Source organism: Oncorhynchus tshawytscha, linkage group LG05 (assembly GCF_018296145.1).
Source record: "Oncorhynchus tshawytscha isolate Ot180627B linkage group LG05, Otsh_v2.0, whole genome shotgun sequence".
Classification (NCBI taxonomy): domain Eukaryota; kingdom Metazoa; phylum Chordata; class Actinopteri; order Salmoniformes; family Salmonidae; genus Oncorhynchus; species Oncorhynchus tshawytscha.
This window is the reverse complement of record NC_056433.1, coordinates 40923614-40995702: the sequence shown is the minus strand read 5'-3', so window position 1 is coordinate 40995702 and position 72089 is coordinate 40923614. Positions and strand designations below refer to the sequence as shown.

Genomic DNA, 72089 nt, shown 5'->3' with positions numbered 1-72089 from the left:
AACCAGAGGGAAAAAAATTCTAGATCACCTGTACTCCACACACAGAGACTGGTACAAAGCTCTCCCTCGCCCTCATTTGGTAAATCTGACCAACTCTATCCTCCTGATTCCTGCTTACAAGCGAAAATTAAAGCAGGAAGCACCAGTGACTTGGTCTATAAAAAAGTGGTCAGATGAAGCAGGACTGTTTTGCTATCACAGACTGGAGTATGTTCCGGGATTCGTCCGATGGCATTGAGGAGTACACCACTGGCTTTATCAATAAGTGCATTGAGGACGTCGTCCCCACAGTGACTGTACATACATTCCCTGTGTAGCTGTCACGAATATCACCGAAGGTGGCTCCCCTTCTGTTCGGGTGGTGCTCGGCGGTCGTCGTCGCCGGTCTACTAGCTGCCAGCGATCCCTTTTTCCTTTTAGTTTTTGTTTTGGTCTAATTGTTTTCACCTTGGTTCCTTGTTGGGGTTTTGGGGTGGGTATTATTTAAGTTAGTTTAGCCCGCTTGTGTTTGTGCGGGCTTATTGTCGTTGTACGCAAGAGGTGCATTGTTTATTTGGGTTTTCGCTGTCCGGTTTATTTACCAGTGGTCCTTGGGTTGTGTTTGCGCCTGTGTTTTGGCTTCACCCATTTTTGTACCTGTTCCTGGTTACTTTGGACATTAAAGCATTTTTCCCTTGAATCTTCTGCTCTCTGCGCCTGACTCCACACCCATCACTCTTCAGATGTTACAGTAGCAGTGTTCTTTCACATGGGAAAATGGGGGATGTGCACTCTTACCCCCAGGAGCCAGGATCAGGTATATTATAGACAGACTGGTAGTAGCAACAACCCTATTAGGGTTTTGGAGACCCTGTCCCCATTTTGTGTTATGCACCACTGGGGGTGGAAGCACCGGCACACCCTCTCAAAGGGGATTCCCTAGGTATTTTCTCTCTCCTAGGCCTGACACCCTCCACTATAACTGAGCGAGGTTACAGGCTTATCCTTATCTTCAAGCTCCTCGATGACAAGGGTCCTGAAAATACATTTAATTTGCAGTAAATGCTTTAGCTGGCTAGATTCTTTACATCCACAGTTTCACAAAACGATAGCTTGTGTGAAAAACAGTGAACAGCACGAATTACAAATTCATTCATATGTCATAACACTAGCTGGCTAATGTTAGCTAGTCATAACATGCTAAAGAGCAATTTTTGTCAATTAAAAATATGCACAAACGTTTAACTAACATTCCTCTCAATTGTACTTTTTTTTTTTGCTTTTTGACTCGTTATAACATCATAACTACTTACGTGGTTCCACTAATGTTTTGTCAGCCATCTTCACCCAGGGACAGGTGGCTCACGTCAAATTCGTAATTGGAACCATTCAATGGTGGTGGTCAGGAGCAATGAAGCCATGTCGCTGGGTACCTCCTAAGTCCCGCAGTGTAAGCTCACAACTTTTAAAGGAGGAACCACTCTACTCATTAAAGGGTTTCTCTTTATTTTTACTATTTTCTACATTGTAGAAAAATAGTGATGACATCAAATCTATGAAATTACACATATGGAATCATGTAGTAACCAAAAAAGTGTTAAACAGATCAAAATATATTTGAGATTCTTAAAATAGCCAAGCTTTGCTTTGATGACAGCTTTGCAAACTCTTGGCACTAAATGAATAGATGTTCTAAAACTTTTGAGCGGTAGTGTATGTTTTCCAAAGTGTCTGGTATGGTAATTCCTCATCAAGAATCCATATTTGAAATGTATAACTACTTCAAGTCAATCGGGGGATTGAGTTATTTGTGCCAGAAGGTCTTGCGCCAGAATTGAAATCAAGCCCATACGGTTGTTCTATTTGTTTGGGCTGAGTTCATTCATAACCTTAGGATACACTAGACACTTGTATATCATAGCCTAGTGGAGACCAATATCTATTTTGTGTTAAGCTATTTAAAACGATGACTGATGTGTACGGCTGCATTTCAGAAGACAAAAATGTACATTTGAATGTTGAGGTAATAGGGCCTATCGTTTGAGCGAGCAAGAAATAACAATTTTGATAGCAAGCCCTGATCCCATTTTCAGCCACTCACGAGTCTCATTTGAAATTCTCTGCAAACAAAAGAGTGATCAAGTTAAGATCCGACATCTGTACAGTAGGGTTGTCATTTTGACGGTGCGTGTTGCTTACGCAAATCCAGTCTCCAAGACTAACCCGACGCTTACAAGAAATCCCGCTATGCCCTGCAACGAACCATCAAACAGGCAAAGCGTCAATACAGGGCTAAGATTGAATCATACTACACCGGCTCCGATGATCACCAGCTGTGGCAGGGCTTGCAAACTATTACAGATTAAAGGGAAGCACCGCCGCGAGCTGCCCAGTGACACGAGCCTACCAGACAAACTAAATCCCTTCTATGCTCGCTTAAAGGCAAGCAACACTGAGGCATGCATGAGAGCATCAGCTGTTCCGGATGACTGTGTGATCACGCTCTCCTGTGGGGCAAGACGGATTACCAGGACGTGTGCTCCGGGCATGTGCTGACCAACTGGCAAGTGTCTTCACTGACATTTTCAACATGTCCCTAATACCAACATGTTTCAAGCAGACCACCATAGAACAAAGAACAAAGGCAACCTGCCTAAATGACTACAGACCTGTAGCACTCACGTCCGTAGCCATGAAGTGCTTGAAAGGCTGGTAAATGGCTCACATCAACACCATTATCCCAGAAACCCTAGACCCACTACAATTTGCATACCGCCCAAACAGATCCACAGATGATGCAAACTCTACTGCACTCGACACTTCCCTTTCCCACCTGGACAAAAGGAACACCTATGTGAGAATGCTATTCATTGACTACAGCTTAGCGTTCAACACCATAGTACCCTCTAAGCTTATCACTAATCTAAGGAACCTGGGACTAAACACCTCCCACTGAAACTGGATCCTGGACTTCCTGACGGGCCACCCCCAGGTGGTGAGGGTAGGTAGCAACACATCTGCCACGCTGATCCACAACACTGGAGCTCCCCAGGGGTGCGTGCTCAGTCCCCTCCTGTACTCCCTGTTCACCCACGACTGCATGGCCAGGCACAACTCCAACACCATCAATAAGTTTGCGTACGACACAACAGTGGTAGGCCTGATCACCAACAACGATGAGACAGCCAATAGGGACAGCCTATAGGCCAAGTGGTGCCAGAATAACAACCTATTCCTCAACGTAACCAGGACCAAGGAGATGATTGTGGACTACAGGAAAAGGAGCACCGAGCATGCCCCCATTCTCATCGACGGGGCTGTAGTGGAGCAGGTTGAGAGCTTCAAATTCCTTGGTGTCCACATCACGTGTTTGGACCATTCTAGTTTGTTGGTGAAGAGGGCACGACAAAGCCTATTCCCCCTCAGGAAACGAAAAAGATTTGGCATGGGTCCTGAGATCCTCAAAAGGTTCTACAGCTGCAACATCGAGAGCATCCTGACCGGTTGCATCACTGCCTGGTACGGCAATTGCTCGGCTTCCGACCGCAAGGCACTTCAGAGGGTAGTGCGTATGGCCCAGTACATCACTGGGGAAAAGCTGCCTGCCATCCAGGACCTCTACACCAGGCGGTGTCAGAGGAAGGCCCTAAAAATTGTCAAGACCCCAGCCACCCCAGTCATAGACTGTTCTCTCTACTACTACATGGCAAGCGGTACCGGAGTGCCAAGTCTAGGACAACAAGGCTTCTTAACAGTTTTTACCCCCAAGCCATAAGACTCTTGAACATAGCTTTCATTGTGTACCCCCCCCCCCCCTTCCCAACCCCTCTTTTACACTGCTGCTGCTTTCTGTTTATCATATAGTATGTACATGAATGTGACTATGCATATCTCAATTGGCCCAACTAACGAGTGCTCCCGCACATTGGCTAACTGGGTTATCTGCATTGTGTCCCAACCCCTCTTTTTACGCTACTGCTACTCTCTGTTCATCGTATATGCATAGTCACTTTAAAACCATACCTACAAGTACATACTACCTCAATCAGTCTGACTAACCGATGTCTGTATATAGCCTTGCTACGTTTATTTTCAAATGTCTTTTTACAGTTTTTTTTTATTTCTTTACTATCCTGCACACCTTTTTTTACTGTTTTTATTTGTATTTTTTGCACTATTGGTTAGAGCCTGTAAGTAAGCATTTCACTGTAAGGTGCACTGTTGTATTCGGCGCCCGTGACAAACTTTGATTTGATTTAGCCCGTCACAGACACAAGTCGATTTTCACGTAATAATTAAGAATTCCCCTCAACCACGCCCACAAATTGGAAAAACATTCTTTCCTATTGATCCCCATTGTAAAAGAGCCAACTTTGTCGATTTAACATTTTTTTAAAGTATTTATTAAAAACAAAAAAATTGTGATACAGAAAAAACAACATGCCGAAAAGCTGCTGTGTACATGTTACCAGATCAAATATTGTATAGAAATAGAGCCTGCAAGAAGAGCAGGCTAATCGGCATGGTAGAGTGGGAAATGTGGGGACCCGGTGTCCAAGTAGGCTACTCCCAGCTATGTGTGTAGAAAACATTTAATCAAAGGTAAACTTGTAGCTGTATTGTTTGTTTGCCTTAGCTAGCTTAGTGTTCTGGACGGTAGCTAGCTAGCACTCACTCATGTGGCTGCTAGCACTGCCATGAAAAGAGGCATAAGGGACACCCTACAATATTATGTTTTTCTAAGTAGTGAGAACACTTGGGAGCAGGCAATGTTGAAACATAATCTTTCGAAGTGTTGTACTTTTCTTAAATATGAAACAAGTGGACAACAAGAAAATAGCGTTTGAAAAAGATTATGTTTTTGCTGTGAGACAATGGGGTAACGTAGGTAACCACAGGTTGTTTTCCCCACAGGCGAGGAGGGTCACGACCTATCTAATACCAACTGAGACTATGGGACCTTGTATAGAGGGCTTGCAGTTGACGTACGACACCTCCTGGCGGCCATGTTGGAAGACCACCGCATTCGTTCTTCTGACCACAACAGCCGAGTGGCTACCTCAAACTGCATGATAACAGTACCTAAAACTAGTTGATTCATCACCACGGTCATTTTCTGTAGAGTATTTGGCTGCTCTAACAAAGCAGGAAAGAGAACTGGAAAAAATATGTTTACAGATTCCCCGCAATCATGAAACACCATTTGGTGAAAGCAAGATAAGACTCAAGAACTGTCAGAAAAGCTAAGAGAACATTTTGCCCGTCAAGACCTGAACCCAGACCGTAATGGGTCTGCCATGATGATTTCATCACTGGTAAGACGAGTCTGATCGATTTCAAGTTTAGTGTAGCTGTTATGCTAACCATGTGTTAATAACAACACTAAGTTAGCCAAAATTTGCTAGCTACTGTAGATGGCTTGTAGTCTAGCAATTAGCATGTGAGTTTTTAAAGTTTTGAGGAAGCAATTGTTCACCATTAAAAATGCACCTTTTATAGTAAAGAATTGCATGCCTCTGTCATCGCATTTGCAGACAAATGTAAGCCTACTATTTATTCCAAATGTTATGAGTAGATTGGATAGTCATAATTTAGGATATTAATAAACATGTAGTGGTTTATAGGCTATATCAGGGACATTTCCTTAGAATGGGCCTTTGATAAACATTTCATGCAATTCTACTACACGTTATATGACTGGTGTAAAGTACTTAAGTAAAAATACTTGAAAGTACTACTTAAGTAGGGTATCTGTACTTTTCTTTACTATATATATTTTTGACAACTTTTTTTACTTCACTACATTCCTATATAAAATGATGTACTTTTTACTCGATACATTTTCCCTGACACCCAAAAGTACTCGTTACATTTTGAATGCTTTGCAGGACAATAAATGGTCTAATTCACACACTTATCAAGAGAATATCTCTGGTCATCCCTGATACCTCTGATCTGGCGGACTCACTAAACACATGCTTTGTTTGTAAATGATGTCTGAGTGTTGGAGCGTGCCCCTGGTTATCCGTAAATAAATAAAAAACAAATGTATGCCATCTGGTTTGCTTAACATTAGTAATTTGAAATGATTTATACTTTTACACTTAATTTAATTGCAAAAATATACTTAACTTTTGACACAAGTATATTTAAAACCAAATACTTTTACTCAAGTAGTATTTTACTGGGTGACTTTCACTTTTACTTGAGTAATTTTCTATTAAGGTATCTTGAGTAAAAGTTATGACAATTGGGTACTTTTTCCACCACTGACTGGAGAAATTAGCAGAATCTTTTTTAAATTAAAAGGGGAGACGCAAATTGTACAATGACGTCCATATAGCCTGGAGGACATTCTTGTCCGAAAAAAAACTCCCGTCGTTATTATATATTCATATGACAACTTGTTTTGTTAGAGGGAACATTAATGGACATTGCATCATAGGTCAAAGGCCTCAATGGGATAGGACAAACTGCTAGGTTGACTATTAGTTGTTCCAGCCAAACAATAGATTGAATCTTTATGACACTAAAACAACTTTTTGAATTAAACAAAACAATTAAGAGCCCTAATAGTATAGGTGACCTGAAGAAGTGATATTCTAACAGGTGTACTTTTCATTTGTTTATGTACTACTGTAGGTTCACCAGCTGACCTCCATTGAGACACCCTTTCTGACTGGATTCCCACTGTGAAGATGAGCAATGCTGCAGCAGAATCAGTTTCTACTTCTACTACTTTGTACTTTTCCAGATATGATTATACGAGATGGTTGTTACAAGCCGTGCTTTGGTAATTCTGAACGATTCTGTTGTGCCATTTGAGTAGAGCACCTTCAACTTGTCGTCAAGACAAAAGTGCCCCCTTAAACCATATGAATATATAAAATGCCATTTGGAACGTGTAAAAGACTATTGTTTACGATATCGTAAACATATTGTAATAGGCTATTTTGTTGTATGGGTGTAATAAAGTATTTTGTCATCTCTGCTTACCCTAGCCCCATTGAATAAAACATATTTCTTACAGCCCAATTATTTTCTTTCTTTACAATTTTAGCACATTTAGCATAGACAATGTAATTGTTGTAGTAGTCTTAGGCAAACCATCTTCATTATCACAGTGGCACATCCAAGTGCCACTCAGACCTTCTACAATAAAATCATCTGGCATTGAACTTGGTAGTAGTAGTTGTGTGTGTGTGTCACGTTTACTCCCGCTCCCCCTCTCTGGCGCTTGACGTTGCCAGTTGTCTCATTACACACACCTGCCACCATCGTTACGCGCACCACCTCATGACACTCACCTGGGCTCAATCACCTCCCTGATGACCTCATATCTGTCCTGTGTTTTATGTCTGTACCGACTTGTGTTTCTTGTTTTCGTCCATGTGCCATTATTTATTAAATTCAATCCCTGTACTTGCTTCCCGATTCTTAGCATACACGTATGTTTTAGGCTAAGGATCCCATCTCACGCTTTCAGACATTCATTTTCACCACCTAGATTACAAGGGTTGGATTTTCACACACAAATGTCAGCACAATGATTAGCTTCATATACATTGTCTACAGGTATTGTTTTTAAATTTGAGAACAAATAGCTGAATAATATGAACAAATGCCCATAAGGCTTAAAGGCGCTGCGTAGTCAATCCTTTGTCTGCATTGGCTGTGCAGCATTTATGGTGATATGGCCTCTGCAGAAGTCAGGGCATTGATACTTCTTGCGCTTTGCGGAGCAGTGCAGAGCTGTTGTGAAGGAAGTTGTCAAGGAAGTGAGTTTGTGTTTATACAGGACCTCCCGCCCCCACCTACAGTCAACCAAGCATGTCAATGCAGAGCTATATGGAGCCCTCCGCACTGTTACAAAATGTCAGAGGCGCACAGCAATGTGGTACGGAGCTCAATTTGGCCTCTGCGTGCCTCCAGAGACTCCACAATTGTGTCACACCATCCATACAATGCCTCCGAACACATTTTCGGATCATGTATAATTTGTCTCTAATGCCATCATTCTGTAAGCCAGTGGTTCCCAAATCCGGTCCTCGAACACCCCCCAACAGTACAGTTGTAGTTGCAGACAAACACACCTGATTTAACTTGTCAACTAATCATCAGCCCTCAATGAGTTTAATCAAGTATGTTTGTCCGGGTCTACAACAAATGTGTGCTGTTGGGGGTACTCAAGGACTGGAGTTGGAAACCACTGCTGCAGCCAAGGCTGCATTGGTGTTGCATGCCATTATCAACTGCAAAATGGGTTCACATGGCTGATATCCTGAAAGAATTGTGACGATATAATGAAACAAATTGGAGAGATTATGACTGAACAAAAAGGTAATGCTCATTTGGGAATACAACACAGAAACAGATTCTCTTCCCCTCTTTATTGATCTGTGATTAATCAACATCAACACTAGTTCATCTTGAATAATTAGTTAAGTTCACAATTAAAACACATCTTCAAATAATCAACACTTTCATATCTTTATTTTACTAGGCAAGTCAGGAACAAATTCTTATTTTCAATGACGACCAAGGAACAGTGGGTTAACTGCCTTGTTCAGGGGTAGAACAACGGATTTTTACCTTGTCAGCTTGGGGATTCAATCTTGCAACCTTCCTGTTACTAGTCCAACGCTCTAACCACTAGGCTACCTGCCACCCCATATAATTTCAGTGTACAAGTAAGCTTTGTCATATGAACAAAAAAATGGTAATACCAGAGGTGGCCAACATCGCTCCACTGATCTACTGGGTGAGCAGACTTCCATTCCAGCCCAGCAAAAGCACACTTGATTATTAACTAATTAGGTTTGATACATTGAATCAGGTGTGTTAGTACTGGCCTGGAACAGAACCCTGCACACCCAGCAAGGGTTGGCCTGCTCCAATTGTACTAGGTTTATACATTGCGTGACTTTTAAACTGTATTTCTGTTAACAAAATGTGATAACATAATCCATAATCCATATACAAGGATGTACCCTTATTCTCTTGGGAATAAGGGATGTACCCTTATTCTCTTGGGACATTCATTGGGACCTCTTCATCTGCAGACAAGGTTTGACGGTATTATATTTTCTCGCTAGGGACTAGAACTGGAGAATAGTTTTATAACCTCTTCCCACAAAGTTACTTGCCCTATCCAGAGTAGCCTACTCTTCCTTCTCTGATAGCTGGAGGTGCTAGCTAATCCTTTCAACCTTTTCCATGGCTGTTAGCTAGCTATCTACCTAGCTACAAATGCATTTGGAGTTAGAATGATAAATACATATAGATAGCTAACTAGCTAATATGACATTAGCAAATGTGTGATATTTGATTCACGTAGCTAGCTATACCTTATGTATAATTAGCTAACTAGCGAACATTATGTTAGCAGCTCATTTGAGTTAGCCTGCACACTAGCTAAGTTTCTGTACAAGCTAACTAATAATTCTTTGAATTTTTATCACTTTCAACATATATTTGGTTACTTGAATAGGCTCTTCCATTGCTTCTGTTTTCTGGGTCCTTAGAAAAACAAAATAATGGGCAATCTTCCCAAAGTTTCCATTGGTAGCAAAATGCAGCTAGTTTGGTCTTCCAACATGGCACTTGGTGAAGTTGCTAGGTGATTTGTGATACAACTTCAAGCCCTCTATTGTGCTTGAAGCTTTTCCATGGCGACCTTTGTGCCACTGAAAAGCAGGGAGGTAATATTTCTCTAACCCGCTTTTCCCTATACCTGCAAAGGGAGTGAGTGTGCTGCACATGCTGTCAGCCCACCGCTCGTGCCTTCAGTTTTCCCTGGTGTCCTCCTGGGAACCTTGGTACACAAACCCCACCTTTATGCCTAGGGTCAGTGGCCTCTGTGTTGTTGCGCCCTGGAGTTTGTGGTTACACTCCACTGTTTGTGTCCAGCATGTGCCTTGCACATTTTCTTAGATGAAAGCGAGAGTATTGCGCTTCAGCGGCAACAACCCCTGCATTTTTTGGGGAGGCCCCCTACCTTGTTAATGGCTATCTTTGGAAAGGGAGGCCCCCTACCTTGTCAATAGCTATTTTTGGATAGTGGAGGCTATTGTATTGGAAAATATAATAGCAAGGGGTTACAGCCCTGAAGGGCTCGTTCCACCAGAGATATGGCTACCTCCTGGGCATTGTTCTAAGGCATCTGCTGATGGGGGATTTGCATTTTGGCTTATGGGGCCACCCCTCATACTTTTATGAGGTCTTTACTGACTGGCTGTCACTGCAACTTTTTTTGGGGGGGGCATATTTAATTAGTGTCAGAGCCTCTGTTGGGTGATGCTGTTGGAAGTACCCGGGCTTCGGAGAGCATGTCTGCGTTATGGGACTTGGTTATATCCTATAGTGAGACATCGAAACAAGTATTTGAAATAGAACCGGTTCTATGAGAATATGAGTGAGAGCACAAGGAAGAGAGGCATGCTCGAGAATGACCAGTTGGTGGGCAAGTGGATCCCTTTATGGAGGAGAGGGGTCTCACCTCATTCACTACTCGACCTCTGTGATTGGTTACTTTGAGCTTGTGGACAGGCCCAGGCGTATCCTATTGTGAGACATTTCACTCATTCTCATAAAAGTCAACAAAAAGTATTACTTTGCAAAATCAAAAAATACTTCACTACATGTTAATTCAAACATGCTTTATTGTTGTGGGAGGAATGTTAACTTTGACTTAATTATGCATTACCTGGTTATGGGTGTATTTAAGTAAATAAGACTGAATTGAAAGCAAGCATACCTGATGTGTGTGAATTTACTCACTAATTTGTTAACTTACATGATTATTTTACCTCCCTGAATTTCAGCAGTTAGTTAACTAGGAGATATTTGTAAAGAAGGCGCTGCTCTGATTTGCAAAAGGAGGGTGGTGGTGCAGGGTGTGTGCTGAGGAAAGCCTCTCCCAGATCTGCAAATGAAAAGGACTTGGCCCAGATGCAGACAGCAATGTTAACTTTGAGTGGCCCCTGTGGCTTGAGCATGCTGAGCCCTCCTACGACCCTCATACACCCATGCTGCCGCCTCCTCCCTCTCCCTCTTCCCAAGCCCCCAGGTTGCCTTTGCATGACATCATCCTAGAAGTATGCCCCCCATACCCATGTGAATCTGAGCTGTACCCCCATTAAACTGTACTGCACTGGAAACCCATACATTTATTATTTTTCCTCTCCCTTTCTTTCCTTCTCTTTTTCACGCTCTCTCACTCTCTCCTCCAACCCTATCAATCTCCTCCCTTGTTCTTGTTCTTCTTCTTGTTCTTATTTTTTAGCCCCCAGAAAAAGCATTGTTTGGGGGAAGGCTTGATCAAAAACTGTTGCCCTCCAACTGCCGGGCTTTCGGTAAATTCAATAAGGCCACCTTAAAGATTTTCCTAATTAATGGATGACATCTTTGGCTGGAGGAGAGGGGAGGCATTCTGCTCTGGCTCGCTCTTTGTTAACCTCCTAATTAACTTTCGTAGGTCACTCAGGTCTCAGAAACCTGAGAGTGAAGAGCCCCCATTGAGGAGGGAGTTGTAAACTTACTTTTTTCCCTCTCTGCACTTAAAAGGGGAAAGCAACTATAGGGAACAGAAAATATCCTATTTAAGTCCTTTGTGATTGAACTGCCTGCACATGTTCCAATAAAGGAAGTCTTCTAAATAAGCTTTTCGCTCTCTCGCGCCACAGAAAGGTTATGAATCATAGTTCTTGGTTGAGGCAGGGGCGTCTGTGTGTTTGTTTGCATATGAAACTTTAGTGGGGGAATTAAAGGATGGGAAAGACACTGCACTGACTTAAAATTAGGTGAACTTTAGAAACAGACATACCTCTTTGCCAACATTATTGTTAAGAATTTTTATAAGAACGAAGCCCCCCCCAATCGTTTACCCCCTGCCCATTCCTCCTTCCTAGAAAAAATATGAAGTAGTCGTAAAACAAATCATCATCATAGTGCTTTTACTCTAGAAAATGCTGGGTTAAAAACAACCCTGTTTGGGTTATTTCGACCCAGTCAGTTGGGTTGTGTAAATAACCCAACACGTTGGGTTGTTTGGGTTACTTTAATTTAACCGTCAATTGAGTTTTTATTCACTTTCAAGGCTTGACCCAGCAGCTGTGCCTTTTTTTCTAAGTAATACATATTTATTTTCAGGAGGCGTAGCCTATCTGAAAGCTACGCACCTAATAGGCTACGCCTCCTGAAAATAAACTATTAGGTGCGTAGATTTCAGATAGTTTATTTTCAGGAGGCGTAGCCTATTAGTTTATTTTCAGGAGGCGTAGCCTATTAGTTTATTTTCAGGAGGCGTAGCCTATTAGTTTATTTTCAGGAGGCGTAGCCTATTAGTTTATTTTCAGGAGGCGTAGCCTATTAGTTTATTTTCAGGAGGCGTAGCCTATTAGTTTATTTTCAGGAGGCGTAGCCTATTAGTTTATTTTCAGGAGGCGTTGCCTATTAGGTGCGTAGCTTTCAGATAGTTATTTTTGGTCACATGTGAAGGTAAATGTCATTCCTGTTCATGATGTTAAATTTGTACCTTGCAAATTTCAATTTTCCTTCAATATTACATATTACATATATTATGCACATTACATATTTTATTATAAAATAAATAATGTTATTTTATTGCAACAAAGTAACTATACAAACATTTAGATATGCATAGGACTAAAACCCAACTAGCTATGTGGCCCAGCATCAATAACCTGCATCCCAGCAGTTGGGTCATTGGAGGTTGCATTGGCCTAACAACATACCTGGTCAAAGAGAGGACAGTCCTGAGTCCACACAACAACACAACCAGTGTGTTTTTTCTCTGAAAGACAATAACATTAACCTCACTATCCCTACTGACCCTGTGCCCCCCTAGTCAGACACAAGCCTCCCTCACATAATGACCGGGGTGTGATCTTTCCACAGTAGGCTACACACATCGTCAACAACATAGTGCCCACATCACAAAGGTAATGTTCATCTTTCAGTATTGAAAAGATTTGAATTCAATATGTTTTTTACCTCATATGCTTTTTATCCTTTATTGTTTTAACAGTATCTAGAAGATACATTTTTAGTTTAAACTTGTGTGGTTTATGAGTTATTTTTTATTTTTTTGTTTGTTATATAATAATGATTTGCATAATTGCACATGTGTTGTGGAAATTGTAATTGAGTGTTGAGTAAAGGGATGGGGTGGGGTTAAAATAACAACACAACAAAATGACTTTACTGTATACCGATGAATTTGTAGGTAACGTAAACGTGTGACTAAGGTGCTTTTGAAATGATGTCCCATTTTCTATTTCCTCAAATTTAGACCTGCCATCACTGAGCATTCAGCAGTGAGAATCTAGTCAAGGTAAGGATTGATTGATGCTGTAGTGTTGAAAAAAATAATAGTTCACATCTATAGCATAGTTCCATGCATGGTGGAAAACAAATATTTGAAAAAGATACTCCAGCACACTGGTATTTCTAGACTTCTCCACAAGCGATGGAATGGATCTTGTTTGTGAGTATTCACAGAACTTCTTCTTTTTCAGAAACTTTCACATCAACAGCAATAGTAAGAGTAGGAACAGCAATATCAGTGACTGTCTGTGTGCAGAACCCAGACCCCAGTAACACCCAGCCACCTGGTCTGCTCTGTATTAAGACACACTAAGTGACTGTGAGGGTCTTGATGACAACTCCAATGCTGTAGGGTTAAATGGGGTCAATGACAGGCGGGATCATGACCCCAAGCTATGACAGTTTAACCTGGGCAGTGTCTGAAATGGCAGACTATTTACTATACTGTATAGTGCACTACTTATGGGCCCTGGTCAAAAGTAGTGCACTATACAGTAAAGGGACTAGGATGCCATTTTGTACACAGGCCTGGTCAGCCAACTTGGGCATGGAGCTCTGTTGCACCTGAGGGTCGACCGTGACTTTAAACTGATTGTCTGAGGACTGCAACCACAACAAAATGAGTGGTTTGAGTATAATGATTCTCACTCTACCATGCTGACCGCAGTTGAACCCAACGATGACCGCGACCATTGTTGTGGTCAAACCTAATGACGACCATTGTTTAACTAATCCATTTGACGACCACGACCAGTCTTTGTCGCGGTAGTGTTCACAGACATGATAGAATGTTAGTGCTGGCATTTAGACTGTGTGTGTTTGTTTCATTATACACTTTTCTTTAATGCTATTTTGTCTTGAGCCTGAAATTAATTTTCAGTTATTAGTTATTAATTAGTTATTGGGTATAGTTATTGTACTTCCTTAGAATATAGTATTTCACCCTGTTTTATTAAAGTCTTTGAACTCAGAACATTAAGGAATCCAAAATGTCTAACATAAGCCTCTGCTTAGTGTTAATTCTACTTTTCATAATCATAACCAAATGCCTCATTGTATAGTGTGTGTAGACAGTTTGTTCTGTACGCAGCAGATGTTTGGATGGATGCATAGATGGATCAACAAAGTCATGCAGCAGCTATAAACAGCCAGCCCAACAGTGCTCCCTACTCTGCTATACTGCAGCCTGCTCTCCGGCCTCCTGGGCTCTAACATGTTTGTCTTTGCAGTGTGAACGGCCTAAGCCTCTCTACTCAGCTGTCATAATTTGTTAATGAGCCTTTTCATAGAAAAAAATAAAAAGCGAAGACGGGAAAAAATAAAGAAAAGAAGGGGCTCTTCACGAGTGACTGAAAGCAGAGGTCGGTCCAGAGGGAACCCAGGGGCGACATCAGACCGATTTCAGAGCGGCCCGTGATGGCATCTCTGTAGCTATATATTAATATTAATGGACCACGGGCCGCAAAGCTGCAGGCTGCAGGCCTAAGCCTCCAACAGGTGCCTTACAGCTCCACTTCACTCGGAAAACACCAGCTGAGAGTCCTTCAGATCAAGGAGGGGTATAGAACCTTCCCACTACCCACCATGGACGCTCAGATAGAAACCCTAAAAAAGGAAGGAGAGGAAGAAGAAGAAGAGGGGAAAATTAGAAAAGTTGAAGAAGTTAGCAGAGTTAGTCATCCCTGGCAAATAATGTTTTGAGTCACTTTCCGGAGTGGAGAGGGTAATATGGCCCGGGTCGATATTTTTTTCCCCCTTGAGAAAGAGATTGACTTTTGTTTGGAGTTTGTGAGAAGTGGGAATCAGGAGGTGGACAATGGGACTCCCCGCAGTGAGGGCCCGAGAGGAGCCATCTCAAATCAGTGAGCCAGGGGACGGACTAATCCGCCCATTGTCCCTCCCCAGCCACCGGCCGCACATCAACACATTCAATCCCATTGTCCCCACCCTCATGCAGAAGGATTTGCTCTCACCAACAGCCAGTTTTGTCCGAGGCAGTTCGAGCGGAAGTTTCTCACTGACAATTTGCCCCAAATAGATTTATCAAATGAGAATCCTACCGCACTGACCACACCGTACGGCACCGACTTGTGGCAGGTTTGGGTTCTGGCATGATGAGCTGTTGGAAGGTTCCTATTAGGTGAATTTGGTTAACTGTAGCCAGGTGTGTTGTACAGGTAGATGGGTGTAGATGTGTCTGGGGGATAGGAGATGTGCCTGTTAGTGTGTGCTGTGTGCATGTGTGTTCGACCAGGGAGTCGAAGTCTATGAGAGGCTGGGTGTTTCTTCCTCTTTGTACCAATCCCAAAGACACAGACAGAGAGAGGGATGCCCTGGGTTGACCCCCTGACAGGTTTGGTGGAGGGAGGTGGGTGGGTGGAGTAGTGGTTCAGGAATGGTTGGGTGGAGAGTGGTAGGAGGGAGGAATGGAGGGTAGTGGGCCAGGGATGGTTGTCTGGCCACCCATCATTCAACAGGTCAAGGGGGTGTGCCATCCCTCTGGCTGTCTGGGATCAGTAGTGGGAAGGAAACTGGGACACTGGCATGGTAGTGATAGCGGAATAGAAACAGAGCCAGTGGTAAACCCAGACCAATGCCCCAAGGGCCACTAAAATGTAACAATCGCACCCATCCATAGGGGCATGTTAATGTAGGGCCACAAATATGAGTGGGAATAAAATGTGGGATTATAGTGGATGGTAATTGCATGATGACTTTGAGGTTGCAGTTTATTATTTTTTTAATCATTCCAACTTTGTTTTCCAGAGAAGCCCTTCAAGACAATGAACACAGTCCCCCACACTTCACTAAACCCAAAATTGTGAATACAGGGCAAGGTCTGGGTGATTGCTTCTACCCTCACCCCTCATCCCAACCCACGGTCAGTCCTCAACGCCAGGTATCTGTCATGTTTTGTCGACTCTTCATCGGTGCAGTCCATGGTGATGAAATTTCACTTGTTTACTATTGTAGTCTAGCCATCGTTATTTAGCCATCCGTTATTGACTGTAATTTGTGATGCTGATTGTAGAATTTGAGATTGGCATATTTCAAAAGTAGAACATTTGAATTTATTCACCTTATTTTGTTATTTAATAGCCCATTTCATTTTCACAGACTTATGTTTCCTGTTTATGATTTCTTTAATAATGTATATGCCTATTAAGATTGGTTGCGACAATTCGTCTTCATCCTTGATTGTCATAGTGGAACAATTCACGGTGGTAATATCTACATTCTATAGCGTATAGGGTTATAATGACTTCCAATAAGTTACTTGAATTTTCAAAGACAATTTACAGTAAGTATGGATGCATATTGATGCTGTCAAGCAAAAAACAGATAGGCCCCTAGACAATCCACTGTCCTTTGTTAACGATTTTTCATTGACTGCTGGAGATGAAGGGAGTTCCAAAACAAAAAGTTAAAGCAAGCAATTTGGGCAACAATGATGTTGGTCATATTTGTGTAAAGGCTATCAGTGAATGACGAGGATTAGGGAGATTATCTCGCACATTCAGTCCCCCCCCCCCCTTCCTGGCATAGCCTAGCATAGAAACAATTGTGTGAAATAAAGCTCATTGTACTAAATATGGAATATCATAAAAATTGGGAAAGTAATTATTTCCTTCATATGTAACAAAAAACGTTTACTAAAATATATTTTTGTTTTTAGACAGTATCTGAGGCACTTGCACTTGTAGCCTGTGTATATCAACTTGTGTAGTTTGCTCATTAAAGCTAGAATCCTTAGTTGCTACATCCATTTTTGAATTTATTAATGACATACCCATTGATTGTTGAAGAATATTAAATATGGCCTAAATGCCTCCTGAGATTAGTTTACCCATTGTACCCCATCACAACCCAAAATATAAGCTTGTTTTATTCCAATGTAAATGTAGACAAACAGTGTATAGACTCAAAACATGGTTATGGTTAGCCTTTGCAAACTTTGTGTACTTGTGTGACCTTTCCCCACAGAGGGGTAGGGGGGGGGGATTGGTTGGTTATGAAATGTGTAAATGAGAGGGGTAGGAGGGAGGAAAAGACACTGATTCACCAGAGAAAAGACCAACACTATAACTTTGTATATCATAGACGGTCAGTCCTTGCATCCATAGCTATGCCAATGAATTTGAGGGTGGTTACATTTCTCCAGGCACATCTTTCAGGTTTTTACCAAAAACCAAAATAGAGGCGATGCCCGCTTTGCTATTGTTTCAGTTAAGGATTCTAGCTTTAACATATTCGTTTTATTTATTTATAACATACTTAGAGAATTTAGTACCAATTTGGTACTTGGACCAGCTCGAGCATACTCAAAACTGACTCAACCAAGCAAGCCATGATTAAGGCATTTTTGTGAAAGACATGACAACTACTAATTGCAATTAACTACGCCATTGTACCCCGCCCTTGTCTGTTTAAATCGACACTTTAAACGTTCATATGACCTCTGGGCTACCGTGGGAATGTTCATAATTAGAAACAGAATTATCGATTTCTGGAGTTACTGGTCACAAGCTGTCAAGGTCAGTGAGTCAATGATGGGTCTACGGGCGCGGATCCCTCGCCCCTGCTCCTCAGACGAAGAGGAGAGGCTGCATCTTTCCGCCCCGGCAAGCGGGCAGTGGTGGCGAGGGAGAGACCACCACACTGCTCTAGTTTAGGCTACATTAGCGTGTGAGTCCCCGACCCAGAACCCCTGCTTCGTTACCGACTACAAAAGGTCTGTGGGAACCGCTGTCTTTCACACATAGCCCTGGAGGGATGCCCAAACGGTCTACCGTTGACAAAAATCCATAACTCACCCTCTCTCGATGATAATCGATCGACATTCGTTTTAGACAATACTAGTAACAACTCACGTTCAAGTGAACGCACATAAGCGCAACAGGTGCACATTCAATTGTGATCAAATATGTTAACTAGCCGTTGAAGAGGTTGCACCTATTTAAACATTTGCACTAAAACATTATAGACGCAGCAGTCAGAAAGAATGGTAAGAATTAGAGATAAGAGTTCAATAGCGATGTACAACACACCGTAATATTAATTCACCGATAGTCGCATCTAAACAGCCCAGTGTTTTCTTTCCCACTTCACTTGCCTCCAAGCGAGTCCTGTGAGCCGGGTGACGTCATGCTGGCACACAGAAGTTGGGAGTAGAAAGCATGGAAAAGCTAAGTGGGTGAAGCAAGCGGAATTCTCCACCCTCCGCCTTTTCTGACATTTCTCGTAAATATTACAGTTAAGAAGAGCCTTGTTTTTTGTTGGTTTAGACTGGACTCGCTGGGTAGTCCGTCTATGCAGGAGCGCCGATCCGGCAGTTTTCTAAACAACTTTGTGCGCGGTGTTGAGCTCCGAGCAACGGTGGAGCTGTTGCCACTCGCCGCTTGTAGACGGATCTCTATCCGGTTTTCGCGCTACTGTCCACACTGCCTGGACCTTGTGTGACTCAACGTCCAAGATTTGCAAATACTCCATAATCCATCTTGGTAACTAGAATTTGGTAATCCTTGGAAAATATCAAATTGGGCGACATTACAGAAATCTAATTGTTTTAAGGAAAACTGTAGGCTATATTTCATTTTTTGATATTCTTCAGCTGTTACTTTTGCACCGACAGTGGATTTGGATTGTTAAAATATAAAACAGTGTAGAACGACACTGTCCACGATGAGCAAAGCCACCTGTTCAACAAGTGGGTGTTTGGATATTCTGAATGTTAAATCAAGTAAGTAGGCTACAGTTCCTATTTGTCCTTCACATATAATTAGGTATTCATGTATTTATAATTATTACTTCAAACATGTATTATTCGAAAAGTAATAGGATATTATGTGAAAAGCGTTGAAACATTCCGAAATGAAGTCAGCGACAATTTGCGTTTACCTTGGAGTTGCTGTAGGCTACATCTGCTAACCCGTTTTTGTGTAACTTAAATGTTGAAGTCAATTTTGTTATTACATAAAATTGTTTATTTTTTAAAATGTGAGAATGGTAGCATAGGCATACTCCCCCAAAATATGACTCATTGAGCACTGTACAAGATAATGCGCTGATTAATTACCTGTTTAATTCTAGTTATTTATTGTTGAGTATTATTGCATTAATATATCATGGAAAATTACACTGCAAGTACAGTGAGTTACAAGACTGAGGAGGTGAGAGAAGGAATAGAGGTAAAACATGTAAAAGGGGTTAGTTAGGGTTAGAATGTTCCTGAAATATTGTGCGAAAGACACATACTATCTAGGCCTACATGACGCTGAATAAGAACACAAACTATAGGCTACAGTTTTTTGCTGTTTCCAATTTAAAGTCCTGCACTTCGAAAGTCTATAGTGAGGGTTATCGAGGTAGGACAATGGGCCAATTTGCCACCATTGCATGATAGCCCAGTCAGCTAATTTATTGATTAACAACTTAGTCTTGATGGTGTGTGTGTGTGTGTGTGTGTGTGTGTGAAGGTTGAAATACAGAATGTGTGTGCAAATAACTGGAATAATGAGACAACAATTAGCCATATATTATATATTCTGTACTAGCTTGCATGTATTTGTATTCTTACATAAAGTGTTGCTAAACTGAAAGCACGTCCAAACGAAATATGCCTAAAACGCATAGGTTATTATTCGTTTCATCAATGCCTGGTTGGTTGCTATTTAGGCCTTGGAAAATCTCAGGCAGTAGCCTAATCTACAATTATTCACTTTCATATAGCTTTTAATTAGAATAATTGACATCAACATCACAATCATTATTATAGCCTATTGCTTTCCTCCAAGTTCATTGCACACATTGTGGCTGGTCACAAAAACATTTCGCTCAGTCAGTAAAACTAACTTCTTTCAGCAGGTTTTGGGACTGATGGTAAAATCAGTAATGGAATATGCCATATATTTTTAAGCAATTACGGCACACAATGGCGACGACTGGGACCCCCATGAAGAGAAGTTAAGACGTGTTCCCATTCACACCAAAATCAAGCTCATTTTATTTTCCTCCAACAGCATTACATTAATTCTGCCCTTTATTAGTGCGTAGGCCTAATTATAATTGTTCAGTGAGGAAAGCATTTGTTATATTGGGTCATTCGTTATATAGGCCTTACTTCTATGCCCATAATAGTTTCAGATGCGCAATTAGGCTATTGTCAACTTGTATTAATTGTTTAAGGTTATACAGTCATTATTTTTTAACGAATAGTTTGAGTCACTTCGTTTACGCCTATTTTATTTGTTTTTGTAGCCATGGCATCAAATATTTTTTCTAAATAATTTAGATGTATGCTGGATTTTTTTTCATCCTTAACCACGTGATATAGAAATGTAGCCTAATAGACAACCACTCTTGAGACACTTTGTATAATTGGTGTGTTGAAGTCCCAGCTCCTCGCCGAAGTCGATTGTTTTTGCTGCTCTGTCGTTATGGGGTTGTATTCGAATTCCCATGCTACCCTTTTTTGATGGGTCACTGGTGAATCAATGAGCAGGTGGCAAAACGTCAGTGTAATTACATAGCCGGCGTATCCTGCCATAAAAATACATATACATACAAATATAATTCTTTCAAATGGATTTGAATACAAATCTTTATAGAAATCAATGTTGTTTCATTTACTCCCGGGTCAATTTACATACACTTCATTTGAGTTGGTGAAACGAGTTGGTGCGCATTATTCTCTGTGCGGTGTCACTCCCTAATCCGCAGGCCTATAGACCTGCGGGATAAAGCAGCTGTCGATTCCCATTATGAGGGGGAGTTGGCAGCTTGTCGAGATCGGGGCAGTCAGACGAGGTTCAATGGGGAAAATCATTAAGTTAACACTTTCCCTAATGTCTCCATTGTGTGCCCCCGGGCATTGTCTTTAGAGACCTCAGATATGACGCTTCCCACGAACTCACAAGATACGCGCGCGTGTACATGCCCATGGCCGGGCGACCTATTAAGGCACGGGACGCTGCCCATTGTCACGTTGTGTATTTTGTTTTGTCTTCCCTCATTAAAAGGGAGGGGGGTGATGAGGTGGAGGGGGTACAGTGCATGAGTTTGAATACAGAATTTATTCTGATGGGTGCTCTTCAAAGCCTTTGATGACGCGTAAAACCCCTTTCAGATTCTTGATTTTGAGGCACAAAGTACATTAACTATCAAAAGTAATAAAGATTCATTAATGAATGTGTATTTATTTTTATCCAGGTCGTATCTTGGATATCCCGTGTAAAGTGTGTGGGGACCGGAGCTCTGGGAAACACTATGGCGTGTATGCGTGTGACGGCTGCTCTGGCTTCTTCAAGAGGAGCATCCGCAGAAACAGAACATACGTCTGTAAATCAGGCTGTCAGGTAGTAGGCAGTGTTTCAGAATTTCATGGTAATCTATTTTCAATTCAGGGGGTCCTAAATGTATGCAAATATGACCTGTAGTTTTGGCGCACACACTGCACATTTTTACGCGTCTTACGTTATTGGTCAGCCTTGAGTCTGCAGGGTTGAATCTCCCCTGAGATGTGTCTCTGACAGGGCCCAGCGATGCAGGGCACGGCAAGGCCTAATTGCATCACCTACCAGGGTCATTGACTGGCGTTAAACACAGTCCTGCATTAATTTATCAGGTGTAATCCAATCTAATGTAATGACACTAACCCGAGGATTTAGCCAGCAGTGGGCGGGAGAGCCCTACTTATCCTCGGGGATAAGACTGCTGCTGAGCCGCGGGGGATCGAGTCAATAGCTATGATAATAACACATCCTTCACCTGTAGATTTTCTCTTCCCTCAAACGTGTTAATTTTCTTGTGATTTCTCTCTCTCTCTCTCGCTCTCTCTCTTTTCCATCATAGGGAGGATGCCCCGTGGACAAAACGCACAGAAACCAATGCCGAGCGTGCCGCTTGAAAAAGTGTCTCGAAGTGAACATGAATAAAGATGGTAAACGGGCTTAATAATTAAATTATTATTTTGGCTGATTCCGTATTTAACGGAATCAGCTGAGAGCTGGGTAAACAGTGGACGTATTCATAAAGTTATCATGAGAGGCTAAGCCTTTTACCTTGCCAATCTTCGAACGAAATAAAAACATTTTTAAATAAGGCATTCACAGACCATTATTTTACTAAAGAGTCTTGTCCCTGCTCTCCATTTCTCAGCCGTTCAGCACGAGAGGGGTCCCAGGACGTCCACCATACGCAAGCAGGTCGCCCTATATTTCCGGGGGCACAAAGAGGTGAACGGTTCATCGACCCACTTTCCGGGCTCGAGCCTACCGGGGCCGCCTTTGTTCACTACGGTCACACAACTGGAGCCACATAACTTGGAGATGAGCACAGTAGCCTGCACGCCGGAGAGGCAGGCCATCGTGGGACTGGCCCAGCCCACCCCGAAGGTAAGCCTCTGTCCTCCGCTCGCACTTCACTCACCGAGCAGCGCTATGTGGGCAATGAGTCAACGAGGCCTGCACGTTGCAAAGTTATTTATTTTCTCCACTTTTAAGCGATTTAGAAGTTGATATTCCCGTCCTGATTCAACAGCTTCGAGGGACACAATATGTCATTCATGTGTTCACCTAAATCCAACGCAGGCAACATGAGTTTATAGCCTACATCTTAGTTTTTTATGAGATACACACACATGCCTATTTGTCACCAACGTGCAGCATGTTATTTATTAGTCCTATAACACAATATTTATGTTTTATTCAAATAGCACCCACAGGCGCCATTTGTTTATTGACCTCTTGCATTGCAGTACCCTCACGAGGTCGGCGGCACGCCCATGTATCTCTATGAGGTTGCTACTGAGTCGGTGTGTGAGTCAGCCGCGCGCCTGCTGTTCATGAGCATCAAGTGGGCCAAGAGCGTGCCCGCCTTCTCCACGCTCCCCTTACCTGACCAGGTAAGCCACTATATTCAGTATATGGATATTATAGGCTAGATATCAGCCAATTAGCGACTTTATTATGCTATCCCTTTCCAAAAAGAAAAGTTGCAATTCCATAGGCCTAAATCCACTAATCGAATAATATGACAAATGTGTGCAAAGCATACATCCCTATCTATATTTTCTCAAAAGTATATTAGCCATGCTCATGGGGGCTGACTGAGGTTTGTAATCCGTTTTGCAGCTGATCCTCCTGGAGGAAGCCTGGAGAGAACTGTTTGTTCTGGGCATAGCGCAGTGGGCCATTCCGGTGGACTCCAACACCCTGCTCGCTGTTTCCGGTATGTAACCTATATGATCAACAGGTCTACTTATTGTACTTAGGCTACTTACTATCGTTAGGTTTCGTTTAGATTAGTTTCGTTTCAATTTTCAGAACAAAAGTGGAGACATATTTTGCATTCCTTTTCTGTTTTTCGAAATATTCACATTGTCCTCAATACAATGTAACACAACTTTGTAAATGTTTCTGCATATGTTTCGTAGCTAATATCATTATTCCCCCCCCCACACACACACCCCAATGAAGGTATGAATACAGACAACACAGAGTCCCAGCGGATGAATAAAATAATCTCCGAAATACAAACCCTGCAAGAGGTCGTTACCTGGTTCAGACAGCTGCGCCTGGACGCAACTGAGTTCGCCTGTTTGAAGTGCATCGTCACGTTTAAAGCTGGTGAGTTGAAGAGGGGGTACTCAACATTTTATTTTAAATGAAATTATCCTCACTAAAGTAATAAGAAGGCAGCGTTGGGGTCAATGTAATTACATTTCAGTAAAATAGTCAGAAATTCGTTAGTGGGGGGACAGCAATTCTACACATTTAGCCATTGGGGGAAATATAAAAATGTGCAGCTTTACAGCTAATCTCATGCGATTGCACACATTTTGCCATTAGGCTGAGATACATTTTTGCATCTTTAAAGCTAAAATATAGTTGTGTTGACTGTGATAAAGAAACTGGATTATGAACTGTCTTGTTGTACATAGTCCCACTATTTTATGGGACCAAAAGTATTGGAACAAATTCACATATGTGTTTTAAAGTAGTAAAAAGTTAAGTATTTGGTCCCATATTCATAGCACACAATGACCACAACAAGCTTGTGACTCTACCAATTTGTTGGATGCATTTGCTGTTTGTTTTGGTTGCTTTTCAGATTATTTTGGGCCAATATAAATGAATGGTAAATAATATGTTGTGTCATTTTGGAGTCACATTTATTGTAAATAAGAAAATAATGTTTCTAAACACGTCTACATTAATGTGTGATTACGGATAAACCTGCCTGAATCGTGAATAATGATGATAAGAATTATATTTGATGATGTTTGAATGTTTAGGTAAAAAGGTAAATATAATGTCCCGTTTGGAACTCTGGCAAGTAGAGAGCATTTTACATTTTTGTATTTTTTTTAAAATTCTGATTCGGTGGGCCTGGCTCCCCACTGGGTTGGCCAGTCCAGGCCCACCCGTGCCTACACGACTTTTCGAATTCCAATCAATTCAGGAAGTACACTGAAATTCCAATTCTCTTCAATGCTTTTCAATTATGAACATTTGGAATTGGAATTTGGTGTACATTCTGAATTGATTGGAATTTAAATGGAATTGACCCCAACCCTGCGAGGTCACCAATAGTTCAGAAAAAAAGGAGAAAAAGGTAGAATAGTCAAGGACATAAAAGCCAAATAACATGTTTTTTTAACATTACAATTGCACATTTTTGAAGACTTTTTTTCGTGTATGAACATGTCCATTGAAAACAATGCATTTGTCAGGTGCAGCGTGAACATAATGGCAGTCAGTAACCATGCTGTTTATTCCTTTTCCCTTCAAGCAGTGCCAACGCATGACGGGTCGGAGTTGAGGAGTTTCCGCAACGCCAGTGCCATTGCTGCACTCCAGGATGAGGCACAGCTCACCCTAAACAGTTACATACACACCAGGTGAGACATTTTGATAAAAACAAACAGTTATTTTTGTCTAAACAGATATGCTCTTGTTTAATTCAGCTATGTGTTCCATTTACCAAAATACTTGGCACACAGGTGGCCAATATAGCCATATTTACTGTATCTACAATAGGCTATTATGCAGCAAGATAGGTTACCCTGTAAACAAAATTAGTCGTTAGGCCATCCCCAGAACGTCACGAAATGGTTGCCTAAAGTCATCTGGACGTTGTGTCATTGTGCTGTGGAGGTTTGTGGATATATATGCTATTTTTGGGGGGTTGTAAAACCACTATTTGGTCAACAGTAATGTGCATTATTCAAATCTATGCAATGAAAGTATATGCCCTGTCCCTGTTTCGCTGCCAGCTTTCACTTCCTTTCCCACCTGTGCGCACAAAGTTAAGGGAAAGATTAATTCTGATAAACGCAAGCTACAATGATTGCGCAACATTTCAACATTGCAATTGTGGGGAAAACACAGTTTGTAAAGCAACTTTGATAAAGAGAGGAGAGCATAAGCTTTATGTGAGTATTATTTCTCAACTCTCAATATTGAACAAATGGCAGCACGTTACATCCCAGTATGTAGGCTAATATGGTTTCGAAATGATGCGCCCGCAGAGAGTAGCGCACCTTTTGCATTGAACACATCAAGTAGCCTAGTACCCCCTGTATATAGCCTTGTTATTGTTATTTAATTTTCTTGTGTAACTTTAAGATATATATATATATATATATATTTCACTGTAGTTTATTTAGTAAATATTTTCTTAATTCTATTTCTTGAACTGCATTGTTGGTTAAAGGGTTTGTAAGTAAGCATTTCACGGTAAGGGCTACACCTGTTGAATCACGTGACAAACAACATTCTATTTGATTAAAGAGTTCTATATAGAGCTTTTAGAGGTTCCTTATGTGAAGAAAGCGATATAACCCTTTTTTTGTGTGTGCAAGATTGCTACCTCTAAATATGATTTTGTTGCTAGATGGCCATCTATGTTTTCGCATATTGGCCTAATCTATAGGCCTATGCGACACCCCCTGAGGATGTGGGACCTCACAACAAATTAGCTAGATTGCTATCTCTAAATATGATATAGTTGCTAAATAGCCATGTAGTTGATGAATCTATCAGTACATTTAATGTCCTTACACAATTGTTTCATCTGTAGCCCTACGGTACAGAGTCAATGTGTGTGGGTACATGTTAGTCGAGGTAATTTGTAAAGTGACCATGCATAGATAATAAACAGCGAGTAGCAGCAGTGTAAAAACAAGGGGGAGGGGGGGGTCAATGTAAATACTACAGGTGGCCATTTGAGAACAGTCTATGACGTGGTGACTGGAGTTTGCTATGCAGACATATAATTATTATGACGTAGAAGGACAACTTACTACATGAAGTTGTTGTCAGCAGCTGTCGGAAGGGAGATCATCTGCCTCTTGTAGTTGGGTTACTGCCATACTTTGCAAATAATAAATATTGTGTTAAAGTCCCAGTGCAGTCAAAAACGTGATTTACCTGTGTTTAATATACATTTCCACACTATGAGGTTGGAATAATACTGTGAAATTGTAAAATGATGATGATGCCCTTTAAGTGTAAGAATGGTTTGAAAAGAACATCTGAAATTTCAGCCTGTTTTGGTGGAATGGAGTTTAGGCCTGCTTGGCGACATAAATTTAGTTAATAAACTAATAACAGCTAGTATTCATTTTTCCCCTCCCCACTCAGACCACTCCCAGACAGTCCTAGCAAAGTTATTGCTTGAGTCATTTCTCTTTGCAAAGAAGCTATTTTTGTTTCTTTTTGACAATTTTAATTGAAAACAATCCCAGTCAGTACTTAATTGTTACCCAGAAATGATTTGATATTGAGATAGAAACGCCTGCATTAGACCTTAGGCTTGTGTGAGGCTGCTAGAACATGGGAACCATTTCATGAAGCTCCCGACAAACAGTTATTGTGCTGACGTTGCTACCACAGGCAGTTTGGAACTTAGTAGTGAGTGCTACAAGTGATGACAGATGTTTTTTTTACACGTATCACTCAGTGGTCCCGTTCTGTGAGCTTCTGTCCTACCACTTTGCGGCTGAGCCACTGTTGCTCCTAGATGTTTCCACTTCACAATAACAGCACTTACAGTTGACCGGGGCAGCTCTAGCAGGGCAGAAAGGTGGCATCCTATGACAGCACCACATTAAAAGTCACTGACCTCTTCAGTAAAGCCATTCTACTGTCAATGTTTGTCTTTGGAGATTGCATGGCTGTGTGCTCAATTTTTTCTTTTTTACACCTGTCAGCAACAGGTGTAGCTGAAATAGCCAAATCCACTAATTTGTAGGGGTGTCCACATAGTTTTGTATACATAATGTGTTACTTTTTGTCCATATCGCCAGCTCTATGAGAACGTCTTAAAAACGTCCTTGATGACATTCCCGGAACGTACTGTGAACTAGATAGAGCCCTCTTGGACCATGACAACGTCCTAACGTGAGAAAACAAGGACCTGTATAAAACATCCCTTTGTGGTCGTCATAAGGAGAACGTCCTGTCAGAGCCAAAAGGGACATTCCCTAATGGTCATGAAAATACTTTATCGTAACATTCTGTCGGTAGCAAACCAGGACCTGTCTGAAACGTCCCATTGCGGTCATTACATGTCCCGAGCATAACGTAATGTCATAATCTAATAGGAACCTATTTGTAATGGTCGCTAGTGGACATCAAAATACCTTATTATAACGTTATACTGCGACAAAACCGGGACATGTAATGAATATCCTTTTATGGTCCCAATCATGTCTTAATGTTCCCGAATGATCTAAGAACGTCAGTGGGATAACGTTTCGCCGAAACCCTAAAAGGGAGCTAATGGGAACATCGCCTAATGTCCTTAGGACGTCCCCTGTTTGCTGGGTACTTGTTCAATTCATATAAACAGTTACAAGCACAAAATGTTGAGGACTGTGCAATTACTCAAAAGTCTCAAATGAAATTTAAAGGTGATGAAAGAATTCAGAGTGTCTAATCAAAAAGCATATTTTGTTCAACGGGTAAAATAATGTGTTAATTGTGTAGATAATCTTCTAAGAAAACCCATGGTCCACTTGTAGGAAGGCCAGAATTAGGGTGACTAAATCAATGGCCAGAGAAAAAAAGTTGTAAAAAAACAGGAAAATTGCATCGTCACCTAGGCTTGATTCTCGTCAACTTTCTTCTCGAATCCGCAGGACATAAAACAATATAGAGAGGTAAGACAGATATTTTGAGACATGACATATAGTATTTTAATATTTTTGGATGCACTTTTCATATTTTTTTTCGAAATACCTGTTCTTATTTGAAGATTTCTCAAGGAGCACTATACCAAGCTTTTTATTTTCAAAGCCTTTTACATTTAATTCAGCTCGTGTCATACTAATTTATCTTTTTGCAACCTGTGGAAACAACTTTGAAGATGACCACCACAAAATATAAATCCTCAAAAGCATTTAGAGAAATCTGCAGCTCTGTCAACAGAGCTTGGTGCTTATTATCAGATGTATTACGTTACCAAATCTGACTTTTTGGATATAATGTTATGTTAGAGAAAGAACACACTGAACAATTCAGAACAAGAATAATCATAGTTTGATTGCATTTTGAAACAGGGATGTGAAATGTTATCACCAAAGCATGTTTTTGGCAACTCTGGGCAGAGTGGGTTGACACCCTAAATCTCTGCATCTTTCTTGTTATTTGCAGATATCCAACTCAGCCCTGCCGCTTTGGGAAGCTGCTCCTACTTCTACCAGCTCTGCGGTCAGTCAGCCCATCCACCATAGAAGAAGTATTTTTCAAGAAGACCATCGGGAATGTGCCCATCACAAGGCTCCTCTCTGACATGTACAAATCAAGCGATATATGAGTTTATTTCCGCCATATCAACATTACGCTCACTAGCCAAGAGTGTCTGTTAAGGCTCATAGACACAAACATTCTAATGAGCACGTGACAAATTGAACTTGAAGAACATAAAAACCTTGATTTGACCTATCTTTGGGTTAGGCTTACGTTTTGAGGATGTATACTGAACAGAAATATAAACAGAACATGTAAAGCATTGGTCCCATGTTTCATGAGCTGAAATAAAAGACCGCAGATTTTTTCCTTACGCTCAAAAAGCTTATTTCTCTCAAATTTGGTGCACAATTTTTTTTATATCCCTGTCTGAGCGTTTCTCCTTTGCCAAATTAATCCACCCACATGAATGGTGTGGCATATCAAGAAGCTGATTAAACAGCATGTTCATTACGCAGCTGCACATTGTGTTGGGAACAACAACAAAAAAACATTCTAAAATGTGCAGTTTTGTCACTTAACACAATGCCACAGATGTCTCAAGTTTTGATGGAGCCTGCAATTGGCATGCTGACTGCAGGAATGTCCAGCAGAGCTGTTGCCAGACAATTTAGTGTTCATTTCTCTACCATACCAACGTCGTTTTAGAGAATTTGGCAGTACATCCAAACGGCTTCACAACTCCATATCCGGCTTCATTACCTGCGGGATCGTCTAAGACCAGCCACTCAGACAGCTGATGAAACTGAGGAGTATTTCCGTCTGTAAATAAAGCCCTTTTGTGGGGAAAAACTCATTCTGATTGGCTGTGGTCCTGCACAGTCATGTGAAATTTATTTAAATTGACTGATTTCTGTATATGAGCTATAAAGCAGTAATATCATTGAATTATTGCATGTTGCATTTATTTTTTTGTTCAGTATAATAATAGAATTGTCTAGCCAATTTAAGATTGCTACGATTTCGCTAAATACTGCGATCTCTGGTTTACACAAAATAAGGAAAATCTTTAGTTGAAATGAGCCAACTGTGCGCAATTGGTGAACCTTTAAAACGTAGAGATGTTTTTGAGTGTCTCTAAGACCAATAAGCTTTATGACCAATGCCCTTTCAATCTTTTATTGCCGTGTTCAATCTGATCGACTGGAAGAAACCAAAAAATATGATTCACAGCATGATCCACTGTCAGATGTGCTATAGGGTCGTTGACCCCTTGCCCAATACTGAAACCAAAGGGTGTGAAGCGTCACAACTGCCTGCATGAAGTGGAGGGGCCACCTCCTCAAGGTAGGAGAATGCTGATTGTCCTCCAGGAGCTCGTGTGATGATCCCATACAAGCGATGAATGACAGGCAGAAGGAATTGAGAAGTAAAAACAACTTTTGGTATGTGCAGGTTTCAGTGTTCAAGGCTGAGTGAAAGAAATGTCGCCTGTTTGTGTGTCAGTATGTGTGGGGAAGTATTAAGTAGGAAGTTAGACACTAACACTGGAAAAAAATATTCAGCACTTGGATTTGTGGATTTTGTTGTTGGCTGTAAATATTTTTCTGTTGTACAAAGTGGGAGTTTTATTCTTATGAGAGTTGTACTGAAATATATTAGAAGAATAAATGATATTGAAATATGTGTGTCCCAAATTGTCATTTAGTTACCTTATACCACATTGTTTGGGAAATTGATTTACATTTCCCTTTTGACTAAATATGCTATCCAGCTCTCTCAGGTACAGTGCCTTCAGAAAGTATTCATAACCCTAGACTTATTCCACATTTTGTTGTGCTACAAAAAAAATCCCTAGTCCTTTGCTGGTGACAAGCATACCCATGATGCAGCCTCCTCTATGCTGGAAAATATTAAGAGTGGTACTCTGTGATTGAATTTGCCCCAGACATAATGCTATGTATTCAAGGACAAATTTCTTTGCCATATCTTTTGCAGTATTACTTAAGCGCCTTGCTGTAAACAGGAATCATGTTTTGGAATATTAAAAAAAAATTATGTACAGGTTTCCTTTTCACTCTGTCATTGAGTTTAGTATTGTGGAGTAACTACAATGTTGATCCATTCTCAGTTTTCTTATATCACAGCCATTAAATTCTTAACTATTTAAAATCACCATTGGCCACATTGTGAAATCCCTGAGTAGTTTCCTCCGGCAACCGAGTTACGCAATCTTTGTGGTTGAATCTGTGCTTGAAATTCACTACTCGATTGAGAGACCTTACAGATAGTTGTATGTGTGGTGTAGTAATTAAAAAAAAAAATCAGGTTAACCAGTATTGAACACAGAATGAATCCATGCAACTTATGCTCTTTGTTAGGCTTACCATAACAAAATGGTTGAATACTTATTGACAAGACATTTCAGCTTTTAATTTTGTATTAATTTCTCACATTTTCTACCAACGAAATTTCACTTTGACATTATGGAGATCAGTGACACAATCTCAATTTAAAATTCATGTTGTCAAAATAACAATGTGGAAAAAGTAGAAGCATTGTACAAGGCAGTTTTGGAATCTAAAATCACTTGAGCGTGACCCAGAGTGAAGGGTACGTTACCCTGAAATTGCAGTGAGAACAAATGCCATGGGTTTTTAAGTAAAGTACACATTGAGCCATGGCCAATGCAATACATTTTCACAGGGGTTTCAAGTATTTTGCGTTTCATATTAAGTATAAGGATTTAAAAAACCTCACGCACAATTAACATTGTGGTTGCCATTGACAGGTGGTTCTAACTGCTGTATATCAGAAGCAGCATGGACCAAAGTGTGTGTCTAGTCACTGAAATCTTTACTCAGGAAAAACATGACATCACCTCATGCATACAAGTGCGTTTGACCTATTTTATTGGAACATTTTCAAAATAACAAAATGGCACAGCAGTATACACATTTCATAAACACATGGTCAGTGGGTAGAAATGCTGTGGGGTTCCCCTCTCTGGTGCATTTTTTTCTCATTATAAAATAATTTACAGGCTAACGAACAGTGGAAGTGCTGGCTGGTAGTACACAGACACACAAATGCTTCAGTTCATGGTAGTGATGGACCGTCCACAAAGGGTGATTTTCAGAGTCAGGGACAAAGTGTGCCAAGGACAATCATTCCAATTGGACATTGAGTAAAAACAACACTGTGTAATGTATGGGGTTTTAACATGAGGTTTGCATACATGGAAAGGTATTTTTTATATTTCTTTAAAAATGAATATCCAAGACATACCTCACTGATAAATATAGATCACATACTGTAAAATACTCAAGGTAGTGGTATTGAGACAACAAAAACAATGATACATTATTTTCAACCACAGTTTTTACATGTAGACCATTTCCTAGTTTGATCCAATCGAGAGTTGAAAACGAGCACTACATGAGATCACTAATCAACACGGAGATAAAAGACAAAGAAAGAAAGAAAGTGATTGCAAACAAAAGAAGAATGAAGATTATACAAGTGTTTGTGGTCGGAGCAGAGCAGGACCGTTAGCAGAACAGAGAGCTTTGGGTTGTGGAGCGGGGCCTGGCCGAGTATAGACCGGGGCTGGGCCGCGTGGTGGCCCGCTTCTCTTAGGCTTGTCGTATTTTGGAGGGGGTATAGGTCTTGTCCACAGACTCGTCCTGTAGAAACATGTGCAGACAGCGCTCGTTCTGGGCCAAGGGGTGACCAGCCACTCTGAAACACAAAACAGGGAGAGACAAAGGTTACAAGTGGTTATGAATATATGTTGTTGTTACAGTCTGTCTGACATGGCCACAAAATACATGGTACATATTTTTCTTCCTGGAAAGAAATCTCAAAATACATTTTTTTACTATAACGACACCCCTTACTTAATCCTCTTCGTTCCTATCAAATCAAATGTATTTATAAAGCCCTTATTACATCAGCTGATATCTCAAAGTGCTGTACAGAAACCCAGCCTAAAACCCCAAACAGCAAGCAATGCACAGTGACTAGGAAAAACTCCCTAGAAAGGCCAGAACCTAGGAAGAAACCTAGAGAGGAACCAGGCTAAGAGGGGTGGCCCATTCTCTTCTGGCTGTGCCAGGTGGAGATTATAACAGAACATGGCCAAGATGTTCAAATGTTCATAAATGACCAGCAGGGTCAAATAATAATCACAGTGGATGTCGAGGGTGCAACAGGTCAGCACCTCAGGAGTAAATGTCAGTTAGCTTTTCATAGCCGATCATTGAGTATCTCTACGGCTCCTGCTGTCTCTAGAGAGTTGAAAACAGGTCTGGGACAGGTAGCATGCCCGGTGAACAGGTCAGGGTTCCATAGCCGTAGGCAGAACAGTTGAAACAACCAGCATGGCGCAACCAGCATGGCCAGGCCCGCTATGTGGAACATAAGGCTTCCATGAGAGTGCCACGAGAAAGATTGACCATAATTGGACAGCATTAAAGTACTGTGAAAAGTGTTGTCAAAAGTTAGGCAAAATATGCCCACATTTTCATCAGGTTTGTTTTCAATTTTTTCAGTGTCCAAATGATCAGGTCAGATGCAATTTAGAAGACCACTGACCTGTCTTTAAATTCATAAAGTCCCCATGTTACATCTGAAGCAGGAGGCAGAGAATTTGATGAAGAGGAAAGGATTCTGGAAACCTGCTCATAATTACCATCAAGGTCAGGGAGAGGGATGGGGTGATTGAAGCAAAAGAGAAGAAAGAAAGAGAAGAGAAAGATGGAGGGGGAAAGAAGAGGAGAAAGAGAGCAAAAAAGTGAAAGGGCACCTGAGACCAAAAATAATATACTTCCTCTTAACAGACCAATTTCCAATGACAGACGTACTCTCATCATCCTATGTACTCAGCTACATTCTTAAAAGGGAAATATTTCTGAAGGGCAAGCATGACCCCAAGGGTTCATGTACAACAGCAACATTGTGGAGGATTTGAGGAGGCTTCCATTTGCCATTAGATGAGCAAGTTGAGCCCCCCTCCTGACACTCAATGACTCAATCAAAACTGACATTTATATTTTTTTATGGAGTTGAATTAAAAGCGTAAATAAGCTGGCCCCTGATCGCATCTAACCCTGTACCCACTCCTCCATCCTAACTCCGACTATATTCTCGCCTTTTGTTTTTGAACAATATCGCCTGCAAACTTCCCTTAAAACTTCACTGTGCTGTTCTCTCCTCCTCTGCTGGGTTGTTTAGACATGATAACCATGTTTACCTCTAGGTAAATGGTTTTCCTCTCCACAATACACTCAATCACAGTTCATAACAGCAGAGCGAACCAACTCCACTCCGCTGTGCAGCTATTAAGTCTGAACAATGCCATGATCAACAGTAGCGTTTAATTTGAGGAAAAAAAAATCTTAATTACCAACACATTCTTCGCTCTTTCGAAAAAAACTATTTTTTTCTCTTCTCGCTAGTCTTTAGGCATACTTAATATTCTAACAGGTATAATTTGCACATGAAACAAAGATAATAGCCAAGTCTGCAATCAAAGCAAATAATAACAGGCCCACTGTAACTTTTTGTTGTTCTCCACGTGGGAGTGAGAACACCTTGGGTAAAAAAATAAGCAGGGGTGCACACACCACCCATCGAGGAACCGTTCGCTGTAACTTGAGACTCAATTATCATAAATTACACATATAGAAAAAAAACAAATACTAAGGGACGCACTTGCGGCCTCTTTGGCTGTTCTTGTTCCTTTACTAGGCAATTATGAAGGAGAACGAAGGAGTAGACGTCCTGCTGTATGTGTTCAGTCTGTTAACGACACCAAGAAAGACGAGAGAAAATCTGATTTATGTTAAGTGTTTCATAGGCTCTTAAGGTTAAGATTGAGCTAAGAGTGGCTGCAAATGAAATGTTTAACAAACACACACACCTGACATCAAAAAGTAGTAATATCGCAACCAAACACAACATCCTGGCTCTAGGAAGCAGAGGATCTTGTCTGTGTCGACTCACTTGTTGAGGAACTGCTCCAGCCCAGCTCTCCGCTCCTCGATGAAAGAATCGTCAAATATCCCATCGTCCCCTCGGAACGGCAGCTGTCTGGAAAGAGCCTTCCCTGGGAGAGGGGGTACCACCACCTGAGAGGGACACACGTTAACAAGTTAACATCTAGTTAGTTATATTGTTGTCTTTATCTCTCAGGTTTGATTAAATTATTCTTGTGTAATGTGTATTGAGACTTGTAAAGCCCCAGAGGGCTCACCTTGCTGTCTCTCTCTAGCTCCCCTCTGAGCCACTGAAAGTCGCTGTACCGTCTCCGCACACGAGACTCCTTCAACTTGAAGATGGGCAAGTTGGTCTGAAACAGAGAGAAATCAGACTTAGGGGAACCAAAGCTAACATACTGTATAAGGGTAGTATAAATTGTAGGGTAAAATAAAGACAGAGTATAAAGAACACTTGAACAAAACCATGATCTTATCGAGTGGAAAGTTGGCTACATTGTAGATTGAGTAAAGTATAAGTCAGTGACAAATTATACTGATACTAAACATTTATAAAGCTTTTTCACTAGGTCTCACAGTACACTGTATCGTACCATCTATCAATCCACAACCAATGAGTAGTTCAGTCAGAAAAACGCCACGTATTACTTTCAACCATTTATTAGAAAGAAAATGACAATACATTAAGTCTTGGCGGTTGGCTCTGCTGCTTCAGGCTCGCTCATTGCCATAGCAAAGCTCATTACCATAATAACAAACTACAGGCAGTGAGCGCGGTATAGCTATACCAATCGCCCCAACTGAAACAAAAGCAGGCAGGTGGAGGCTTGGGGTGGCGGGAGGCGAGCAGAAAACAGACATGCATAGTGAGTAACACGTTAGTAACACGTTACAGCAACAGCATGTCACAAAGAAACACAAGCACATAGCTTACACGTGGCAAACATCAGAGGATGTGTGTGCAGAAACTGGCCAACTAAATACACCTCCATATTAAAATAGAGTGAGGAATCGAATTGTTGCAATATCACCTAATTCAAACACTCAGGTTTCCTGTCTGAAATGGCTTAGCTTTATTAACCTGAGTGAATCACAGCTGCCATTTTGTGCCAGAGACACTCACCATACACTAGCTATGAGAGTGGAGAGTAGATGCAGAGTGAATGACCCATGCTTGCCATTGTGGCGTTTGGGCCTAGCCTTGTGTGAATCCCTCTGTGGAAAATTACTGTTAAGAGCCATACAAATAGAGTATTAAATTGGAAATACTGTATTTAAAAAAAAAATATATAGATATATATTTAACCTTTACTTAACTAGGCAAGTCAGTTAAGAACAAATTTACAATGACTGCCTACCAAAAGGCAAAAGACCTGTGGGGACAGGGCTGGGATTTAAAAAAAACATTTAAATATAGGACAAAACACACATCACGACAAGCGAGACAACACAATACTACATAAAGAGAGACCTAAGACAACAGCACAGCATGGTAGCAACACAAAACATGGTACACACATTATTGGGCACAGCACAACAGCAAAGTGCAAGAAGGTGGAGACAACAACTGCAGCCACAACTGTCAGTAAGAGTGTCCATGAGTGTCTTTGAATGAAGAGATTGAGATAAAACTGTCCAGTTTGAGTGTTTGTTGCAGCTTGTTCCAGTCGCTAGCTGCAGCGAACTGAAAAGACGAGCGACCTAGGGATGTGTGTGCTTTGGGGACCTTTAACAGAATGTGACTGGCAGAACAGGTAGATATCTCAGATAGGGGGAGTGAGGGGGAGTGAGGCCTAAGAGGGTTTTATAAATAAGCATCAACCAGTGGGTCTTGCGACGGGTATACAGAGATGACCAGTTTTTTAGGGTCAAGTTTCAGGAGCTCCTCAGACTCAGTGACTGCATGTAGGGAGAAACTTTGTAGCGGGGCAGGGGAAAAAGAGGGAGAAGCATTGGAGATAGTCACATTAAAAGGGGTGGGAGAGGAGGAAATGTTGGACGGGCAAGGAGGCATGCCTGAGTCAAATAGGAATCCTGACTTAAGGAAGTGGTGATTAAAGAGCTCAGCCAGGTGCTTCTTGTCAGTAACCACCACATCAACTTTAAGGGACATGGGCAGCTGTGAAGGAGGTTTTATTCTTCAGGTCTTTAACTGTTTTCCAGAACTTCTTGGGGTTAGACCCACAGAGAGAGAACTGCTCCTTAAAGTAACTAACTTTGGCCTTCCGGATAGCTCGAGTGCACTTATTTCTCATTTGCCTGAACAAGTATGCGTGTGCCGAATCATTACAGAAAACACCAGACTGATCCCTATCAGGATTATTTGTGAGGATAACATCAAGAAGAGTAGCCTTTTCTGGGTATTTGGAGTCATACCTTGCGGGATTAGTAATAATCTGGGAAAGATTTAGGGAGTCCCATTGATTTAGGAATTTGGGATAGGGGGCAGTATTTTGACATCCGAATGAAAACCGTGCCCAAAGTAAACTGCCTGATACTCAGGCGAAGTACTCCCAGATTGCAGTTCCTAGGGCTTCCACTGGATATGAAGTTTTTAGAAAGAGTTTCAGGCTGTTTAAAAAAAAAATGAACCAGAAATTCTAGGTGGCTCGCATTTTGGCTGTAGTTTTTCCAAGCGAGTGAATGAGTACATTCTTTGGTATTTTACTCCGGTAAAGACAATAACGATTCTCCGTCTTAAATTGTATCGTTTATTTACATATTAGGGTACCTAAGGTTTGATTATAAACGTTGTTTGACTTGTTTGGAAAAGTGTATTAGTAACGTTTGGGATTCATTTTGTATGCATTTTGATGGAGGGAAACTGGGTGGATTATTGACTGAAGCGCGCCAGCTAAACTGAGTTTTAGGAGGACATTAATCAAACAAAAAGAGCATTTGTGATGTAACTGGGACCTTTTGGAGTGCCAACAGAAGATCAAAGGTAAGGCATTTATTATTTCGCTATTTCTGACATTCGTGTCGCACCTGCCTGGTTGAAATATGTTTTTCACGCTTTTGTATGCGGGGCGCAGTACTCCGATAATCTCATGGTGTGCTTTCGCCGTAAAGCCTTTTTGAAATCTGACACAGCGGCTGGATTAACAAGAAGTTAATCTTTATTTTTATGTATTACACTTGTGATTTTATGAAAGTTAAATATTTATAATACTGTAGTTTGAGTTTCGTGCTCTGCAATTTCACCGGATGTTGTCGAGGTGTCCCGCTAGCGGCACGCATTTCCCAAAGAGGTTTTAAGCATGTCCCAATTTAGGTCACCTAGCAGGACAAATTCAGACTTGGTGTAAGGGGCCAGGAGAGTGCTTAGGGCAGGTAGGTTACAGGCCGGTGCTGATGGAGGATGATAGTATCCAGCAACAATCAACAAAGAGCTATTTCAAAGTTTAATACTTAAAACAAGCAAATCAAATTGTTTGGGGACAGACTTGTTGGAGACAACTGAGCACTGAAGGTGATCCTTGGTAAAGATTGCAACTCCCCCACCTTTTCTTGCCGAAAAAGGTTATAACCAGAAAGGTTAACATCAGCATTCAAAACACTCTTCCTTAACCACGTCTCAGTAATGACCAACACATCAGGATTGGAGCTCTGAACCCACACTTTCAATTGATCCATTTTAGGTAATAAGCTTCTCGTGCAGAAAACCCAGGCTTTTACGGGAGCAAAAATCAGTGACGCAGATATCAGAGCACAAGTCAGAATTGGGGCTAGCAACAAAAGATGGGCCAGGAAGATTTCCAGATATCATCAGCAGTAATACAATCAAGGCACGGCATAGTACGGGGAGAGCTCTGAAGTGCTGATTTATGACATCTGAATGTGCATCAGATGGCAACAAGATCATAATGTGTTGTACGTCATTTCCGGTCACAACTTGCAGACTTGTTTTCGAGTTGCTGTGTGTTTTGTTGCCAACCTATTTTGCTACCTGACAACTTTACGGTTTTTACTTTTTAATTACCGTTTATATTATTATTTTTTTTTCCCCCTCAACTTTTTCACTCCGGACGCTTTATCTGGACACGATTTGTCAGGACCTCCAACAGCCGAAGCTAAGTAGTAACATTAACGTGATGCCTTCTAATTACAGTTGGACTCACCCTTACGGCAGGATAGCTGTGCTGCAAGCCCAGCTTCAGACGCATCGTTAGGCAAGGGTAATTTCAGTGTAGGAAAGGATGAAACAGCATCTGTGCCACCAGTAAGTACAGATAGTAGTATAAATCCCCTGGCACAGTCCCCGCAGCCGGACAACTTTCTCACGGTTTCTGGAAGGAAATGCTGTAGGAACGCTCAACCGGTGTCGCTCATTCAGCCGACAGAAAACTTTCAACCGGTTTTCCCCATTAAGCAGCGAGTCGGAGTCAGAGGCCGAGTCTTCTCTGGTCTCCACTCCTCCACGGGGTCTGAGACGCCGAGCTTCCCACCATTAGCTCTGACAAATTGAAAACTCTAGTCATTGGCGACTCCATTACCCGCAGTATTAGACTTAAAACGAATCATCCAGCGATCATACACTGTTTACCGGGGGCAGGGCTAAACGTTAAGGCTAATCTGAAGATGGTGCTGGCTAAAGCTAAAACTGGCGAGTGTAGAGAGTATAGAGATATTGTTATCCACCGGCACCAACGATGTTAGGATGAAACAGTCAGAGATCACCAAGCGCAACATAGCTTCTGCGTGTAAATCAGCTAGAAAGATGTGTTGGCATCAGTAATCTTGTCTCTGGCCCCCTCCCAGTTAGGGGGAGTGATGAGCTCTACAGCAGAGTCTCTCAACTCAATTGCTGGTTGAAAACTGTTTTCTGCCCCTCCCAAAAGATAGAATTTGTAGATAATTGGCCCCTTTTTGGGACTCACCCACAAACAGGACCAAGCCTGACCTGCTGAGGAGTGACGGACTCCATCCTAGCTGGAGGGGTGCCTCATCTTATCTACCAACATAGACAGGGCTCTAACTCCTCTAACTCCACAATGAAATAGGGTGCAGGCCAGGCAGCAGGCTGTTAGCCAGCCTGCCAGCATCAAATGAGTCTGCCACTAGCATAGTCAGTGTAGTCAGCTCAGCTATCACCATTGAGCGTGTCTGTGCCTCAACCTGGGTTGGGCAAAACTAAACATGGCGGTGTTCGCCTTAGCAATCTCACTAGGATAAAGACCACCTCCATTCCTGTCAGTATTGAAAGAGATCATGATACCTCACATCTCAAAATAGGGCTACTTAATGTAGACCTTACTTCAAAGGCAATTATAGTCAATGAACTAATCACTGATCATAATCTTGATGTGATTGGCCTGACTGAAACATGGCTTAAGCCTGATGAATTTACTGTGTTAAATGAGGCCTCACCTCCTGGCTACACTAGTGACCATATCCCCTGTGCATCCCGCAAAGGCCAACATTTTGTCCAACATGTCTCTGGACCCACTCACTGTCACAGTCATACGCTGGACCTAGTTTTGTCCCATGGAATAAATGTTGTGGATCTTAATGTTTTTCCTCATAATCCTGGACTATCGGACTACCATTTTATTAATGTTTTTCCTCATAACGACTTTACCAATTGCAACAAATAATCTGCTCAGACCCCAACCAAGGAACATCAAAAGTCGTGCTATAAATTCACAGACTACACAAAGATTCCTTGATGTCCTTCCAGATTCCCTCTGTCTACCCAAGGACGCCAGAGGACAAAAATCAGTTAACCACCTAACTGAGGAACTCAATTTAACCTTGCGCAATACCCTAGATGCAGTTGCACCCCTAAAAACTAAAAACATTTCTCATAAGAAACTAGCTCCCTGGTACACAGAAAATACCCGAGCTCTGAAGCAAGCTTCCAGAAAATTGGAACGGAAATGGCGCCACACCAAACTGGAAGTCTTCCGACTAGCTTGGAAAGACAGTACCGAAGAGCCCTTACTGCTGCTCAATCATCCTATCTTTCAAACTTAATTGAGGAAAATAAGAACAATCCGAAATTCCTTTTTGATACTGTCGCAAAGCTAACTAAAAAGCAGCATTCCCCAAGAGAGGATGACTTTCACTTTAGCAGTGATAAATTCATGAACTTCTTTGAGGAAAAGATTATGATTATTAGAAAGCAAATTACAGACTCCTCTTTAAATCTGCGTATTCCTTCGAAGCTCAGTTGTCCTGAGTCTGCACAACTCTGCCAGGACCTAGGATCAAGAGAGACGCTCAAGTGTTTTAGTACTATATCTCTTGACACAATGATGAAAATAATCATGGCCTCTAAACCTTCAAGCTGCATACTGGACCCTATTCCAACTAAACTACTGAAAGAGCTGCTTCCTGTGCTTGGCCCTCCTATGTTGAACATAATAAACGGCTCTCTATCCACCGGATGTGTACCAAACTCACTAAAAGTGGCAGTAATAAAGCCTCTCTTGAAAAAGCCAAACCTTGATCCAGAAAATATGAAAAACTAAAAATCGGCCTATATCGAATCTTCCATTCCTCTCAAAAATTTTAGAAAAGGCTGTTGCGCAGCAACTTACTGCCTTCCTGAAGACAAACAATGTATACGAAATGCTTCAGTCTGGTTTTAGACCCCATCATAGCACTGAGACGGCACTTGTGAAGGTGGTAAATTACATTTTAATGGCATCGGACCGAGGCTCTGCATCTGTCCTCGTGCTCCTAGACCTTAGTGCTGCTTTTGAAACCATCGATCACCACATTCTTTTGGAGAGATTGGAAACCCAAATTGGTCTACACGGACAAGTTCTGGCCTGGTTTAGATCTTATCTGCCGGAAAGATATCAGTTTGTCTCTGTGAATGGTTTGTCCTCTGACAAATCAACTGTAAATTTCGGTGTTCCTCAAGGTTCCGTTTTAGGACCACTATTGTTTTCACTATATATTTTACCTCTTGGGGATGTCATTCGAAAACATAATGTTAACTTTCACTGCTATGCGGATGACACACAGCTGTACATTTCAATGAAACATGGTGAAGCCCCAAAATTGCCCTTGCTAGAAGCATGTGTTTCAGACATAAGGAAGTGGATGGCTGCAAACTTTCTACTTCTAAACTCGGACAAAACAGAGATGCTTGTTCTAGGTCCCAAGAAACAAAGAGATCTTCTGTTGAATCTGACAATTAATCTTAATGGTTGTACAGTCGTCTCAAATAAAACTGTGAAGGACCTCTGCATTACTCTGGACCCTGATCTCTCTTTTGAAGAACATATCAAGACCGTTTCAAGGACAGCTTTTCCATCTACGTAACATTGCAAAAATCAGAAACTTTCTGTCCAAAAATGATGCAGAAAAATTAATCCATGCTTTTGTCACTTCTAGGTTAGACTACTGGAATGCTTTACTTTCCGGCTACCCGGATAAAGCACTAAATAAACTTCAGTTGGTGCTAAATACGGCTGCTAGAATCCTGACTAGAACCAAAAAATTTGATCATATTACTCCAGTGCTAGCCTCTCTACACTGGCTTCCTGTCAAAGCAAGGGCTGATTTCAAGGTTTTACTGCTAACCTACAAAGCATTACATGGGCTTGCTCCTACCTCTCTCTCTGATTTGGTCCTGCCGTACATACCTACACGTACGCTACGGTCACAAGACGCAGGCCTCCTAATTGTCCCTAGAATTTCTAAGCAAACAGCTGGAGGCAGGGCTTTCTCCTATAGAGCTCCATTTTTATGAAACGGTCTGCCTACCCATGTCAGAGACGCAAACTCTGTCTCAACCTTTAAGTCTTTACTGAAGACTCATCTCTTCAGTGGGTCATATGATTGAGTGTAGTCTGGCGCAGGAGTGGGAAGGTGAACGGAAAGGCTCTGGAGCAACGAACCGCCCTTGCTGTCTCTGCCTGGCCGGTTCCCCTCTTTCCACTGGGATTCTCTGCCTCTGACCCTATTACAGGGGCTGAGTCACTGGCTTACTGGGGCTCTCTCATGCCGTCCCTGGAAGGGGTGGTCACCTGAGTGGGTTGATTCACTGATGTGGTTATCCTGTCTGGGTTGGCGCCCCCCCTTGGGTTGTGCCATGGCGGAGATCTTTGTGGGCTATACTCGGCTCTGTCTCAGGATGGTAAGTCGGGGGTTGAAGATATCCCTCTAGTGGTGTGGGGGCTGTGCTTTGGCAAAGTGGGTGGGGTTATATCCTTCCTGTTTGGCCCTGTCCGGGGGTGTCCTCAGATGGGTCCACAGTGTCTCCTGACCCCTCCTGTCTCAGCCTCCAGTATTTATGCTGCAGTAGTTTGTGTTGGGGGGCTAGGGTCAGTTTGTTATATCTGGAGTACTTCTCCTGTCCTATTCGGTGTCCTGTGTGAATCTAAGTGTGCGTTGTCTAATTCTCTCCTTCTCTCTCTCGGAGGACCTGAGCGCTAGGACCATGCCCCAGGATTACCTGACATGACGACTCCTTTGCTGTCCCCAGTCCACCTGGCCGTGCTGCTGCTCCAGTTTCAACTGTTCTGCCTTCTTATTATTCGAACATGCTGATCATTTATGAACATTTGAAATCTTGGCCATGTTCTGTTATAATCTCCACCCGGCACAGCCAGAAGAGGACTGGCCATCCCACATAGCCTGGTTCCTCTCTAGGTTTCTTCCTAGGTTTTGGCCTTTCTAGGGAGTTTTTCCTAGCCACCGTGCTTCTACACCTGCATTGCTTGCTGTTTGGGGTTTTAGGCTGGGTTTCTGTACAGCACTTTTATCAGCTGATGTACGAAGGGCTATATAAATAAATTTGATTTGATGTAGAGAAATTTAATCAGATAACATAAATGCAAAGCCGGCAAGAGGTGTTTAGAATGGAAGGCCAAAAGTCTGTGTAACCAATAGAGTCAGAGTCCTGAGTGTGGCAACAAACAGTCTGTCCCACGGTTGGGTAAAGAAAGTGCATAGACAAAGCATGCAGGAGTCATGAGGCAAATAGCAAAATACACAAGACATTTTTAAAATATATAGACAACTGGGGCTAGCCATTGGAAGTTCAGAGTCACTCGCCCCAACAGTGCATGTGTGCTGGAGGCGAGCGAAAGCTTGGGAGAGAGGGGGGGGGTCATGTCTACCCCTACCAGACAAGGGGAAACAGGCCAGGGCAGACGGTGAACAGATCGCCAGGTGGTAGCCAAGCAGCAGTGCAGCAGGCAATGGGAGTAGGTGTCACGCACTTGGGAGAAGCTTTTATTTCTGGAGGCATATTTCTTGTAGAAAATGGCAGTGGATAGTCTGAACAGCAGGAGGGGGCTTCAAGGCCTCTGGATCTGGGTGGGGTTGCCTGCCATTCGGCTTCGGCACCTCGCAACTTCAATTAGCACTGACGTGTGAATGGAATCGCTTTGTCCTAGCAAAGCTTGGTAGCCTGATCATTCAGTCCTTATTAAGTAAAATATATAATTGTAATGCATTTTTCTTTTTGGCTTTTGAAAGTTAAAAAAAAAAATGCTCCAGACTAAGCATTACTCACTCAGCTCCAGGTTGGAAGGGGTTTTCAGGTCTCTGCTGGTTTGCCAGAGCATTTGATGTACAGTTATGGCCAAAAGTCTGCTGCCTCAGTTTGTATGATGACAATTTGCATATACTCCAGAATGTTATGAAGAGTGATCAGATGAATTGCAAAGTCCCTCTTTGCCATGCAAATGAACTGAATCCCGAAAAAACATTTCTACTGCATTTAAGCCCTGCCACAAAAGGACCAGCTAACATCATGTCAGTGATTCTCTCATAAACACAGGTGTGAGTGTTGACGAGGACAAGGCTGGAGATCATTCTGTCATGCTGATTGAGTTTGAATAACAGACTGGAAGCTTCAAAAGGAGGGTGGTGCTTGGAATCATTGTTCTTCCTCTGTCAATCATGGTGGTGCTTGCTTTGAATCATTGTTCTTCCTCTGTCAATCATGGTTACCTGATTCAATCGGGGCAAACACAGGAATGCAGGCAGGAAGTGATCTTTTGGAGGATGGCCTGGTGTCAAGAAGGGCAGCAAAGAAGCCACTTCTCTCCAGGAAAAACATCAGGGACAGACTGATATTCTGAAAAAGGTACAGGGACTGGACTCCTGAGGACTGGGGTAAAATAATTTTCTCTGATGAAGCCCCTTTCCGATTGTTTGAGGCATCCGGAAAAAAGCGTGCCCGGGGAAGACGAGGTGAGCGCTACCATCAGTCCTGTATCATGCCAACAGTGAAGCACCCTGAGACCATTCATGTGTGGGGTTGCTTCTCAGCCAAGGGAGTGGGCTCACTCACAATTTTGCCTAAGAACTCAGCCATGAATAAAGAATAGTACCAACACATCCTCTGAGAGCAACCTATCCCAACCATCCAGGAACAGTTTGGTGATGAACAATGCCTTTTCCAGCATGATGGAGCACCTTGCCATAAGGCAAAAGTGATAACTAAGTGGCTCAGGGAACAAAACATCAATATTTTGGGTCCATGGGAATCAGTGGCTAACTGCAAGCATTGCAAAGCAACCAGTAGCCTGCTTTTCAATGGAGTTGCTGTGCCCCACCCCAAGAGTTTCCAACATAAATGCCAGACTTTGATGACAAAATTTGCCCACAAAGGACCGCCGTGCCACCTTCATGTTTAAGTGAGCACATCCACAAGCCAAGGTGAGTCCAAAAATGTCTTGTATGCTGCTGCATAAATTATGTAATATGCAAGGGAGATAGTATTACTTTCTTAGCTACAGTATTACATAAGTGTATGTTGTGTAGTAAACTGTTAGTAGCCCATGTGCCTCACCCTAATAATTTGGTCTATTTTCACCTCTTAATTTCACCTAAAGTTAATGGTCTGACTCGGTGGTGCTGCACATGTAGCCTATAACCTGTTTTTGAGAAATGTAATCTAAAAGATGTTTCATTGTCTGCTTATATGTCCCCTTTATTTATCCTGTACTTGGTGTACAGGGAAAATACAGTAAGAGCCGCCCATGCTCTGCATTCTGTGGCTGTACATTTCAAAAGTGCTGTACACAGTTATATTGATTACGCCATTGTCTTAATCAAAATGCCTCTTATCCGCTCACTGTTCCCTTATGCCATAGTTTGTACATCTCAATTGTCAATAGAAACCACATTTGCTTAAGCAAGTCAGCCACACAGCTATGTTTTTTTTTAAGGCAGTAAACTAGGCTGAATTAATGGTTTCGCTGCCAAACAAGGCTCTGCTGATAGCCAGGTGTAGCAGTGGTAAGGATTCACTCCATTGTGCTGGAAAGAAAGCTCTGCTGTTGGTACAGCTTTATGTAGGCCCTAACAGTTTGTGGGCACCGCTTGTCGCCGTTATAGTGCAATTAATGTATTGTTAGTGTTGTAGTTGTGTCTTTGCTGGCATGCATTTTTTTGTTGTTGAGTTTGCCCCACCAAGATTTACATGCTAAAATCAGTGATGCAGTCAATCTTGCCTAAACTTTGAGCCAGGAGAGATTGACATTACTGACACTTGCCCTCTGTGTACATCTAAGTGCGATACGTGCTGCTTTGTTCTGGACCAATTGCAACTAACCTATGTTCCTCTTTGCCACACATGACCACACAGCAGGTGCGACAAAACTAGGGCCTGTATGTAGGACTTGTCTGGTCAACTGAGCTGTCAAGAAGGCAAAACAATGCCTTATCACGGACAGACCTCTTCCCATTTTAGCAATCATGGAGTCTAAATGTTTTGACCATGACAGCTTGCTATCTAGTTGGATGGATGCGGGGTGATGTGTGTGTGTGTGTGTGTGTGTGTGTGTGTGTGTGTGTGCAGAGGCAAACTGATTGATGAGCAGGAGAATGAAGGTCCTCATGGTCTCCCTCTCGCTCCTGCCTCTTCAAATTTTCCCTCTCCTATAATAAGTCAGTGTTTTGCCCTTGAGACCCCTCTAGAGTCTTTTCACTGTGAAATACACAGGCCATTCTCTCCTTTTCTGTCCTCTCTCCCCCCATTTTTCCTCCCTCGGTCCTCCCTTCTCTCTTTAAAATTATGGATTTTTTCTCCTTTACGGTAACGAGAGGTAGAAGAGAGCAATCTTTTGGAAGGCTTTCATAACAACAAATCAAAGTTATTTGACAATAACAATTGCTATTTTTTTTAGATGCACTATGCAGAAATCTCTTCGCCATTTCCTGGTTGCAAAAATTATAATAATTTGCCTAATTTCAGTTTGTGTGACAAAACAAGGAAGTATAATGTATAGAATCATTGTACCATCTAAACCGCTGTGAAACATTTTCCATTTTCCAATCAAAAATATTACAGTTGGTTGTTTGAAGCTGATGTACAAACCTGAAAGTTAGACGCAAAATGAAAAGCATAGAAATAGCGCACAGAACAGATCTACCACTTCTTAGACTTGCTTTTAATGAGCACCACCGTGCTAGCCAGTTTCCCTCGGGGGAATCCCGTTCGAAACAGGACGCAGTTTGATTGCTATCTTAAGTGGAGGTCCAATTCACAAAAATTACCTCTTCTGTCCTCTTTATAGCTTGAGGGAGCGAGTGAACAACTTCGATCACTTGCCGGGTTGATCTAGCCCACAATTCAATGCAATCTGTAGTCACGTGTCAAAGTCCGGTAGCCACAAAGTGTGAAATTTACTCAATACGGCTGGATATACATTTTTTTAAATAACATTGACTTTAGCATTGGCAAATCGGAATGACGCAAAGTGGCTCGGACTCATAGTGAGGAGCCAATAAAAAAACATTTTTGGGGGGAGTTCGGAATAAAGGACCAAACTATACAAAATTGCTAGCCAGCTAAAGGTAACAGTAGCTGAAGCTCAACTTAAATATTTCCACCAAAGACGTTGCCACCCCATTCATCATCATCCCTCAATTGGATTTAGGGCCGAAGGCTGTCTACTTTGCATTTGGAACAACACAGTGACTAGGGTCTGGTTTCAATGATAGTTCCTCTATGCCAAAATAGTCTACGTCACTGCCTACGTCGATAAAAGAAAAAACAATTCTGGGGACACTCCCAACAAATCACAAGGCAGACATGCCAGAACGTTGTGAATTAAAACCCAAGTTTGCTGGCAAAACCTTTGCAGTGGTTTTAGTTAAAGAGATTCTGCAGTACTTTTGTATACTTTTTAGCCAGTAGTTCTGAAAGTAGCACATGCAAGCAAAAGTGGTCCCTGAAAATTGCATACTACGCCACATACGTGCACCACATCATTGCCCTCTCTCGATCTTTTAATGCTGTGTCCATTGAGCCGTTGGGCCTGCCCTGCATCCTCATTGGATATTGCTGGGCATACCTCTTGCTAGCTGTCACTTAAATGTGAGGTGCTGGAGCTCATTGGCTAGAACTTGAATTACTAGGGGGCTGGCCCATGTGGGGGGGGGTGTAGGAAAATGGCATAGCACAGCTTCAAGAAAACAGTCGCTTTCAAACAAGGGACTTCGTGGCTAATTGAGGTAAAACAGAAATTCTGCTCATAGATTATGTATGTATGTGTGAGCTACACATTAAACACATCCATCCCAAAGTGGGAGGTTTAAAAAATACTTTGTTGCCCAAGTACCAGAGCACAGCTTTCCACCTTAATTTGCAAATAAATTCATTAAAAATCCTACAATGTGATTTTCTGGATTTTTTTTCTTCTCATTTTGTCTGTCATAGTTGAAGTGTACCTATGATAAATTACAGGCCTCTCTCATCATTTTAAGTGGGAGAACTTGCACAATTGGTGGCTGACTAAATACTTTTTTGCCCCACTGTAGTTCCTCTATGCCAAAAGAGTCTATCATTGAAATCAGACCCTAGTCACGGTTTCCTAGGGTCGGGTTTCCGAGACTACATGCTCAGCAGCTAAGCAGAACATGAAATCGCTAGAGTGCCTTTGTGTCACACTTATGTTCGCAAAGTTTGTACAAACATGTAGCTATCATGTTGTACACAAGCGACATGATCAACATGTAGCCTAACACCTATTCTGAAAAAAGAACACGAAATCGCACTTGAGACATGGAATGCATAGTTTGAACATGTCAACCATGTCTTTAGCATAGACTGTAAAAAATTAAGTCTTTAGTGTACTACATTAATTTTATTACCTTCCATGTCAAGGAAGGGGGACGCGGCAGTAAAAGAAGGGGACGCGGAAGCTACGTAAGACAGCAGAGTGGGCAGCAGCTACATAAAAAAAAATCCTGCAAACACATAGAAATCTATCATTAAACACAGCAAGTCGGGTTCCAGAAAATCCAGAACCGCAGCCACTCCATTTTTAATACCACAAAAAAATACAATTAAGACAATTATTAATATCAGAAAATGAATTACAAGTAACGATGTAGCTCAGTTGGTAGAGCATGGCACCTGCAATGCCAGGGTTACACCGGGAACCAGTATACATTTAAAAAAAAAATGGAAATGTATGACCTCACTACTGTAAGTTGCTCTGGATAAAAGTGTCTGCTAAATGACTAAAATGTAAATGAAAGAGAAGACAGAACTGTGCCTAATGTGGGGGTTCTGACAGTTGATAAGAGGAAAAAAAGCTATAAAGAACAAGGTCGAGACAAAAGTTTTTGTCTGACGGGCTCTAGAACAAACTTTTTTCCCCCTGTCTTGCTCCTCCTTTCTTTCCCCTCTCAGTACCCTCTTTCTTGTTATCTCCTTTCTCACCCTTTCTGAAGTAGTAGGCTTCCGCTCTTGTTCGTCTATCCAGCCATTCGCTCTCCTCTTACTCTTTATTTCCTTTTCTCACCAGGTGAGGTTGTCAGCCCCCCCCCCTTCCTCTCAGGTCACAGGAGAAGGGGATTAGCCTAACTTTAGCGCCCGTCAGCTCTTAGCTGCTCTCACCCCTCTCAGTGGGCTGCCCCACAGTGTTCTGGTACTTCACAGCATGGAGCGCTTCACGGAATGCTGGGAAGTTAATCCCCACGACAACAGATCATGGTTACAGCTAATCTCATCAGGCCCAACACACACAGGAGCATAACTCTGTATGTGGACACTCAGGCGCTAGAGTTGGACAACACATTTAAAAAGGTTGCACTACAATACACACACACACTTGACGATTAGACAATTCAGAATTTGAGCCTGTAAATCGAACCCACAAGTGCTGATGCTCCTGATACTCAAGTAGTCTAAAGGCCAGTTTTATTGCTTCTTTAAATCAGCACGACAGTTTTCAGCTGTGCTAAGATCATTAGCCAATTGCATGCTCCCTCAAAACTACATGCCTGAAGTTAAACAGAAAGGTGAATGCAGCGATCAGGTTGGTACCACCATGCTAATCAAAGACCTTACCTCCACCCACCTCTTGCCCGCTCACCAACAGTCATTGATGGGGAGACCAGAATTATGTAGGTTTAGTATGACCGGTTCAAACTTCATCATAATACATGTTTGTCAGATATCACATATCCTAACTGGCATTGGTAATAGAACAGTGACTGTGGATGCATCTATGGAGCCAGCACTTGGGGACTTGCAAGTTGATGTGATGAAGTCCTGACCAACAGACAGGCTTGATACTGTCTCTGAATGGAGAGAGACCTGGCACTCAACACATCCACAATGTGGGACGGAATGTGATTACTAATAATATAGTATAGAAGATATGTCCAGTAACACCCTTTTCATTCCATCAGTCACTGATGAACTCTGCCTCAACTCAGCCTATTTCTACAGTTGGAGAGGACTGTAGAAGCTTTTTCCAGATGCCAGCCTCTGTCATTTGATGGGGAGACCATAATTGGGTAGGTTGTATCTGACCTGTTCAAACTTAAATATAATACCCGTTTGTGTGTCAGATATGACCATTGTAACTGCCGTTGAGAATAGAACAATGACTGTGTGTGTTTGTGTTCACAGAAACATGTATCAGCCAGCACATGGAGACTTGCAAGATGATGTGATGTCCACTCCAGACTGACAGATGGGTTGATACTGATATCTCTAAATGGAGAAAGACCTGGCACTCAGCATAACATTTTTACTAGACAACTTTTACTTATGTCTTTTTTAATTATTGAATTGAATGGTATCAGTCAATATGGGGAGGTGTATTCTGCACCAGGATTAGGGAACTCTGGTTGTATATGGGATACCACACAGGAAGATATGACCACTGACATATTTGCCAAGGTAGCCCTATTACCACCAGACAAAATGCCGATAGTCACAGTATCTGTATCGGCTGGGAATGACGGTGCACATTGTTATATTAGCAGGACACTGCTTCTATTGTATTATGTAAAGGGTTGTTTCTTCTACATGGATCAGTAACTACATTTGAAAGTCATCAAAACATTTAGTTTAGAATATCTAAATAAAGTCAGCAATTTCTCATACAAGTCTGTAGGCTACTGACCCATTCAAAGCTTCCTCCAGCATCAAACCATACATCTGCCTGTTATTGAATTCAATCTGCACGAGGTTTGTTCGTTGTGATTGAGTGGGGGGAAACAACAGCAGGCAAGGTTCTGACAGATGGGTGTATCTTGGTGGTGGCAAGGACACAACCAAGATACCCTACATCAAACCACACCCAAATCAAAGTGTATTGGTCACGTACACAGATGTTATTGCAAGTGCAGTGAAATGCTTGTGTATCTAGCTCCAACAGTGCAGTAATGCCAGAATATAAATATATAATGTATATAATATACAGTGCCTTCAAAAAGTATTCAGACCCCTGGACTTTTTCACACACTTGGATTGAAATGTTTTTTTTTTTTTTACCTCAATCTACAAACAATACTACCCCATAATGACAAAGCAAAAACAGTTTACACATTTTTGCTAAATTATAAAAACTGAAATATTGATTAAGTATTCAGACCCTTTACTCAGTACTTTTATGAAGCATCTTTGACAGCAATTACAGCCTTGAGTCTTCTTGGTTATGACACCACAAGATTGGCACACCTTTATTTGGGGAGTCTCTCCTATTCTTCTCTCAAGCTCTGTCAGGTTGGATGGGGAGCATTGCTGCACAACTATTTTCAGGTCTCTCTGAAGATGTTCGATCAGGTTCAAGTCCGGGCTCTGGCTAGGCCACTCAAGGACATTCAGAGACTTGACTCTAAGCACACAATGCAAGAGTGGCTTCGGGACATTATCCTGTTGGAAGGTGAATCTTCACCCCAGTCCGAGGTCCTGAGCATTCCGGAGCAGGTTTTAATGAAGGATCTATGTACTTTGCTCCGTTCATCTTTGCCTCGATCCTGGCTAGTCTCCCAGTCCCTGCATTCGGGCCAAAGAGTGCAATCTTGGTTTCAACAGACCATCTTGTTTCTCATGGTCTGAGAGTCTTTAGGTATCTTTTGGAAACCTCCAAGTGGGCTGTCATGTGCCTTCTACTGAGGAGGGGGCTTCAGTCTGGACACTACCATAAAGGCCTGATTTGTGGGATGCTGCAGAAATGTGGTCCATTCTCCAATCTCCATAAAGGAACTCTGGAGCTCTGTCAGAGTGACCGTGTTCTTAGTCACCTCCCTGACCAAGGCCCTTCTCCCACCGATTGCTCAGTTTGGCCGGGCAGCCAGCTCTAGGAAGAGTCTTGGTAGTTCCAAACTTCTATTTAAGAATGATGGATCTGTGCCGACACAATCCTGTCTTGGAGCTCTATGGACAATTCCTTCGACCTCATGGTTGGTTTTTGCTCTGACATGCACTGTCAACTGTGGGACCTTATATAGACAGGTGTGTGCCTTTCCAAATCATGTCCAAAACAATTTAAATTTACCACAGGTGGACTCCAATCAAGTTGTAGAAACATCTCAAGGATGATCATTGGAAACAGGATGCACCTGAGCTCAATTGCGAGTCTAATAGCAAAGGGTCTGAATACTTTTGTAAATAATGTTCTTTGTTTTGTCATTATGGGGGTATTGTGAGTAGATTGCTGAGGATTTTTACATTTATTTTAGAATAAGGCTGTAATATAACAAAATGTGGAAAAAGTCAAAGGGTCTGAATACTTTCCTCAGGCACTGTATTGCTGCACATGATGGTGTGTATGGATAGAATATTAATAGAAAAGTTGTGCACAACAGTAATTATATAGGATGAGCCATGACTAGAATACAGTATAATCAAATCAAACTTTATTTGTCACATGTGCTGAATACAACAAGTGTAGACCTTACCATGAAATGCTTACTTACAAGTCCTTAACCAACAGTGCAGTTCAAGAAGAGTTAAGAAAATATTTACCAAATAAAGTTTAAAAAAAATACAAATAAAAGTAACATCAAAATAACCATAATGAGGCTACATACAGGTGGTACCGGTACAGAGTCAATGTGGGGGGGTTACAGGTTAGTCGAGGTAATTTGTACATGTAGTGAAGTGTGAAGTGCCTATGCATAGATAATCCACAACGAGTAGCAGCAGTGTACAAAACAAATAGAGGGGAGGGGCAATGTAAATAGTCCGGTGGCCAGTTGATTAATTGTTCAGCAGTCTTATGGCTTGGGGGGGTAAAAGCTGTTAAGGAGCCTTTTGGTCCTAGACTTGGCACTCCAGTACTGCTTGCTGTGTGGTAGCAGAGAGAACAGTCCATGACAATTTTTGGGGCTTTTCTCTGACACCGTCTACTAGAGGTCGACCGATTATGATTTTTCAACGCCGATACCGATTATTGGAGGACCCAAAAAAGCTGATACCGATTAATCAGCCAATTTTTTATTTGTAATAATGACAATTACAACAATACTGAATGAACACTTATTTTAACTTAATATAATACATCAATAAAATCAATTTAGCCTCAAATAAATAATGAAACATGTTCACTTTGGTTTAAATAATGCAAAAACAAAGTGTTGGGAGAAAAAGTAAAAGAGCAATATGTGCCATGTAAGAAAGCTAATGTTTAAGTTCCTTGCTCAGAACATGAGAACATATGAAAGCTGGTGGTTCCTTTTAACATGAGTCTTCAATATTCCCAGGTAAGAAGAATTAGGTTGTAGTTATTATAGGAATTATAGGACTATTTCTCTCTATACGATTTGTATTTCATATACCTTTGACTATTGGATGTTCGTATAGGCACTTTAGTATTGCCAGTGTAACAGTATAGCTTCCGTCCCTCTCCTCGCTCCTACCTGGGCTCGAACCAGGAACACATCGACAACAGCCACCCAAGCAGCGTTACCCATGCAGAGCAAGGGGAGCAACTACTCCAAGTCTCAGAGCGAGTGACGTTTGAAACGCTATAAGCGCGCACCCCGCTAACTAGCTAGCCATTTCACATCGGTTACACCAGCCTAATCTCAGGAGTTGATAGGCTTGAAGTCATAAACAGAGCAATGCTTGAAGCACAGCGAAGAGCCGCTGGCAAAGTGCACGAAAGTGCTGTTTGAATGAATGCTTACGAGCCTGCTGGTGCCTACCATCGCTCAGTCAGACTGCTCTATCAAATCATAGACTTAATTATTACATAATAGCACACAGAAATACGAGCAATAGGTCATTAAAATGGTCAAATCCGGAAACTATCATCTCGAAAACAATATGTTTATTCTCTCAGTGAAATACGGAACCGTTCCATATTTTATCTAACGGGTGGCATCCCTAAGTCTAAATATTCCTGTTACATCGCACAACCTTCAATGTTATGTCATAATTACGTAAAGTTCTGGCAAATTAGTTCGCAATGAGCCAGGCGGCCCGAACTGTTGCATATACCCTGACTCTGCGTGCAATGAATGCAAGAGAAGTGACAATTTCACCTGGTTAATATTGCCTGCTAATCTGGATTTCTTTTAGTTAAATATGCAGGTTTAAAAATATATACTTCTGTGTACTGATTTTAAGAAAGGCATTGATGTTTAGTTAGGTACACGTTGGAGCAACGACAGTCCTTTTTCGCAAATGCGCACCGCATCGATTATATGCAACGCAGGACACGCAAGATAAACTAGTAATGTCATCAACCATGTGTAGTTATAACTAGTGATTATGATATTGTTTTTTATTAGATAAGTTTAATGCTAGCTAGCAACTTACCGTGGCTTCTTACTGCATTCGCGTAACAGGCAGGCTCCTCGTGAGGCAGGTGGTTAGAGCGTTGGACTAAGTTAACCGTAAGATTGTATGATTGAATCCCTGAGCTGACAAGGTAAAAATTTGTCGTTCTGCCCCTGAACAAGGCAGTTAACCCACCGTTCCTAGGCAGTCATTGAAAATAAGAATGTGTTCTTAACTGACTTGCCTAGTTAAATAAAGGTGTTAAAAAATTATAAAATTTACAAAATCAGCATCCAAAAATACCGATTTTCGATTGTTATGAAAACTTGAAATTGGCCCTAATTAAAATTGGCAATTCCGATTATAATCAGTCGACCTCTACCGCCTACCATATAGGACCTGGATGGCAAGAAGCTTGGCCCCAATGATGTACTGTGCCGTACGCACTACCCTCTGTAGCGCTTTACGGTCAGATGCAGAGCAGTTGCCATACCAGGAGGTGATGCAACCGGTCAGGATGCTCTCAACAGTGCAGCTGTAGAACTTTTTGAGGATCTGTATATACATATAAAGTGGGTAAAACAGTACGTAAACATTATTAAAGTGACCCCAAGCAATCTCATGTTTGACTTCTGTCGTGGCAGCCAGCATTTCTTGAGGAGCAAGCCAAAACATAAGGCCAAATCAGCGGGTGCAGTTCCCCTTTAAACATTGTTCCCTCCAAAAGGTGAAGTGACAACCTTCACAAGAATTTTACTAATGGGAAACAAACTTTACTTTGAATGAAAAAAGAAAGTCATTAAATTAAAAGAATTCCACACACACTCAGATGTTTCCCTTTAAATGGATGTCAAACAAAAAGCAATTATTGCAAAGTTAAACAAACCATACAACTCTATGCACAAGGACTACTTTTGACAATTTCTACAGAAAAAGTTACATATTTCACTCTATTAATGTGGAATTGCCCTAGTGTGGTTAAATTAAGGTTACTAAGTGATTAGCAGTAATGGGCTTTTATTAATAGTTTTATTTTGTGTTACAGCATTAAACCAACATTATGCATTTATTGTAAAAAAATATATTATATAGACACATTTTTTTTGCCCAATTAAAAATGTCCTTGATTTTTAAGGAAAAGCTCATTTTTTGCCTCTTCACGGTTGACGTTGAGACTGGTGTTTTGCGGGTACTATTTAATGAAGCTGCCTTTTTAATCAATTAGCCTTTTTAAAATGATAAACTTGGATTAGCTAACAACATGCCATTGGAACACAGGAGTGATGGTTGCTGATAAATGTGCCTCTGTATGCCTATGTTGATATTCCATGAAAAATCTGCCATTTCCAGCTACAAGTCATTTACAACATTAATGTCTACACTGTATCACTAATCAATTTTATGTTATTTTAATGGACAATTTTTGCTTTTCTTTCAAAAACAAGTAGATTTCTAAGTTACAATACCATAGGTAATTATAAACTGGGGGGGGGGGCAGATAGAGAGGTCCCCCCTCTCATGTGAGAATGGTTGAAGGCCGCCTACGCATTAGATTTTAGTAGGATGGATTAAGTAAACTTTGAGAGTGCCACATCCCCCCCACCACCACCACACCCCTGCACCCTTCTTGCCTAGCTGTCCCTTTAAAAAATCCAAAGTATGAAAAATGGCAGAACAATACCATCTCATCATATCTTATTCCAAAAGGGGAAAGAGAGGGGGGAACAATGGTGTTGGGTCCGTCGGTCTCACTATCGTTTTCTCTGTGCACTCTCACTTACTCTCTCTCGCCCCTACAGCTTGACAGCCTTCCCTCTCTCCTCCCCGACTCGCCTAGCTGGCAGAAAGCTGCTTTGTTGCCATAGTATCAACTCCCACTTTTGATACTGTCATTTCAAGTCGGACATGGTAGCCTTGATACAATATGTTCCCCATTTCCATTCAAATAGTTGTCAGATATGATCCTGTAGATTTTGGATTACACTTGACTGTGCCTGACAAGACACCCACACCCCTCCCTATTTTATTAATGGACAAAAAGTTTCCCCCCTCAAATAGAAAGATAGAAAGATAAAAAGAAAGAGGGGGAGGCTATGGGAGTGGAGAGGATATGAGAGAGCTGTAGTAAGAGGCCTTTTTATATGCTCCCGTCTGTCCATAAATAAAGTGAGATCCCAAAGTCCATTCTCTCTAGTGTGTGCTGCTCTCTGAAGGGGGAGATGGAGGCTACCAAAGGCAAGGTCTAGGGCGAAGCTTCCACCCCCACCCCCTGTTTGTTGAGATAAAAATAATAAAACAACTAAATCCTGAGGATGAACTAACTGGAAAGCAAACTAAAATTAGGCTATCCAACATGTTGTCCACAAAATGTAGGCCTATAAGCAATAGCCTTCTATTATCAGGGGGATTATTTAAACTACATATGATAGGCAGAAGGCACACTTCAAATATAACAAATGACAAATGTAAAGACCAAAGATGAAATTCCATTGTTTTTTGCAAGACCATATTTCTCAGGTTTACGAGTCTGGACATGCGAATTGTAGGTTAACTTGAGAAACTGGCCTAAACGATAGGCCTAAACGACCACTAACTGACCACACACGCTCTCACCATGACTTTTTGTCACGTGACCATAATAAGTCACCTATCATCATGAAATGCACCACGCGAGTGACCATAAAATGACCACTGCACTGATTATGAAAGTAATGTCATATGACCATATCAGTGAAAACCGTAATGACAAAAAATGTATACTACCAAACAAAGACATTGAATGATTGTTACTTAAGTAGTAGGCCTACTCTAGCCTGTCTAAAAGAGTTGTGCAACAGTTACCACCGATACTGAAGTTGGGACAGAGACCTAGAATGAGTAGTATGAACCAAAGAAACATGAACTCAAAGTATAGAAGCTAGCCTATAGGCATTGCAGTGAAGAGGTGGCCTGCCAGACCCCTGACTCTGCTGGTGCAGGTACAGCACACATTTCACCTGTCATACGGGACTTTAAAGAGTCATCGTGAGCCAAGGTGACTATTCTCTCCACTAGGAAGGGTGGGCAAGGGACGTTGGAGATGGAGGGATATGGTAGATGAAGAGCGAGGGAGTGCCTTTGTGGCCTCCCTGGGGGGGCCTTCCCCTACCCACCGGCCTGATCCATTCTTCTCCCCCTCAATGGAGGGGATTAATGGGGTGGGGGGGTTTGTACTGGGAGAGTGGAGACAGGGGGGTGGCATCCAAATAATATTATAGCTAAGTGGTGAGGGAACCTGAAACACTAACTCTGCAAAGCATTCCAGGCTCACCAAGGTACCAGACAGGCCTTTCGGTATAGCTGAAACACCTTTAGAATCGGGAGTAAGTTTCTAAAGAAAGAGAAAAGAAAGGAATGAGGGAAGCGAAGAAAAGTTGAGACCACGTTTGTTGAGAAGTGAGGGATGCTCCTCTTATTCCATCCTCTTATGCAAAGCAGGGTCAAGGAGGGCTACGAAGCACACAATTAATGCTGATTACACGCATATGCTAATTATTACACCCTAATCAAGTACAGTAGCCTTATATTCAGACCTAATGCCTACAGACAGGCTTCTCTCGCTCTGGCTTCTTTAGGTAGGAAAGCTATAAATACTACAGGACTGCTAGGGGCTAAACCACTACACCTCTAATAACCATGGGGGCCATCAGTCAAGGCTTCAGACAGACACAGAGGCAAACAACAACAGAGAGACAGCCCAGACAATCAGACAGGCTTGATGGTCATACAGTGATAACATGCATAGCTCTTGATGTACTGCCTCAAATGCAACAAATCTGGTCATTTGACATTTGTTTTCTATTCTGCACATTGTGTAGGTGGTGGAAAGAGTGGTGTGAAACATATAGGATAAAAGCAGAGGATTAAAAACAGAGTATATTCTATAAAAAAGTATTGTTGCGTTGGTAACCGTATTCAGTTGGTTTGCTTAGGTTTTCATAAAAACATGAGAACAAGCACCAGACATGTTCAAAAATATATTTGCTTAAAATTGTGTTATACCCCATGCATTGTCTGTCCTCATCTTAATTGTCATGATGATACTTTGAGTAACTTTGTTTTCTTTACAAGCACTCAAGAGCACCTTCAGCCTATTTGAGGGTTCAACAGTTGTTGAAGAGTGACTTTAATAGTGCAGTTTATAAAACATGGATCAAACCAAAGGTGAATGTCAAAAATCATTCTTTGATTCCAATCCAACTGTCCTCTCCCCACCAGTGGGAAGCAGGAAGAGAATTGGAGGACCTGAGGTCTGGCTTTGTGACGACATACATTTTGTCCTGTTTAACCTCCCCATCCTTTACTCAGCAGAGCAGGAAGGAAATGCTTGGGGTGAATGAGTGGTCCGTGGGGCTTGCTGATGCTGAGCCTGCTCAACAGCATGTCTTCATTCCAGAGAAGCTGACCAGTACAATTTCAACACACTGAACTTTACACAGGGACCCTTCACTGGAATAGTATTACTCTGACTAACAGAGGGGAAGGGAAAACACTGGGGTAATCTGTATTGCTCAATAACTGAGTAGGGGCATAAGAGAAGAGACATTTCTTCACTGAGTGAAGGAGCTGGACTCTGAGCTCTAGCTCTGTTTCTAGGTAGAGACTTGCAATTAACGTCTCATTGACTGTTTAAATACGCCCTTGTCAAGCCCTTTACTTCTGTGTGTGACAAATACCATTATCTACCATTAACACCCGATGACAGGGGTGTGGCTGGCGCACAACAAAGATTTGTTAACGGTTCGTTACTTTAGTAAATATAGCCTAGCTTAGCCTAGATATATATAAATTTAAATATAGCCTAGATCATACAAATTCGCTTCTGTAGCTAACTACATGGCCCCCTGACGGTTTGACATGGAGCTCTTGCAAACAAGACACAAACAAGTCCCCGACCTTCAACAACATATTTCTAACTTGCCATTGGCGTCACATTCCTTAAGATAACATCTAGCTAGCTAGCTAACAATTAGCAAGAAAGTTGGCTAGGCTATCGACAATAACTGGAGGCCCATGCAATGATACAATGTATCCATACTTTGACAACCTCACCAGAATGGGTTGAATTGTTTTAATATACAGCTGCATTTGTAAAATGTCACTATAACTACGCGTTAGTTTAATTAAACCACCTGGTAGTTGGCTAACTATTATGCTAACGTTAGCTAGTTACCCCGTGTTTAAAAGCTGGTTGGCTAACTAACGTTAGCTACTGTAACTGATTTGACAGTGTTTGAATGGTACAAATCCCTTAGTGTGAGCTAAACTCAATCCCCTTTACAAAGATGACCAGGTTCATTGCCCTAAAGAGCAAGGTAATGGTATGCTCACCTTTAGTCTGATTTCATACGTGGTAAACCTGGTCCTGCCGACACCAACCGTCTCCGGGTTGCTCACGTCTATCTCTAGAAAGTTACTAGGTGGTCCATACGCGTCATTCAAGTTCTGAGGCTTGGAGAATAGCCTCCTTGTATCAGCTATGGTATCAGCCATTTCTCCCTCACTCGCTAGCTAAGTTAGCCTCAATGGTTTGAGGTTGCGCGCTCCACTTCCGATCAGCTGAGGTGCAGCTGACGCTTGGCACCTTCCTTGTGTTTTGTTTACTACCTCTGTCTCAGCGCATTTGCATTTTCTTGCCTGATAAGTGCACTATCTGAAATATTGACCAATCAGAGTTAAATGCGCTGTGTAAAGTATTGCATTTGATTCCCAACAAACTAAACAAAATCGCCACATACGTATACCAAAATACACTTTACGGAACACATATTACATGTAAAACCTTTTTATTGGCTTTATAACTCGCCCATAACGTAGTTAATTACAAAGGAAATTACGTTTTTTATTTCTTCTTCTTTGGTATAATGGAGTTCGCAACATTTATATGTGCATTCCCGCCACCTACTGTACAGGTGGATAATAAGGATCCTAAAAGGAAAACAATGTGCAGTAAAAAATACATGTACAAAAATGTCATACAAATTACGAAATGTTAATTAAACTAAATCAGCCTGCTTTTCTGTTTTAATCAGGTCCCTACCCAGGCTCAGAAGGATCCTGTGATGGCGGGACATTTCCAGGCGACAGTAGTCCTTGCAGTGCTTCTTCCATTAAGTATTGGAGGCCCAAAAACTTCTCAGCTGCAGATATAATGATGTCCATCTTCTTGGACTTTTTGGGTACTTGTTAATAACTGTGGCTAAAAATACTACAACACCCACCTTTTTCACAATAAGTGTATCCAGATCACTTGATTGAAGTATAACCTTTGCAACTGGTTGCGGTGCATCCACCACCATATCTTCTATAGAACTGTGGCCTCTTACCCCTTCAATACTCTTCACCGCCTTCACATAGGAGATTTGCTGTACAACCCTGATCCTTGACACCTCAACATCTTTCATCCTAACAGGGCACTCGGGGAATTCAGAAATATGATCCCCACCACAGTTGCAACATTTTACATTCAAAGACTCTTCAATAACATATTCCTTCTGTCTGCAAACACAACACATGGCCAAACTTTTTACACTTCTTGCATTGCATTGGGTTTTGCACGAACGCTCTTATATATGTTATATATCCCAACTTAACATAATACAGATACACGTTGCTCCTTTTTCCCATTCTCCATGCGGGTCATGCATTAACTACTCCTGGAATTTTTTGCCTAAGATATCGATTATCAATGTCCAACCGGACGCCAGAAATAACTGGTGCCCTGCTCCGAAAATCAAAGCTGTTCACTTCATGTGTCGATATTTTCGCAAGCCACAATGCACGCTCCTTTTGCTATTTAGATACACACGATATCAACATCATACCATTCCTAGTTACTTTGATTGCATCCACTTTTCCCAATGCCTTCTTCACCATCCTCGTGACTTCAAAAGGGTCTCCCAAATAAACATCTTTATCCAAAAAATGTACTCCAACAAGGAATGATTCATCAGACTAATTTACCACAAGAATTTGTCCACTCATCTTGTCACGCCCTGACCTTAGTTATCTCTGTTTTCTTGATATTTTGGTGAGGTCAAGGTGTGACTAGGGTGGGTACGCTAGTTTTTGTACTGTCTAGGGTTGTTGTAGGTCTAGGGGTTTTTGTATTTCTATGTTGGCCTGATATGTCACGCCCTGACATATCTGACATTTTGACATACCTGACATTTTGTATTTCTATGTTGGCCTCATCTTGTCACGCCCTGACCTTAGTTATCTCTGTTTTCTTGATATTTTGGTGAGGTCAAGGTGTGACTAGGGTGGGTACGCTAGTTTTTGTACTGTCTAGGGTTGTTGTAGGTCTAGGGGTTTTTGTATTTCTATGTTGGCCTGATATGGTTCTCAATCAGAGACAGCTGTTTATCGTTGTCTCTGATTGGGGATCATATTTAGGTAGCCATTTCCCTTTTGTGTTTTGTGGGATCTTGTCTATGTGTAGTTGCCTGGCAACACTTATTTGTGTTATCACGTGTTGTTTTTTTGGGGTTATTCTTATATATTATATTATATATTATATTCTTATAGTGTTCATTCTTATAATAATAATAATAATAATGTACGTATACCACGCTGCACGTTGGTCCGATTCAGACGGCGAATGTGACACGTCTTTCTCGCTAACAGTACTCAACGCGCTTTCAGCTTCAAAAACTTCTGATTTCCCCATCTCACGGTCCTAAGGTGCAAGGTAACTCCTAGATAAACAATCCTTCACTTCTATCTGTGCGTGAGCTGCACTTCAAGAACTTGTCCCGGTTGACTTGTGTCATTGCTGTTCAGGTTCCAAAAACTATTAGGGCCAAATTAACATAGAAAAAAATATCAGCCATGGGTTGTGGTACTTGGAAAACATTTTTTTTTTGCAAGTGGCAATATTTAGAGAATAAAGTCAAAATAACATTTATTGAATAAAGATAAAAACGTTTGAGATTTTCTGTACATTAGGCGACCATTTTTCACAGCCATAATCACATGCGACTGCTGGTCATACTGTCGTTACACCACCACTGGCAGCCCAGCCAGCTGGTACACAGGAGAGTTGTAAATCTAGTTTGGTCATTAGTGCTTGGAAAATTACATTTTAAAAGGAGGCAAATAATTAGTAGGAAAATAATTGTCATCAATTTTATGTCGCCAGACTGACTTTAGATGCAGTATAATGTTAGCTAGCTAGACTGAGGGGAGACCGGTGGATTTTAGATAGCTAGCTAACGTTAGCATTTATAACTATTTTTAATGAACGTTGCTCACTAATGACAACATCGTCACGTCTAAAGTAAATTAGACGACCTGAAAAAGATGGCAAAGTTGTTTCCAACTAAATATTTGCCTACTTTAGCAATGGCATCACATTTCTAGGTCTAGTGTATTTTAGACTAAACAGTCTCCATTCAAAATGACTGGGTTCATCACGACTATTTACACAGGACATCTAGCAGTCCAGTTTCTTGAAGATGTCAATCATCAATATGTCGGATTTCCTGCACGAACGTGGGGTCACAGAAGAGGTCCTCTCAAAGTTGGAGGAGCAAAAGGGGGGTTTTGGAGGTGGTGCAGTGGGTTAATAGTAGTGCCATTCATAGGGGTAGGAGAATCGCGCAGAGATCTGCTCGTTGTTTGCATGAAGAATGTTGTTCCTGACTTGATGCACCCTCACACCGATGGCAACCAAATTTGTTATCCAGATTACAGGTTCATAATTTATCAACAGATCATGGATCAGGTAAAAGTGGAAGTAGCTAACACTTCCGCCCTACATGTCCGTGGTTAGGTGCTACATTGGTGTCGTATTTTTGCATGGACATGGAGTACTCTCTCAACAATAATTCCAGCAAATTGGTTATTAGAGTATGCATGCAGTTGTTCTTCACCACCACTAGCATATACTCCCGGTGCTATTTTACCATCAGCATTTATGCTATTCTATGCTTCAAATGTAACCCATATTTATTCAAATTTTACATTGGAACATTTAGTTGGTCTTTGTAAGTTAAACAGTCAGACACTGCCATCACTGCTTCTCAAACATGATCTTTCATATTTGAAGGTCCATTATCTTCAGTTGTGAACAAAATAATCTTGTTCGGGCCTCCCGGGTGGCGCTGTGGTCTAGAGCACTGAACTGCAGCGCTAGCTGTGCCACCAGAGACTCTGGATTTGCGCCCAGGCTCTGTTGCAGCCATTCGCGACCGGGAGGTCCGTGGGGCGACGCACAATTGGCCTAGCGTCGTCCGGGTTAGGGAGGGTTTGGCCGGTAAGGATATCCTTGTCTCATCGCACACCAGCGACTCCTGTGGCGGGCCGGGTGCAGTGCACACTAACCAAGGTCGACAGGTGCACGGTGTTTCCTCCGACACATTGGTGCGGCTAGCTTCTGGGTTGGATGCGCGCTGTGTTAAGAAGCAGTGTGGCTTGGTTCGGTTGTGTTTCGGAGAACACATGACTTTCGACCATCGTCTCTCCCGAGCCCGTACGGGAGTTGTAGCGATGAGACAAGATAGTAACTACTAACAATTGGATACCACGAAATTGGGGAGAACAAAAGGGGCTAAAATAAAATACAAATAATAATAATCTTGTACGCACAACATGTGTCTGCTAAATAGGCACCAAGTGGATAAGTGCCAATCCACTGATTGGGCTGGACAAGCACTGATATACATTAAATCATCCAAGTGTAGAGATCTGTAAGGGTTGAAAATGACTACGTAAATACAGTACTAGTCAAAAGTTTGGACACACCTACTCATTGCAGAGTTTCTTTATTTGTACTATTTTCTACATTGTAGAACAATAGTGAAGACATCAAAACTATGAAATTACACACAATGTAATAACCAAAAGAGTGTTAAACCAATCAAAATATATTTGAGATTCTTCACAGTAGCCACCCTTGAAAAGTAGCCAAGCACTCCGTAGCCAATGTAAGACCTTTTAAACAGGTCAACATTCACAAGGCCACAGGGCCAGACGGATTACCAGGATGTGTACTCTGAGCATGTGCTGACCAGCTGACAAGTGTCTTCACTGACATTTTCAACCTGTCCGTAATAGCAACATGTCTCAAGCAGACCACCATAGTCGCGTTGACCAAGAACACTAAGGTAACCTGCCTAAATGACTACCGACCCGTAGCACTCACGTCTGTAGCCCTGAAGTGCTTTGAAAGGCTGGTCATGGCTCACATCAACACCCTTATCCCAGAAACCCTAGACCCACTCCAATTTGCATACCGCCCCAACAGATCCACAGATGACGCAATCTCTATTGCACTCCACACTGCCCAATCCCACCTGGACAAAAGGAACACCTATGTGAGAATGCTATTCATTGACTACAGCTCAGCGTTAAACACCATAGTGCCCTCAAAGCTAATCACTAAGCCAAGGACCCTGGGATTAAACACCTCCCTCTGCAACTGGATCCTGGACTTCCTGACGGGCCGCCCCCAGCTGGTGAAAGTAGGTAACAACATATCTGCCACGCTGATCCTCAACATGGGGGCCCCTCAGGGGTGCATGCTCAGTCCTCTCCTGTACTCCCTGTTCACCCATGACTGCATGGCCAGGTACGACTCCAACACCGTCATTAAGTTTGCCGATGACACAACAGTGTCACCGACAACAATGGGAGGAGGTCAGAGTCCTGGCCGTGTGGTGCCAGGATAACAACCTCTCCCTCAAAGTGATCAAGACAAAGGAGATGATTGTGGACTACAGGAAAAGGAGGATCGACCACGCCCCCATTCTCATCGACAGGGCTGTAGTGGAGCAGGTTGAGAGCTTCAAGTTCCTTGGTGTCCACATCACCAACAAACTATCATGATCCAAACACACCAAGACAGTCGTGAAGAGGGCACGAAAAAACATTTTCCCCCTCAGGAGACTGAAGAGATATGGCATAGGTCCTCAGATCCTCAAAAAGTTATTCAGCTGCACCATCGAGAGCACTGGTTACATCACTGTCTGGTATGGCAACTGCTCGTTCTCCGACCGCAAGGCATTACAGAGGGTAGTGCATACAGTAAATATATATATTCGTGTGTTTATACAACGGGTGTGTAATTTTATTTTATTTGTATTTCACCAGGTAGGCTAGTTGAGAACAAGTTCTCATTTACAATTGCGACCTGGCCAACATAAAGCAAAGCAGTTCGACACATACAACAACACAGAGTTAGACATGGAGTAAAACAAACATACAGGTACAGTCAATAATACAGTAGAAAAATAAGTCTATATACAATGTGAGCAAATGAGATAAGGGAGGTAAAGGCAACAAAAAAAAGGCCATGGTGGCGAAGTAAATACAATATAGCAAGTAAAACACTGGAATTGGAGATTTGCGGTGGAAGAATGTGCAAAGTAGAGACAGAAATAATGGTGTGCAAAGGAGCTAAATAAATAAATCATTACAGTAGAGGGAGAGGGTAGTTGTTTGGGCTAAATTATAGATGGGCTATGTACAGATGCAGTAATATGTGAGCTGCTCTGACAGCTGGTGCTTAAAGCTAGTGAGGGAGATGTGTTTCCAGTTTCAGAGATTTTTGTAGTTCGTTCCAGTCATTGGCAGCAGAGAACTGTAAGGAGAGGCGGCCAAAGGAAGAATTGGTTTTGGGGGTGACCAGAGAGATATACCTGCTGGAGCGCGCGCTACAGGTGGGTGTTGCTATGGTGACCAGCGAGCTGAGATAAGGGGGGACTTTACCTAGCAGGGTCTTGTAGATGACCTGGAGCCAGTGGGTTTGGCGACGAGCAATCATTTGAGAAACCAAGGCTATAGAGTCTGCTGATGAGGATGTGGTGATTGACAGAGTCGAAAGCCTTGGCCAGGTCAATGAATACGGCTGCACAATATTGTTTCTCATCGATGGCGGTTAAGATATCGTTCAGGACCTTGAGCGTGGCTGAGGTGCACCCATGACCAGCTCTGAAACCAGTTTGCACAGTGGAGAAGGTATGGTGCGATTTGAAATGGTCGGTAATCTGTGTGTTGACTTGGCTTTCGAGGACCTTAGAAAGGCAGGATAGGATAGATATAGGTCTGTAGCAGTTTGGGTCAAGAGTGTCCCCCCCTTTAAAGAGTGGGATGACCGCAGCTGCTTTCCAATCTTTGGGAATCTCAGACGACAAGAAAGGTTGAACAGACTAGTAATAATTTCACCAGATAATCTTTGAAAGAAAGGGTCCAGATTGTCTAGCCCGGCTGATTTGTAGGGGTCCAGATTTTGTAGCTCTTTCAGAACATCAGCTGACTGGATTTGGGAGAAGGAGAAATGGGGAAGGCTTGGGCAAGTTTCTGTGGGGGGTGCAGTGCTGGTGACTGGGGTAGGGGTAGGGGTAGCCAGGTGGAAAGCATGGCCAGCCAAAGAAAAATGCTTATTGAAATTCTCAAATATGGTGGATTTATCAGTGGTGACAGTGTTTCCTATCCTCAGTGCAGTGGGCAGCTGGGAGGAGATGTTCTTATTCTACATGGACTTTACTGTGTCCTAGAACTTTTTTGAGTTTGTGTTGCAGGAAGCACAATTCTGCTTTAAAAAGCTAGCCTTGACTTTTCTAACTGCCTGTGTATATTGGTTTTTAGCTTCCCTGAAAAGTTGCATATCATGGGGGCTGTTCGACGCTAATGCAGAATGCCATAGGATGTTTTTGTGTTGGGTAAGGGCAGTCAGGTCTGGAGAGAACCAAGGGCTATATCTGTTCCTGGTTCAACATTTCTTGAACGGGGCATGCTTATTTAAGATGGTGAAGAAGGCATGTTTTTAAAAATAACCAGGCATCCTCTACTGACGGGATGAGATCAATATCCTTCCAGGATACCCCGGCCAGGTCGATTAGAAAGGCCTGATCGCTGAAGTGTTTCAGGGAGCATTTAACAGTGATGAGGGGAGGTTGTTTGACCGCTGACCCATTACGGATGCAGGCAATGAGGCAGTGATCGCTGAGATCTTGGTTGAAAACAGCAGAGGTGTATTTAGAGTGCAAGTTGGTTAGGATGATATCTATGAGGGTGCCCGTGTTTACGGCTTTGGGGTGATACCTGGTAGGTTCATTGATAATTCGTGTGAGATTGAGGGCATCAAATTTAGATTGTAGGATGGCTGGGGTGTTAAGCATGTTCCAGTTTAGGTCGCCTAGCAGCACGAGCTCTGAATATAGATGGGGGGCAATCAGTTCACAAATGGTGTACAGAGCACAGCTGGGGGCAGAGGGTGGTCTATAGCAGGCGGCAACGGTGAGAGACTTGTTTTTAGAGAGGTAGATTTTTAAAAGTAGAAGTTCAAATTGTTTGGGTACAGACCTGGATAGTAGGACAGAACTCTTCAGGCTATCTTTGCAGTAGATTGCAACACTGCCCCCTTTGGCCGTTCTATCTTGTCTGAAAATGTTGCAGTAAGGGATGGAGATTTCAGAATTTTTGGTGGTCTTCCTAAGCCATGATTCAGACACGGCTAGAACATCCAGGTTGGCAGAGTGTGCTAAAGCAGTGAATAAAACAAACTTAGGGAGGAGGCTTCTAATGTTAACATGCATGAAACCAAGGCTATTACGGTTACAGTAGTCATCAAAAGAGAGCGACTGGGGAATAGGAGTGGAGCTAGGCACTGCAGGGCCTGGATTCACCTCTACATCACCAGAGGAACAGAGGAGTAGTAGGATAAGGGTACGGCTAAAAGCTATGAGAATTGGTCGCCTAGAACGTCCGGAACAGAGAGTGAAAGGAGGTTTCTGGGGGCAATAAAATAGCTTCAAGGTATAATGTACAGACAAAGATATGGTAGGATGTGAATATAGTGGTGGTAAACCTAGGTATTGAGTGATGATGAGAGATATTGTCTCTAGAAACATCATTGAAACCAGGTGATGTCATCGCATGTGTGGGTGGTGGAACTGAAAGGTTGGATAAGGTATAATGAGCAGGGCTAGAGGCTCTACAGTGAAATAATCCAATAAACACTAACCAGAACAGCAATGCACAAGGCATATTGACATTAAGAAGAGGCATGCTTAGTCGAGTGATCATAAGGGTCCAGTGAGTAGAGAGGTGGTTGGCGTAACGGCGATTCAGACAGCTAGCCGGGCCATCGGTTGCAAGCTAGCATAGGATGGAGGTCTGTTTTTAGCCACCTCGTGGGTTTCCGTCGGTAGATTAGTGGGGTTTTGTGTGGTACAGGGGATCAATCCAATTGGCAAAATAGATATAGTTAAAGTGACCCAAGAAAAAATTGTCAGAAGATGCTGGGAGTCAAGAAGCAGGTGGTCAGTTTAACAAAACAATGAACGATACAAAACAGTAGCAGCATCTTGACATGAAACACATAATCAATACTGCCTGGGGAATGAACCTAAGGGAGTGACCGATACAATCGGATGTAATCAGTGAATTGACGGAGTCCAGGTAAATCTCATAATGAGGCGGAGGTGCGCGTTATGATGGTTGTCAGGGCCAGTGATTAGTAAACCAGCGATGTCGAGGGGGAGTAGTAGAAGACATGACAGGGTTGGTCTAATCCGGAATGCTTATTTGTTACTTTTGTTTCTTATTCTTATTTTTTTTAGGTATTTTTTTAAACTGCTTTGTTGGCTAGAGCTTGTAAGTAAGCAATTCACCGTAAGGTATTATATTTCGGCGCATATGACAAATCAAATTTGATGTATTGGTTAGAACCGCATTCCAGCCAATGTCTATTCCATAAATTACCACCGGCTAAATCTATGACATTAAAATGCTTATTTACTCTGTTCAATCTGACTGCGCAATCCACTGTCTCAACAACCCAGCCAAGTAATTTATAAACTTCATCTCCACTATAAAAATGATCAAAATATTATCTCACATTTCTTTTAGACTAACATTTATTTTACAACAGCGGAGATTTGAGTAAACCTTGCAGTTTGTCTCTGACATTTGGATTCAAAATCGATCTCCAGCTGTCCTATAGTAATGAATGTGTCGAAACAAACCATCGCATTTAACCATGGCAAGGTGACTGGGAATATGGCTGAATACAAACAGTGCAGTTATTCCCACAGTAAGGCAGTCAAACAGGCAAAACGTCAGTACAGAGACAAAGTGGAGTCGCAATTCAACGGCTCAGACACGTGATGTATGTGGCAGGGTCTACCGACAATCATGGGTTACAAAGGGAAAACCAGCCATGTCGCGGACACCGACGTCTTGCTCCCGGACAAGCTAAACAGCTTCTTCGCCCGCATTGAGGATAACACAGTGTCTCCGGCGCATCCCGCACCCAAGGACTGTGGGCTCTCGTTCTCCGTGGTAAACGTGAGTAAGACATTTAAACGTCTTAAACATCGCAAGGTTGCCGGGCCTGACGGCATCCCGGGCCGAGTCCTCAGAGCATGCGCTGACCAGCTGGCTGGAGTTTTTACGGACATATTCAATCTCTCCCTATCCCAGTCTGCTGTCCCCACTTGCTTCAAGATGTCCGCCATTGTTCCTGTACCCAGGAAGCAAAGGAAACTGAACGAAATTATTATTTCCCCGTAGCACTCACTTCTGTCATCATGAAGTGCTTTCAGTGGCTAGTTGAGGATCATATCACCTCTACCTTACCTGATACCCTAGACCCACTTCAATTTGCATACCGCCCCAATAGATCCACAGACGATGCAATCGCCTTCGCACTGTACTGTATACTGTCCAATCCCATCTGGACGAGAGGAAAACCTATGTAAGAATGCTGTTCATTGACTATAGCTCAGCCTTCAACACTATAATACCCTCCAAGCTCATCATTAAGCTTGAGGCCCTCCGTCTGAACCCCACCCTGTGCAACCGGGTCCTGGACTTATTGACGGGCCGTTCCCAGTTGGTGAAGTTAGGAAACAACACCTCCACTTCGTTTATCCACAACACACCAATATATCCTAACAACATACAAATATATCCTCCAAACACCAGCTTCTCTGACTTGATCACTTTATCACTTTTTTCTCTGAAATGTTGTGCACAAATGTGTGTAACATCCCCCTTAGTAAGCATTTCTCATTTGCTAAGATTATCCATCCACCTGACAGGTGTGGCATATCAAGAAGCTGATTAAACAGCATGATCATTACACAGGTGCACCTTGCACTGGGGACAATAGAAGGCCACTCTAAAATGTGCAGTTTTGTCACTCAACACAATGCCACCAATGTCTCAGGTTTTGAGGAGCGTGCAATTGGCATGCTGCCTGCAGGAATGTCCACCAGAGCTGTTGCCAGATAATTGAATGTTAATTTCTCTACCATAAGCTGCCTCCAACGTGATGTCAGCCATTGAGCATGTTTGGAATGCTCTGGATTGACGTGTACGGCAGCATGTTACAGTTCCCATCAATATCCAGCAACTTCTCACAGCTATTGAAAAGGAATGGGACAACATTCCACAGACCACAATCAACAGCCTGAATAACTCTATGCGAAGATGTGTCGCGCACCATGAGGCAAATAGTGGTCACACCCCTACTTTTTTTAAAGGTACCTGTGACCAACAGTTGGTTATCTGTATTCCCAGTCATGTGAAATCCATAGAATAGGGCCTAATGAATTAATTTCAATTGACTGATTTCCTTATATGAACTGCAACTCAGTAAAATCTTTGAAATTGTTGTATGTTGCGTTAAAAGTTTTGTTCAGTGTACACACACACACACACACACACACACACACACACACACACACACACACACACACACACACACACACACACATAAAGTCGCTATCACTACACTGGAAGTTAATAGGAATACGACTTTTAGATTGCAGAAATGTCTTTCATACATCTCAGAATTCAATTCTGGCTGATGTCATAACTCGGGAGGATGTCTTCTCTTGAATGAACCCTTGATATTTTTTTTCTACAAATTCCTACCTTTAGAAATGTATAATTTAACAGAGGGTCTAGCACATGTCTCTTATTTGTCTGCCTCTTTAGTCCAGGGTGCACTGCATGGTGCTGTTGCCAGAGATATTATTGAAAGGAGATAGAAATACAGTGAATGAAAGAAAGTACAATGCCAAACCCAGCAGACTGTAGTCCAATTGTGTTCATGTTGTCAAGCTGCGTCACGCGGTTGGC

General features: G+C 42.0%; 2 protein-coding genes across 5 annotated transcripts; one reads left to right on the top strand and one right to left on the bottom strand.

Annotated features, from left to right (window-relative positions):
- Window positions 1-18476: 18476 nt before the first annotated feature.
- LOC112251739 (nuclear receptor subfamily 2 group E member 1-like) lies at window positions 18477-29623 on the top strand. Its single transcript, XM_024422687.2, has 9 exons — window positions 18477-19066; window positions 21535-21680; window positions 22177-22264; window positions 22483-22718; window positions 23081-23227; window positions 23457-23553; window positions 23802-23951; window positions 25117-25225; window positions 28983-29623. Exons 1-9 carry the CDS (start codon window positions 19009-19011, stop codon window positions 29143-29145), a joined length of 1194 nt encoding a protein of 397 aa, XP_024278455.1. The 5' UTR covers window positions 18477-19008; the 3' UTR covers window positions 29146-29623.
- Window positions 29624-31913: 2290 nt separating this feature from the next.
- On the bottom strand, window positions 31914-60810 carry LOC112233617 (sorting nexin-3-like). Of its 4 annotated transcripts, none has more exons than XM_042321906.1 (5): window positions 60330-60810; window positions 35275-35370; window positions 35025-35149; window positions 34734-34820; window positions 31914-32759 (listed from the first exon to the last, which is right to left on the bottom strand). In XM_042321906.1, exons 1-4 carry the CDS (start codon window positions 60489-60491, stop codon window positions 34766-34768), a joined length of 438 nt encoding a protein of 145 aa, XP_042177840.1. In that variant the 5' UTR covers window positions 60492-60810; the 3' UTR covers window positions 31914-32759; window positions 34734-34765. The 4 variants fall into 4 exon arrangements, with proteins under 4 accessions (XP_042177840.1, XP_024257147.1, XP_024257145.1 ...); XM_024401379.2 differs by lacking the exon at window positions 34734-34820 and having other exon boundaries at window positions 31914-32627; window positions 32725-32759; XM_024401377.2 differs by lacking the exon at window positions 34734-34820 and adding an exon at window positions 33615-33697 and having other exon boundaries at window positions 60330-60809.
- Between the last annotated feature and the right edge of the window lie 11279 nt (window positions 60811-72089).

What these genes read in the sequence shown, in the direction of transcription:
- LOC112233617 (XM_024401379.2), bottom strand. Translation starts at nt 60,491, where the DNA reads ATGGCTGATACCATAGCTGATACAAGGAGGCTATTCTCCAAGCCTCAG. An exon ending in CGTATGAAATCAGACTAAAG is followed by an intron (nt 35,371 to 60,329) that starts GTGAGCATACCA and finishes TCTCTGTTTCAG; the next exon opens with ACCAACTTGCCCATCTTCAA. An exon ending in AGCTAGAGAGAGACAGCAAG is followed by an intron (nt 35,150 to 35,274) that starts GTGAGCCCTCTG and finishes TGTCCCTCTCAG; the next exon opens with GTGGTGGTACCCCCTCTCCC.
- LOC112251739 (XM_024422687.2), top strand. Translation starts at nt 19,009, where the DNA reads ATGAGCAAAGCCACCTGTTCAACAAGTGGGTGTTTGGATATTCTGAAT. An exon ending in TCTGTAAATCAGGCTGTCAG is followed by an intron (nt 21,681 to 22,176) that starts GTAGTAGGCAGT and finishes TTTCCATCATAG; the next exon opens with GGAGGATGCCCCGTGGACAA. An exon ending in AGTGAACATGAATAAAGATG is followed by an intron (nt 22,265 to 22,482) that starts GTAAACGGGCTT and finishes TCCATTTCTCAG; the next exon opens with CCGTTCAGCACGAGAGGGGT.